This window comes from Euphorbia lathyris, chromosome 1, assembly GCF_963576675.1.
Source record: "Euphorbia lathyris chromosome 1, ddEupLath1.1, whole genome shotgun sequence".
NCBI classification, from domain to species: domain Eukaryota; kingdom Viridiplantae; phylum Streptophyta; class Magnoliopsida; order Malpighiales; family Euphorbiaceae; genus Euphorbia; species Euphorbia lathyris.
In genome coordinates, this window is record NC_088910.1 from 86,958,913 (window position 1) to 87,031,001 (window position 72,089).

The window sequence follows — 72,089 nt, forward strand, 5'->3', positions numbered from 1 at the left end:
AAAGGAAATTTAGTTAAATGGGTTTCACATCTCATACACAACAGAAATATACAATTTGTATACAATGAATACAATAACTTTAATAAGTTCAATGAAATATACACAAAATGAAAGTTTCACACTATAAATATTACATCATATCTTATAACTTAGAGAACTTGCTACTATACTTGGAGGATGACTTGTATTTGGTAGCAGCCGATGACAATTCAACCTAGTGTGGCCAAGATTCCCATATCGGCTACATGTTTTTAGAACTGGATCTTCACCTTGTGATGGCCTTCTGTTTTGACTTCTTGGTCGATCGACAGGTGCAAAGCCTTTTACATGAGGGAGAACTTGTTGGTCCCTTGTGTTACAATAATAAGTTCCTAGGGGGGTGGGGGGTTAAGGAACTTATTCAAAAAAAAATTTCTTAGGCTGACTTGTTTCGGTTATGACTTAAGATTTTTCACTTAATTCTTAGCACAGTGATATTGAGTGAGTTCAGAGGCAGCTTTAGTTGGTCAATGACTAAGGCTGCTTCTAACGTTGAGTCAGGAAATAACACTTGAGAGTCTATTCCTGAGCTCAGCACCAATCCACACAACTCAGTATTAGTTCAGTTAAGCGTTTACTAGACATAATAAAAATCAAGTAGATAAAGGAGTTAAGGGATAGAAGATGTTACTTAGCAGTTTTATCCTGGTTTGGCCTCCTACCTACATCCAGTCCTCGGAATCCTTCCGAGCTTTAATCCACTAATGAGCTCTTTTGGGTAGAGCACAAACCTCTTACAATAGTCAGCAAGTATACAGAGTACCGTCCTCTATATCCTATACTCAACACTATCTACCTCTGAGTACTAAATACTGAGTAACTCAGAGTCTTCTAACAATTTTAGAATTGATAAGGTTTTTGTTCTAATAACAAAGAACACTTTGAATGATCTAAAAAACTAATCTTTTACACAAGAATAAGAGTTGGTGTAAGATTTCTTTGCTTTGCTTTTGCACAGAACTTCAAAGAAAAATTTGGTCAGCGTTTTGACTTGTTGAAGAACTGCATCAGTTAAAGTAAATGAGAGGCCTATTTATAGTGACACTTGAGCCATTGGTCATTTCAAATTTCAAAATAACCGTTGGAGGAAAATGGCTCTGATGTCCCTTTCATTCCTCAGTGCTCAGTGTCACGGCCAATGAGAACATAGTCTTTTCTGTCTTGATCAGTGCTTCGGTTGCTTTTGCTCAGTAAGCATCAGGTTGTCTCTCCATTTTCGGTAAATATTCCTCAACAACTTCCCTATTGCATCTGAACCTTTCCTCATTTGGATTAGCTTTGTCCCCAAGTTTATTGAGTCAACTCTTGCTTTGTCTATGTTATCCGTTGAACTCAGCGGCTTCATTGTGAAGGAGATAGCCAGTCTTCTGGATCCTTCTTCTTGTTGGGCTGAGTTGATTCACAAGTCTTTAATCTGTTTTGACTTAGCTTGTGCATTGACCTTGCTTATTGGGCTTTGGGCTTTATCTTAATGTCTTTCATACTTGTATATTTAAATACTCCAAACAATACTTGAACAAACACATTAGTAATAAATAAATCAAAGCAATTAAATTTAATGTGTTGGAATTTTATCTTAGGGATTTAATTCTAATTTAAATAATTTTATCAAATCAAAATCAGTGTGGAAATGTGTTTCAATAGAACTTTCATTGGAGGATCACAGTTTGTCCATTCCGGCTGGGGTCCGACTGGGTATATAGACTCATCATTGGATAATCTAACCGCGTTGTTACTGTAGTAACTATCACACCCGACCCTTAACGACATCGGGTATGAACGGAATATAGGATAACGAACTTCAAACAGCCTGAAACCCGAACCTATATTCTAAAATATAAAAATTTATTTGGACTCCCTAAAATTTATTTAATTATTTGGCTTGGACTTGATAATTCTATCAAGCTTCCTACGTATCCCGAATATCTTTTAATCTTTAAATCGAGAATCAAAGCCACGTAGTTCTACCTATTTTAGGTAGTTCCCTTAATTTAGGTAGTTCTCTTAATTAATTGATATGTTGATCGACACGCTAATCATTTAACTGTATATTACATTTTATTACTATATATCATTTTATATATATATATATATCAAAACGAATCAAATCGAACAACGTTTTATCAAAACAAATTAAATCGAACAACGTTTCATCAAAACGAATCGTAATCAAATATACGTTTTATTCAAACCAATTCGTAATCAATTAAATAGCTTTAACAAACCAACTCGTAATCAATCAAACGTAAAACATTATAATTCGAATCATCAAGCAATTTCAAAACGTAATACAAAATTTGCATATGTGTGTCCATCCTCGTAGTCCACCCATGTAGCTTATCATAACATCAATCATATCAATAATCAAGATATCACATTCATATCTCGCCTTGCCTAACGTTAGGACTACCAGCCGTGCACTCTAGCCATACCGCCCTTAGGTATGGTCTTACAATTACAACCCCTACCCCGGACAATCCTAAATGCACAAAACCGTCAAAATATCACAACATAAAAATTCATATTTGGATTTCGATCCAAATCACATAAATACTAACAACAACTGAATCAGCTTTCTCAGTCCAAAAACAATTCGCATAAATTCATCGAAATCATTTGCTCGATCCAATTTTTAAAGTATCACAATCATAAATAATCATTCTCCAAATAATTATTCTCCATTCAAAATCGAGAGTATTCAAATATTTTAATAAACAATTAAAACCAAAAATATTCAAAATCGCTTAAATATGATATAAATAATTTAAACTAAATTTTAAACCGAATATTTTTATGAAACTTAATTTTATCGGTCACCGGAATAGTTATTTATTACTGGAATAGTTACATATAATACTAAACCGGTATCATTATTTTAGACCGAATATACCGTTAGACTCGTTATATTATCATAAGTCTATTCGTACAAATTTTATATTCAAATTCTTATACAAATTTTATATTCTACTTTACACCGACTCTAACTGGCAAATATCGATATTAGTCCTTCTAATTTATAACTTATTTTAATTCGATAATTTAACATCACTTAATTATTATATAATTTTAAATTTTAAACCAACATTTTTATCAGAATATTTATGTTCGTCACCGAAATTGTAAACTGTAACACTAAACTGATATCGTTAATTCTGACCGAAGGTTCAGTTAGACTCATGACACCGTTAAGAGTCTATCCATACGGTTCTTACTTTCAATTCCTTTATATTATTATCATTATCATTATTATTCAATATATACAAATTTAAACGGTAATAATTTAATAATTAAATAGTGTCAAATCTTTTCCGTAACCGAAACCTCTAATTGATCGTCTATTAAATTCTTTCCGTGACCGTAATCGAAACCTCTAATTGTACATATATTTTAATATGAAACTGTCTAACTAGAACCTTATATAAAAAAAATATATTAATATTACCTCAATTAACCATGTTAATAATATATACATATATAATTGGTATTTCGTATTTCGTATTTCGAAACATAATTAAGAGATTAGTTCATTCAACACCCATTTAATAATGGTATTGTAAAATGTAGAATTCAATTAAATAATCAAGTTTATAAAAAAAATTCCTTTGATATATATATATATATATATAGAAGTTCATAGTTACTTACCTAGCAATTTAAAGAATGAGATATGCACCATTCACTTCCATTCATAAACTTTGCAGTCTCTCATTCCTCCCTTTCTTTTATTCTCTTATTTCTCTTTTAGGTAAAAACAACATTCATTTCTATATTTCAAGTATGATAACTTTTCATCTCTTACTCTATTTATAACATATGTTACTCTTTCTTTTTAATAATAATTTGACACATTCATGACACATGTCACTTTTCTTCATTTTTGTTAATAATAATTTGACACATCTATCACACATGTCACTTTTTTTTTTTTATTAATAGTAATAATAGATAATTACTTACAGTTTTTTTAAATGAGAAAATTTACTTAAAATCATGACCATCAATGGGTAAATTACATACGTGGTGTACAACCTTTACCCTAAATCACACTTTGATGTACAACCAAAATTTTGTCACACTAAACCGTACAAACTTCAGGTGACCTCCCACTAAAGTGTACATCCGGTTTTTATGACCAGTCAACACTGGTCAAAGTTGCCACATCATCATTTTTCATTATAGTATTAAAAAAAGTGGGACCCACTCTTTATAGAATTAATAAAATAGCATTATCCCTTATGAAAATTACTAAATTATCATCATCTTCTTCCTTCAACTCCTCTCTCTTTCTCTCTCTCTCTTTCTACCATTTCTCTCTCACTCATCTCTACCACTACCATTTCTCACTCACTCCTCTCTCTCTCTCTCTCTCTCCCACATATTGCCCGGTAAAACTAAAATGGTCTTTTCTAGCTACCAAAAATAGCATGCATGTCACACCCGACCCTAAAGGGCATCGGGTATGAAGGGAAAACAGGATAACGAATTTTTAACAGACTGAAAGACTAAACTATTTTCTAATAGATAAAAATTAATTCGGACTACCTAAAGTTTTATTAATTATTTGGCTTGGACTTGATAATTCTATCAAGCTTCCTACGTATCCCGAACATCTTTGAATCTTTAAATCGAGAATCAAAGCCACGTAGTTCTACCTATTTTAGGTAGTTCTCTTCAATTAGGTAGTTCTCTTCACTTATGAACTCATTTTAACTTATTGATACGTTAATTGACACACTGATAACTTAATTGTATATTTTCCTTTATTACTATATAATTTAATATATATATAAATCATTTTTATCAAAACGAATCAAATCGAACAATGTGTCATCAAATGCAATCAAATCGAACAACGTTTTATCAAAACGAATCAAATCGAACAACGTTTCATCAAAACAATTCGTAAACAAATAAACGTTTTATCAATCCAATTCGTTTACAAACTGCTTTAACAAACCAACTCGTAATCAAATAGATTGCTTTAACAAACCAACTTGTATTCAATCAAACGTAAAACAAATCAAATGTAAACTTTATGTGTCCATCCTCGAATTCCACCCGTGTAGCTTATCATAACATCAATCATATCAATAATCGAGATATCTCATTCATATCTCGCCTTCCCTAACGTTAGGACTACCAGCCGTGCACTCTGGCCATACCGCACTTATGTATGGTCTTACAACTTACAACTCCTACCCCGGGCAATCCTAGATGGACAAAACCATTTTTCTATCTTTCAAATATCGCAACACAAAAATCACATTTGGACTTCAATCCAAATCACAAAAATATTAACAACAACCGAATCAGCTTTCTCAATCCAAAAACAAGTCGTATAAGATTGTCAAATTCATTTCTCGACCGAATTTTCAAAATACCACGATAATAAATAATTATTCTTCAAATAATCAAAATCAAAAGTATATAAATATTTTAAAATAATATATCTTAACCAAATATTCAAAGTCACTTAAATAATTTAAAACTGAAACTTATTTTTATCTGTTACCGAAATAGCTATTTTAGACCGAATATAGTGTTAGACTCATTATATTATCATAAGTCTATTTTTACTAATTATATATTCAAATTCGTGTGCCAATTGTATATTCAATTATATATTTTACTATACCGGCTCTAATTGGTAAATATCGGTATTAGTCCTTCTAGTTTATAACTTATTTTAATTCGACAATCTAAAGCCAATTAAATATTATACAAGTAAATTTTAAACTAAACACTTTTATCGGACTATTCTCGTTTGTCATCGAAATTGTAACGTATAAACTAAACTGATATCGTTAATTCCAACCGAAGGTTCAGTTAGATTTGTGACAATGCTACGAGTCTATCCGTAGCAATTTTATATTCAAACACTTATACAAATTTTATATTAATACAATATAGTAATTTAAACCAACGTTGTTAATTTGGACACTGATATATCTCTAACCTCGTGGCGCTGTTAAAAGCATATTAATATCGAGTTAAATTTCAATTCGATAAATATAAAGCACAATTGTTTAAGATTTTATATTTTTATTAGTAACCTATAGACTTTACCAATTACAACTTATAAACCTGTTAAAATTTGACAAATACTAAAACCAGACTTACTCAAAATCTATTTAAAATAGAATTATCGGAATGTCGTCGCCGGTCATCGAAAATTAATCGGTGTTTCAAAACATCGTTGTCGATCACCAAAAATTAATCGACGTGCTCCGTTGTCAGCCGAAAACGTTTTTCCCCGAAAACCTCCTTAACCCAAAATTTCATATATACAAAAAGCATATTTTTTTTTCCTTTTCCTTTTTCCTCCTCTGATAACCATCTTTCCTCCTAATTTAAACCATCTTCCTCTCATTTATATTGAATGTTTGTTTTTTCTTTTTTTTTTCTTTATATACATTTTTGAGAAATTAAATTGATACAAAGTCTTCAAAATTTCAATGAGTGCCACGTATATCATCATATGTACATAAATTGACAAGTGGTTTTAATACACTTTAAGTTGATGCCACGTTTTTTCTATTCATTTATTTGTTTATTTTTTTATTATTATCACATGAAATTAAATGTTAAAAATACAAACTATACATATAAATTATACATATGATTTCTAAATTGGATGAATAATGATTTTGGTCCTTTTAGTTTATAAATGTTTATAAAAATTACTCAAAACTTTTAATTTACATCTAAAAACATTAAATTAAACCCATTAGTATATTTAAATTCGTAACTAATTAATACTCTAAAATCTATATCGAAAATTTTTAGACACGGAAGTGACAATGCATTTCAAGGGAACTTTTAGTAGATGTCAAACTTAAATAATAAATTCGGAATAAAGGTAATGTGAGACTTGTTGAGTTAGAGAGTTTGTCTCACCTTTCAACTTTAGAAATTCAAATTGTAAATGCTAAGTTGATACCATAAGGCTGCAGGTTCTTTCATGGGTTGAGAAGTTATAAAATATCCATAGGCGTTGAATGGGGTGATTGGGAGGGAACGATGAAAGTTCGAGGACGCTAAAGCTAAAGCTAGAAACAATCATTGCAAGGTTATGACTTGCAATAACTAAATGTTGCTTCCTTTCACAAATTTGTTCATCTTTTCATAAACTTGACAGCATTTTCACAATCGAGTCCTGTAATAATGATAGCATAACATGATTGTACGGTTTCTAATCAGAATTGAACTCTAAATACATTATATATGCTGATCGATCAGGACAATAATAACTTTCTACAAATTCCTCAACTTGAAAACCGAGCTTCTTGTACAGGCTAATGGCAGCAGTATTCAAGGAATCAACATGCAATGATATTCGCTGCACCTTTCTACTTCTGCATTTCTCAATCGCAGCTTTCATCAATGCCTCTCCATGTCCTTGCTTTCTGTATGTCTCCTGCACTGTTTATTTTCCATAGAAAATTCTCAGAGTAATTTCATCGAACATGTTATGGGCATGTTAAAAATAAGATATAAAAAATAAGTAAGAGGATATGAACCTGCAAGTTTAATGATAGAAGCGAACAAAGAAGAGGGCCAAGTATACATCACATATCCAATAATGTTTTCATTCGTCTCCAAATAGATCAATCCTGAATTCTTCTTTTCAGTTTTACTGGGCAATATATGTGGGGGGAGAAGAGTGAGAGAGAAATGGTAGAGAAAGAGGAGTTGAAGGAACAAGATGGGGTAATTTAGTAATTTTCATAAGAGATAATGCTATTTTGATAATTCTATAAAGAGTGGATCCTATTTTTTTAATATTATAATAAAAAATGATGATGTGGCAACTTTGACCAGCGTTGACCGGTCATAAAAACCGGCTGTAAATGTTATATACCACGTATGTAATTTACCCGACCATCAAATATTATGTATTATGTATTATTATTATTATTATTTTCCAATCTAAACACTTCTCAATTTTTATTTTTGATTTAATTACATAAATAGTGGACTTATTCACCATAATAAACTTTTCTCTTTTTTTTATTCTTTTAATTACAAATTTGTATACTTACGTATATGTAGTTTGGTAATTGATAAAATATTGATTTTGGTCTTTAAATTTATAAATATATATAAAACTTGTCCAAAACTCTTAATTTACACCTAAAAACATTAAATTGAACCTAATATTATACTTAAATTCATAAATATTTAACACTTCAAAAGATATATATTATAACCTATATCGGGGTACAAAAATTGAAACTTTTGGATACGGACGTGACAGTAACTGTCCACCGATTGGTATGCATTACTCAGTCGATGCTCACACGCAACTTTGCATGCATGTTTACAAGGAAACTAAGAAAGTTGCCAGTTTCTGCACATGCATGTTCTTTCATTTAAGTCCATAACCCCCTCTTTTGTTCGATCTTTGATATGAAATATGTGTGCGTTTATTCCGTTAAACGTACAAATGATAGCTTTATCAACATGACTCATCATCTTCTTTTCAGTCCAATACAACAAATGTGTTTGTCGTGATCATGAAAGTCAAAGTTGTTATGTTAAAGTTCCATAAAATAACATATCTGAAATGTATACCTACCAATTGATGTCTCTCGTAAAACCATCATTGTAGAATGGATCTAATATACTCTGCCAACATTATGATAGGTAAACATTTTCCCACCACCATAACCGTGTTCCATGACTCTGCTATGTTTATTGTCATCATGTTATACTGACGGGTATGAAAGTATGCACGTGACCATTTCTCGACGCCGGCTTGCTCTAAATATTCTACTGCTGGGCCATGTAGTTGCCGAAGTCGAGAAATTGCCCTGTTAAAACCAGAAACTCTATAATATTCAGTAGCTCGCTAGTACACCACATCTATCTTTCTAATTTTATAGAATCTAGCTTTCACATCCATTCTCAGATGTCGACAACAACATCCATGTATCACATTTGGAAGCACTCAATTCACGATATAATCAATTCACTTGTGCCTATCCGATATTATGACAAAACTCTCTACATCCCCAATACATTCTTTAAGCTTGGTCATAGACCGAATCCATGCGTCATTGCTTTCATTTGGTCCAGTCCCAAAAGAAATAGGATAAATTTGGTCATTACCATCTTTGCCAACTGCAACGTATAATTAATCGAGATATTTACCTTTTAAAGACACTTCATCAACACAAATAACATGTTCAATATGTTCTTTAAATGCTCGAAGTGAAGGAACCATCACCAAAAAGAAGTACTTGAAGTGATGATCATCATCAGTTTGAATATGTGTCATCATACTTGGATTGCATTTTTCAAGGTCTCGCAGTAGTCTGGTAACAATACAAATGACTCTTCCGATGAACCCCCGTCTTCTAACACCCAACATCTTGCTCTCCAAGCTTTCATGTAAGACATGTTGATTTTATATACTTTCTCAAAATCTTCAACAATGTCCTTTGATTGATACACCCTATCATCGAGATCAACCTTATCCGTAATTAGTAGACCGACAACTCATTTCCCCGCTTGCATATGATGTGGTAACATTTGATCTCTAGCACATACATGTTTGTTCATTTCATCCATTCTCCAAAGCCTAAACATATCGGAATTGGGTATCTCAATACCTCTAGTCCACCATTTACATGTCTCATCATGCTTACATCTAACTTCAAACATGGACTTGTTAGACTTGTACACTCTCCATTCGAACATGTTTTTAATTGCGTATTTTCCAAGTGCATATTTCTATTCTTATTTGTTTGAGAATATATCATTCACCTTTAAACCGACAACCCCTTTTGATGTACCAGATTCAATAAGAAGCACGTGTGCATTATGGACCTCTAGTAGCCATCAAAATGGATCAGTCCTCTTTCTTCTTCTTTCTTAATCATCCGCCTCATAGATACTTAATGGTACATGGCCAACTCATGCATTGGTTTCGAGAACACCTTCACCACAAGATTGTTTCTTAGGGATATATTGTTCATCATATACCGTTTATTTGTTTACCGTTTCTTTGGGGTCAAAATGACAAAGTATATTCTTCATATACCGTTTCTCCGGATAAAAAAATAGATTCAAGCTAATATCATTTAAACAAAGTTTGGATGTGAGGTTGAAATCAATGATATTTTCTTTACCTAGTCGGTGAGTTTCAAATTCAACGGTGGTGTCAAATGCAACGGTGGCATCATAACTTGATTGAAAATATTATCTATCTTCATAGCTCGCAGTAGTTGTGCATCTATTGTTCGTGGTTCAAAATTAACATACAATGGGATAACATCGCTTGGATTCATTCAATCGATCATAACTACTATCCAAAGAACTTTGTTAAACGATGTTGAATCAATACGTGCAGAAGTGTAGACTCTCTCTTGAAGCATTTCGAAGTTGATTTTTGTTGAAAATCGAAGCAACTTTGATTTACCCCCTCGTATATCAAGGCTTTTCCTATGGTTGTCCATTAGACGTTCCATATGATCACACACAAGAAATGATCAGTTGACATATTGCTACTATTAAAAAACAAAGACATTGTCAAACAATATTAAAGACAAGAGCTCAAAAGATATGTGCTCGTAGTTACTTGAACTGCGAAGCAGATTATACAATCGCGAAGTCGCAGTCTTTCGCGGTTTAGGTGAACAGCGAACCCTATGTTAGGTTTGGCTTCGCGGTTTAGGTAATCCATGAAACCTTATAATAGCTTCACAATTTACGACTCTATGAAGCAAAATCGTCAACCGCGAAGCCATTAGGTAACATCAAAACTCCAAATATTTGCAAACTAACTTCAAATGCACAAAAGTAACCAGCTCAAAGGGATTTATGTACGTAAAATCAATACAATACGTATATAAAGAGGTTGGATTTTGGATTGATGTATGAAATTGAAAGCTTGACAATTAATAAAAGGAAGGAAGAAAGGAAGAAAATAAAGAAGAAAGAAGAAGAAAAAGCTAAATTGTTATATATATATATATATATGAAGGATATTTTAGGAGAGTCATAACTTAAATAGTCTAGATATGCAAGTATTGTGTAATGAGTCTAAATATGTAAATGAATCTCCAAATTGAATCGGTTTTATAATTTACTCTTATATATAATATTTAGTTTTTTTTAGGTTTAATTAATTTTTTTTATTAAAACTAAACTGATAACTGAAAATTTCATAAAATAATGATCAAATCAACTTAAAAATATAAAATAAACGAAATTGAAAATATTAGAAAATTCGGATCATAACCAAACTAAAAGTTAAAAAAAAAACCAAAATTTTACTTATATGAAAGTTTCAACATATATTAATAACCTAAATTGATGATTTCAAAATGTTAGATACGTAATTGGTTTTCAGGATATAAATCGAGAATCTAATTGATTTTCAAAGTCTAAATTAAGGATCTAATCGATAATTGTGGCAATTTTGTTGTAAATTTGGATACTGTTATGATTTTAACGTTGTTATTGTGGCAATCTTGTTGTAAATTTTGATAATGTCATGATTTTAATATTAGAATCTGTTGTTGTTTGGTATTTTTTGTTATATACCACTTCGCGAAGTAGTTTCAAAATATATCCAGACTTTGCATATGCTAATTAAAATCATCAAATAAACAAAACATTACCTTCATAGGCTTTGCATATGCTAAGTAAACATTTCCGCTGGTAAACCGTCGGTAAGTTATATTTCCGACAGATTTTAGTATCTTACCGAAGGATTTTTCCGCCGGTAATTTACGATTTTTTTGTAGTGTTAAATTCATCAAGTATACCCATCGTTTAGCTTCACATATGATCGAATCTGCGAAATCAGAAGGGAGAGAGACAGACGCGCGTAAATATTGAAGGTATTATGGAAAAGTCATATAAAAACAGTGTAGATATGTAATAGGTTGAGTAAATAGGTTAAATATATAAATAGATTCTTATTTGACCTAGTTTTGTAATTTACCCTAATTTAAAAAGTTAAGAACCTAATTAATTCTAAAGTATAAATCAGAGAAGTAATTAGCTTTTATTAATTTTTTGTTTTTTTTTGACAAAGACCTAATTGGACTTTAAGAGAAAAGAACGAATTAGAAATCAAGAGACAATATTTAAATATAGAAAAGAACGGGCAAAGTGGTGATGTGATGTCACATACATACTCCACACCAGCCTCAGGTGTCGGTGTAAGCTTTGAAAAGAAAGGACAAATCCGTAATTAAGAAAGAAGTGAAAGGCAAAAGTATAAACCTAACTGTCTTGATATAATAATAATAATAATATAATATTATTGCAATCTATTATTTTCCCGCGGCTTTGAACGCGGCATTCCTCTTGGCTTTTCTGTCGCTTTCTTGTATTTTATGATGACATTTTAATATGGGAATGTGATTATATAATAGAGAAAAAGCAAAAAACTATAATAATAAGAATAATAATATTAATAGCAAGAGAGATAAATTAATACAGAAACCGTTTTGTTGGCTTGTTTACTCAACAAGGGCGTGATCCCATTCAGTCTACAATTTTTCTCAACTTCACTCACTTCCTCTACTCACTTCACAGAAGAAGAAGAAAGGTAATGCAATCGATCATCTCTACTCTCCAATGGTAACAACATTAATATGCCAAATTATTTTTGTTTCCTTTATGCATAACATTGATTTTTACTTCCAATATTCTTCAGTTCAAGGAGGAAGCAAGATCTCTTTAATTTGGCATCGGAGAGGAGTGATTTGAATTTGCCATGGAATTGGGCAGAAAATGGCAGAAATTAGCTAGCGAATGCGCGAGGAGATTATCAATATGAAGTTTTATATTTCCACCGCCGGGATTAAAAGAGTCACCATATCGAACTCAGGCGCTGGCGGAATTGGCGGTGGGAAACTATCGACGGTGGCGGCCAGTCGCCGGATTTCGACCCGGGTACTTTTGCCGGCGTTGCTTGTGCTTGCAATCGTTTTACCCTTCCTTTTTGTTAGAATTGCATTTTTGGTACTTGAATCTGCCGCTACCTGCAATTCTTCCGTAGGTAAAAATAATTTCAAATCGTGAATTGGTTTTTAAATTATTTTTCAGATTTTAAAATAAATTTAGGGAAAATAATACATATAAGTTTAATTTTGCTGTGGAATTCCTCAAATTTGGTTGCTGCTCAAATTTCATTTTCCTAAATTTATTTATTTACTTATTATTTTTCATTTTCGCAGGTTGTATAGGATGGAGCTTTTTAGGCGGGAGTGACACATCTATGGTAAGTGACGTTTGATAATGACATAATTACCCTTGTCCAAAATCATTTACTAGTGTTTTTTTTTCCAATGCGGATATGGATAGGTATAGAAATAAATGATTAAAATAGGGATTAAAATAAGATAATAAGATTTATTATTTCATCCTTTGCCATATAGAGTAGGATATGAATAGAGATAAAAAAATATATTTTATTATATTTTGAAAGTATATTTTATTATATTATCTCTATTTAAATTTTAATAAATTAAATTTAAGTAATATCATTCCATATTAGTACTATATTGACTAAATTTAAATTTTAAATTTCCAGAAAAGTTATTACCATATTTCCAACAAAATTAATAGAAAGCAATTACAATTCTATATTTATCTCCAATAAAAAAATGTAAAGATGCCACTAATTTTTCTATATAATTTTTTTTTTTTAAAGATGCTAAGCATTTTTTTTTTGAACGGAACTTACAAAGACTTCAGGTGAAATTATATATCTGAAGATGAAATTATATATTTTAGTAAGGATAAATTAGACTTTTCATAAAATTTAAGTTATCCCACGTTGTTATACCTATCCCCATTGGTATAGTCACTTTCAAATTTGTATGGATGTCTCACCATCTAGGTTCTCTATAACAAGTGCCTAGTTGGTTCACTATATATATATATATATATAAAACCCTAATACATCAAAAGCCTCAATTTGCTTAACATAATATATTTGTCATGTTTAATGTAACATATTTTCCTTAAACTTGTTTATAATACTCCATTAGTCCCTAAACTTGTTTGAGCGATATACATTTTATTTTGTTTGTAAATATATTCAAAACTTAAAAACAAAAAACCTAATACATAATTCTAAGTTTTTAAAACAAATTAACTTTCTATTTTGTACATTTTTATGACATTTTTATAAATTTAGGGATTTAATCATAACATTTTAAATAAGTTTAAAGGACTAATAAGACACCGTGTAAGTTTAGAAGACTAATCAAATTTTTTTGGACAAGTTCAAGAGTCAACGAATATATTAAGCCGATTATAAACAACGAACAAATTTTCAAAAAGACCTGAGAGTATTGTAAAATTTATCCCTGGAAATTCCTAAAATATTACTCTTTTCTATGTACATTTCAGTTGTAAATTCCAAAAATATTCTTAGCTATCTCAGAGTTTTTAATTCAATGTTTTTCATAGGGGTAATAAATTTATAAACAGAAACAAAAATCTGAAATTATAAAATGTGATTAAAGCACATTGTTGTTTTGTTTAGTATGAATTTCACCTCGTATATTTTTACAGTCACATGTCTACTGTAAAATTTCTCATTGGGGATTAGCTTCTGACATTGAGAAATGGTAATCAATGAAATTGGACGATGGCGTTTTGGTCATCTGACATGAATATTTAAAGTTATTGAGGGAAGAGTATATGGATATACTCGTCGTTTTGGGGCTGTCGGCATCTGGAGTTGCTTTCAAGTCCATGTGGCCAGTTTTCCAGCAATCATAATATTCTCCTCCACCTCCACTTGGAATTTGTTTATTCACAACACATCACGGGAAAGGAAAGGAAATTCAATTATTGGTGGGCTAATTATTATTTGCTCCTTCCAACTTTCTCCCACTACCAACTTCTGTAGAGAGTATAATGAACTTTTGTTTGGGGGTGAAATAAGTGAAAAAAAATAAGAGGTATTCCGAAACAATTTAACTTGATACGTCAGCTTACGCCAACACGTTATAGTCTTATCAGCCGTTTATTTGATAGATTATAACAGGATATGTGATTGTTCTTTATTATAGAAGTTGAGCGAGGAGCTGACAAGAGCGTTGGTAGAGGCCAAAGAAGGTGGGACTCATGATGATGGAATGGATGATACAGTAGAATCATTCAATGAACTCGTGAACAGAGTGACGTCTGAAAGACAAGACATAAAGACATTTGCGTTTAGGACAAAGGCCATGGTACTTCTGTACACTTAATTTACTCTTTGCATTAGCTACTTTACTGCTTCTCGCATACCTTTTATTATTTCTACTCATAGTATTATGAATTTTATTGGTACAATTTATTCTTGGCTTTTTCTCGCCTTTCATTTTTTAGGCTAATTCAGTAAAAAGTGCCAAGTCCAAGGATCAATTTGATATCTAAAATTTATTTTTGGAGCAAATTGACTGTGCTAGTTAAAGTGTAATTGACCCTTTTTGCAAATATTTATTTATAGTTTTGCACTATGCATTCTTGGCATATATGGGTGGGTATAATTTTATATCCAAGTCAACACTCGATATCATGAATTGGTAAATGCTGCCTCGTGCATATGCATTTCTGTTTAAAATAATTTGATTAGTGCTTTAGTTATAATCATTCTATGAGAAGCAAAGCATATTAACTTCTGTTGCCATTAATTATCTCTCTAATTTAAGTCAAATATTTTGGTAGAACCATTATGTTGTTTTCTGGCAATTATGGCCATCTAATGTTTACTTACTCGCTGGGGAGACTGGTGGGTAGATATTTCTGTAACCAAAACCTGTGCAGTCTCAGCAATTTTTAACACCATTAGAGAATGCTTTTGCTTCATTTATGACAACCCAATTACTTCCAAAATGCTTATCTATACGAATGAGGTCCCTACCTTTTGAGTTGGACGTATACCTACAACCTAAAACCTAGGGCTTATCTTTAAGTTTGTTCTACCAAGATTTATTTGCAACAATTATTTATTTTCCTAAAAAGCAGAAAACTTTCAGCTTGTTACCATGCATAAGCATGATATAATGATGGTTATATATATATATATATATATATATATATATATATATGCAAAAGAAAGTTGAAAGGCTTGTTGGTTGAACTCGTGCTACTTTTGCATCACTTGCTAGAATCCTAATACGAAGTTGGTTTGGCATATCTTTCCCTAAGTCCATGTCTGGACCACTGGGTTTGGACATCAAAAAAGGGGTTTGTTTGTTTGCTTGCATATCCTTGTCATGAATACTTTGTGATCATTTTCATATTTTATGTTATAATTTCATTATGAAATGAAAGTGACTTGAGATTCTCAGAACAAATTTCATGAAAGATGTTTAGATGGATGTTAAGTATGTGTATAACTATTAGGATCAATATTTACAACGAATTAGCAGCACTTGAATTTAGTAACATTAAATTAGTAATATTTACACCTCTTGTATTAAATTAGTGTCCATATAGGATACTGATAGAAACAGGATAGAAACTATAGTATATTGATAAACATTCTCAAGTAAAGAAAAACATTAGGGAATGGAAAGCGATTACACGAAAGAACAAAAGATAAAAATGGGCTGAGCCTAAACTCAACACCTGTAGGAAGATATTCTTCCCTCTCTACTCAATGAGCAGAGAGCGCAACTCAAAAGAGCCACATAAACTTAAATTCCAATACCTTTTCCTTCTCACGCTATACTTTAAATAAAGCTCTCTTTCTCCTATAACTAACTCTCTAGGCTCCAAATCACGTCTCCCTTAATTTCTGTATTACCCTTTATTTCCATTAGCATATTCATTACCCACCTCTTTAAAGAAGTCTTGTCCTCGAGATTGTACAACCAAATACTTCACTCCTGAGCACAACCAGAGATGAGATGGGATAGTGTTATGGTCCTATGATCTAGTTGTAGGAAGGGTATGATTTCTAGTTAGTTTGTTAAGGGCCCAGTTAGAACGCTTCTATCTCTTGAAGTTAAGTGCTTGTTATAGAGAACCCTTCGATCTCTTTTAGAACTTGTTGCTGAAAAATACTGTTTTTCTTTCATTAGTTCTTTTCATATAAATAGTACACAAGCCATACAAACTGCTGTGAAGCAGCTACCAAGAGCAATAACTGCAATAAACTGCAATAGTAATCTTGCCAAGAGGGGACATGCAATTGTAGTACAAATACAAACTTAGAATAAGCTCTTGCATAAATATTGACCCATAAGCAAGGGCATAGGACACATAATACACATATTAATAATGCCTGCTGCACAAAACATAACTCCGCCCCTAAGAATGGAGCTTGTGCGCCAGCGACAAGGATAATAAGCCACAAGGGCATGATCAATCCATGATGATTGCAGAAAGCTGTCTCTGCAACATCATCCGGTATCATAAAATTTTTCCTTCACTATTTGTGCATTGAAAGCCCAATAATCAATGCCAAACCTCCATGTATTGTCTGTCTTTTCTACTAACAACATTGGTGAGTGGCGGAGCCAGGACTTAATCCTCAAAGGGGCTCCACCATGAAAAGGCCTGCGACGGGCCGAAGGCGACTGAAGCTAAGCGGTGGCAGCTGACGATTCTCTCCTCTATTTTGCTCATGGTCATTGGTTTTTGCCTTCATAGTTGTTTCGATTCTAATTGGAGATTCTGAATTGAATTTTCAGTTTTATTATTTTGTAAATATCTAGGAACAAAATGATTAATAACAATAACGAAAATATGTAATTTTATTGATATATCGTTGCGTTCTTTGTGGGATGAATATTTTTTGATACCCCTTTTTTCGTTTGTTGATTTAAACTGACTAGCTTTTTTTCATTTATTTTTATATTGATTTATTTGTTGATTTCCTTTGTTGTAAAAAATGAAAAGAAAGAGTTATCTCTTGCACTTGTTGTAATGTGTTATGGCTGCATGCTTGTCATGTGTTTGTTTGGTAGTTGTATTTATTACTAGTTCAGTTTTTATATTTAACATATGCTCCATATATTCTGCTTTTGTTAACAAAATTTAACCATGAAAGTTGTTGCTCATACTTTCATATATCATCGTATGCATCTATTTCTTCTTCCATATATTCAAACCTCCAAATCCAATTCAACATTCAAACCTCCAAATCCAATTCAATCTCCTCCCAAAACATAGAGCAGGATTCTTCACTTCATTTTACTCAACATTTTCGACTCGAATTAAAGGTAGTAACCGATTACCAAACCGATAACCAAACCGGAACTTTAATTTGGTTCGTTTATTTTTACTCTTTGGTTTGGTTCGGTTTAATTTAGATGAAGTTTGGTAATCGGTTCGGTTATTCCGTAAAAAAATCGGTTTCCGAACCGAAATTTATATATAAATAAAAAAATCATAATCTTATTTTATATCCCGTGAACCCAAGTATATGTACATGTGTACTTAGTTTTGAATATGCCAAATCAATGCTAACTAACTTCGATTAAGTTCAAATTTATAAAAAATTACAATGTTTTTTTATAAAAAAAATATATTTTCTTATATAAAAATCTATAATTTTAAACATTAGAAATTTACATATTTTGGTTATTCGATTGGTAATCGAACCGAACCGAAAATTTTCAGTTAATTGATAATTGGTTACCATTTCTTCGGTTTCTGAAATATAGTTTATTTCAGTTCGGTAAACCGATAGTTCCCTTCAGTTAGTAACCGAACTGATGTTCACCCCAACACATCCATTTAGCTTGTTACATGTTCATTCCCAGCAATGGCTGGGGTCGCTACAAGCAGCACGCCCACTATGGCTCCATGGGGAGGAAGCCCCCATTCAGAGGCCTTTCAAGCGGCTGGGGGTCAACTCACCCTTCGTGTCTGCCACTGACACTGGCGATGATCTAGGAAGGGATTATGATCGGTATAACTCTGCACCTGTATGGGTTGCATGTTTTGAAGACCCGTGACAATAAGGGTAGAGTCTTCGGGTTCATGCATCCCCAAATTGTGTTAGATATATAAATAATCCTATTAGGATTATTTACATATCTAACAAATTGGAATCGGTGTCTTGTTTCATCATATGTAATTCTCTTTCTTTAGTGTTAGTTTCTAGTTCTTTATTAGAGTTTGATTCTCCTTCACTACAGTCGGATTCGATACTTCAAACTCCTTGTTTCGGATTAGTCAACCTTGATTTAGCCATGTAATGCACCAAACTTTTGAGCCCCTTCATCAATTCGTTTTGTTTGGCTTGAAACAGACGTTCCCTTTCTCTGTATTCTGTCCCCTGCAATCTTTTTGATACATGGCCATGAATGCTTGAAACCGTTGCTGCAGTTTGTTAAAGTCACGCATAACTTCAGGCTCTGATACCAAGTTCTTATGGTCCTAGGATCTAGTTATAGGAAGGGTATGATTTTCTGATTAGTTTGTTAATGGCTCGTTTAGAGAGAACCCTTGGATCTCTTGAAGTTAAGGGTGAGAACCCTTCAATCTCTTTTAGAACTTGTTGCTGGAAAATATTATCTTTTCTCATATAAATAGCATACAATTGCTCTTGCCAATAGGGGACAGACAGTTATAGTGCAAATACACACTTATAGGACACATATTAATACACACATGACTAATACTATGAGCTGCTGCACGCAACCGATAGGGTGTACCAAAACACTTCATTGAAGCTTGAACTTGTTCTTTTGTCGTCAACAACCCACCAATTTGCATTCTACTTGTGACCAGATTAAAGGAATATTGCTTCCAAAGCCCAACAGGACTCCTGACATTAGGTTGGTTTCATGGCCTGTGGAATTGGTGAGAGCTAGTATGTATGGTAGCTTGTAATTCTTATAGGATGGCATCATCCACACAGTAACATGATGAACAACTAATCCATGATGAACAACTGGTCTGTTCCTCATCAATAATATCCTTGAATGCATCAACTTTGCCAATTAAGATTATAGTCTTCAAACTGATATTGGAAGACCAGTTGTTGCTGGCAAGCCATAGAATACAAGTAGTGTAGCCCATGTGACTGTCTCGAAGAAACTGATCAACATCCTCAATGGAACCTCCAACAATTGATTCTGAATTTTATAACTGCCAACACCTAAATGATAGAAACACTAACAGTGATTCACAAATAAAAGAAATAGTGACGGAGAATAGATAGAAGAAGAGAATGGGAGCTGTTATTCAATAATCTGAAAATGGAAAGACACAAACAAGAAAGGCTAAAGCCCCACAGTAAGAACCTTCTCTCTCCACACTAGGTAGAGCTCTGCATTTTCAACAGATGAGAATGCAAAACAGCCTATTCTCTCCTTAAGAAACGTTACTCGTATACCAAGAACACTACCCGGGGTTGTAACTAACTAGTTCCACGAGTGGGTAGTCTACCCCTAGGCCCTATCTGCTAGCTCACCAGTAGGTTGTAACTAACTAGTTCCACCTCACACCCCTGTTCCTGTTGCTCTTTTCTTGTACGGGTATAAACCTTTGATTCTCTAGGCCCATGTGAGTTATGATCTGTAGTTCACCATTAGTACCTTGTTCTCTATCAGATACACCATTCGTGAGTAGCTTGTGAACCCTCAGTTTAGGCAAATCTGAAAGTGACCAATGTGCTGCTCTTGTAACTCTGACAAATAGATGTCATTTGTTTCCCTCTTGTAGTTTGTTCTGTTCATAAAATGTTGTTCTAATTGCTGCACCATTTATTGAAAGTATATTGCAAAGGGAAAATATATTTTGCAATGCTAAAGCACCATTCAGCTCCTAAACGTCTTTATATTTCTCATTGAGCCACTGCCAATCTTTTAAATTTTATTTGGGTCAGAGATTTTTTACTTCTCATGCATTGTGTACTTCTATAACCAAATTTAACAAATCCTTTGATTGCTTGATTTAGATTCTGTATGGATTTTGAACTTTAACAAAATGTTTGTCTTCCTTTCCTATATATGTATATATATGCGGATATATATGTACTTGTTTTGTCAAATTTTTATTATTGTTTTTGACGTTGGTGACTGAATTAAATTGAAATTGAAATTAAATTTTGTAAATTTCTCCTCAGACCAAATGCAGTCTAATAATAGATTGGCTTCACCAAAAAAAATAAAAATAAAAAGAAAGTGTCAAGTTCAAGGATGGAATACTATCCTTTTCCCATTTCAAGTAACAAGTACTAAATCAGAGGGAAATATGTATATATTAGAAGCAGCAAACTATGCAATTTACAGATTGATTGCCCATATGGGTTCATTAATTTAGTTCATATCAGTCTTACAAGTGATGGTTTTACTCTTGGAAAATGGCATTTTTACCACTAGGCCCAATTTTTGATTTATTATACTAATAGGAGTCAATGGCAATGTCATAAATGTCTATGATTGTGTTTGTGTAGAGTAATTTATCTTTTATTGGAGCAGTATGTATATTACTCCTCTTCCAATTAAGGTCTGTCGCATATACTAGGACTTGAACTAGCTTAAGCGATTTGAAATCCTTCATCACTCAATCTAACCTTAGTTGGTGTATGTATAAGACTTGCAATTACAGCTAAAAAATGACAACCTGTTCCACGTAGTATGAATCTTGTCTTTATCTAGTTTTTGACTTTCCTAAATTGTATTCCAAAATCTAATTGCAAGCTGGACCAGAGCATGGTGATACAAATGACTAATTTCTATTTTCAGCTGTCAATATTAACTACCAGAGCCTCTTTATCAGTATTTTATCATCTAATGGTTTTCTTACAAGTCTATGATTTTAATCTTTGATTAACATTTCAGCTATTGAGAATGGAGCGTAAGGTGCAGTTAGCTAGGCAGCGGGAATTAATTTACTGGTATTTCGCTTCACATGGCATCCCGAAGAGCTTGCATTGCCTTTGCCTAAAATTGGCCGAGGAGTATGCTGTAAACGCCATAGCAAGATCTCGTTTACCTTCACCTCAATATGTTTCTCGGCTGGCAGACCCATCATTTCATCATGTTGTTCTGATAACTGATAACATTCTTGCTACATCTGTTGTAATCTCTTCCACAGTCCAAAGCTCAGCCAACCCTGAAAAATTGGTCTTCCATATTATCACTGACAAGAAAACTTATACTCCAATGCATGCATGGTTTGCTACCAATCCTATTAAATCGGCAGTTGTCGAAATTAAGGGATTAAATCAATATGACTGGTCTGAGGAAGTGAATATTGGAGTTAAAGAAATGTTAGAGTTTCATCGCCTTATTTGGAACAACTACTACAGCAACATGAAAAAAGAAGACTTTAGCCAAATGGGAGTGCACAGAAGAAATTTAGAAGCTTTAAGGCCTAGCTACCTCTCTCTTTTGAATCATCTTCGAATTTACATTCCTGAGGTATTACTCAAAAAATTCATATCTTCTATGATTGGGTGGATGATGTTGACTCTTTAATAATGATGGATATATCATTTGACTTTCATGGAATACACAGCTGTTTCCGGATCTCAACAGGATAGTTTTCTTGGATGATGATGTTGTAGTACAACATGACATATCATCTTTATGGGAATTGAGTCTCAACGAGAAAGTTGTTGGTGCTGTTGTTGATTCATCTTGTGGTGAAAACTGCTGTCCAGGAAGAAGATATAAAGATTATTTGAATTTTTCTCACCCAATAATGTCATCCAACTTTGACCCTGAACGCTGCGCTTGGCTCTATGGCATGAATTTGTTTGATCTTAGTGCTTGGAGGAGAGCCAATATAACATCAAATTACCATAAATGGTTAAAAATTGTAAGTAGCTTTTATGTTTTCCAAAATTACTGTTCTGTTGCAACTCTTGGATTTTTCTTGAGGTGCTGAATATGTCAATTGTCATGTGATTTTGTTCGTTGCCTTAATCCCAATTATTTGTTTGCAGAACCAGAATTCAGGACTGAAATTGTGGCAACCAGGGTTGCTTCCACCAGCATTACTTGCCTTCGAGGGTCATGTGCATCCTATAGATCCTTCATGGCATCTGGCCGGGCTAGGTTTCCAACCCCCAGAAATGAGCAGAGACAAATTGGAAAATGTGGCCGTTTTACATTTTAGTGGTCCTGCAAAGCCCTGGCTTGAAATTGGTTTCCCAAAGGTACAAAGCTTATGGATTAAACATGTAAATTCTTCCAACGAATTTGTTAGGAAATGTAGAATTATCGGGTGAAGAGGACGAAGTCCTCTCACTCTCACATATTCATCTAGAAAATTGAAAACCGGTAACATACACAGTATGAGGCCAGAGGGAAGAAGGTTTTGCCTTCAGTCTCTGCTCACACTGAGCTTTGGCAGTATGATATTGGTAATTTCTTGTCCATAATACAAAAATAGATGAAAGTACCACAGTGTACACCATAGATCAGGCAGGATCTTCAACCTTGAAGAGAGAATGAGATTGATGACAATTGCACTTCTCTTAACAAATACTGTATATTAATTTACCTTATTAGGTTATTGCAGTCAGTGAAATTGTCAATATCTATTAGTATTATTGTTGTTATTATTTTTTATTATAGTCCCTATTCCCTTGGAGGTATTTTCTAATTGCTCTACGTGTAGGAGCATTATATATATATATAACATTATTTTGGTTTTCTGTTCATCTCTATTACTGAGAGAATAAGAGAAAAATCTTGTCTTTTATTGTAAATGCTAGGGGTATTTATAGAGGATCCTAAGAAAGCTAATAAATATAAATCACCATAATCACTGTAATTCCTATAATGGAGGTAATTTTAATCTGTATAACTATCATTTACAGACACTCTGTTTAACACTCCTCAAATTGAAGCATAGATAATTATAGGCCCAACTGTAGTTATCTGAATCCCATTTAAAGCTTTATTGAAAATGTTACCAAGTTGGTCATCGGTTCTTAAGTAAGATGTATTGATGGTATTCTGTTTTATCTTCTTATGAATAAAATGATAGTCCTCTTTGGTGCGTTTATGAAATATAGGATTAGATGCAATATTTTAAAGTGTTGCTTGGCTCTATAACTTTGCTTGAGTTTGATTTCAAATCCAAGTTCTAACAAGAGAAGATGAATCCACATAATTTCATAAACCGATTGAGACATAGCTTGATATCCAAATTTTGCACTAAAACGATATACATGTTTCTTTTTTAAGATACTTAATTTCCTCCAACAAAAATGCAATAGCGGTTAGATTTCTTATCAATTTGCATATGAAAAATATTTGATACAAGCCATTGAATTAAACAAACATTCAGCCCGAATATGATCGTTGATTTTTGTATAGTAATTCTTGTTCGGAGTTGATATGGATTTGTAACGATGTTGATAGTTTTGATTTTAAGAAGGAAGTAACCCTAAGAAGCTTTCAGTGGAGAAAAATATAATTTATTCATAAAATTTATATATTTTACAAAAATTGAGGCTTTTATACCTCTTTAACTCTGTAGAAATGACATAACGTCCCTCAAGGCACTACTAACAAAACATAAGGCTTGAGGGGTAGAATAGTTACAAATAAACTAATGGCAAACTATGACAAAGCAGTAAATATGTAATGATAATAGAGGAATTAGGTCACAATGCAGAAATGATAGAACTTGGTGAGTAAGTCAACTCACGCGCCATGTGGTGTATTGGACACGTCGTATGGGTTGAAACCTGGATGAGCCACACACCACATGTCGTGTGAATTAACAAAAAGAAATATGAGCCATTCTTTGTATTCGCACGTCGTGTGAGCTGCTTCACATATCGTATGTGTGGGGTTTTTTTCTTCCTCTTCGTAGCTCTCTTTCGAACCACACGTCATGTGGCTGTCCCACACGCTGTGTTAGCCCTGTTCCATTGGGATCACTTTCTCCTTCATGAATATGATGCCTCTCACACGACGTATTGATAACATGACACACCGTGTGGATCCTATTATTCCTCCATTCGACATGTGGCCCTCTAAACATGAGACCTGAGATGGAAAGAGACACATTAATTTTAAATGATTCATGTTACAAATTTATCAAGAACTTTTAATGTTAAATTGCTCCCACTATTTTTTTTTATCAAATTAACAACCCTCTAAATCAATTCGGAATATTTCACAAATATTCTAGTGGGCTAGGATCTCATCTAGGTAGATTTCACCTTGAATGACCAAACAACCTACGCCTTACTTTCATTATGTGGATTCTCGTAAATAATCATATCTAAATATGATTCTTAGATCTTAAGGTTATGAACCACATATAATAACTAATACTATTTAGAATTAATCATTACTTTTGCCTATCATCGATCAAATAACATGAGTGACTCATCTATTATTTAATCCTAAATTCAGTTTTTTTAATCCATTATTCATGAAAATAATTTTAAGATAATTCAGGAAGGGGCTTGAGCTTGAGTGACTCAACAACCCAAACAACCTAGATAAGTCTAGTTGAATTATAATAATCGGAGGCAACACATCTTTTGACTTAGTTTTTAAATTGAGGGATTTAATAAATTTTAAGGTTTCATAATCTTCTAATTTTAGTTTTTGATTTGGTTTAATTGCTAATGCTTTGGATATACATTCACATGCATCGACATATAACAATTAACATTGGTACATCCATTCCGTTTGAGCTGGAAAATGGAATGTGCACTAATCCTATGGAAAACATACATATACAATATACATTCTTCTCCGTGGATCATACTTCAACTCCTTGACGCCATATGAATTACAAAAATTGAAATTTCTGTTCTAACCGACGACTCCAAGCAAACTTGAAGATATTTTATGAAAAGATCCAGGCAGGAGGCGGGGATTCGGGTAGGTTAGGAGATGTTAGAGGCGGTCAGGTTCAGGGGAACGCGGCTTCCTCCAAGACCCGGGTTGGTGTGAATAGGTCCCCTAATCCTATTGGAGATTTGGCAAATGAATTTAATTCTAATCTTGGAACAGGGAGAATTTCATGGAGAGATACGGTGATGGGTGTTGTCGAGTAGGAGCCTTGTGTGAATGAGGATTTGATGGAGGGTGATTCGGAAGAGGTATATTTTGAGTCAGACGAAGAGGACGGTGATCAAGATGATCCGCTTTGTCCTGTGATCCGGCTTTCCTCGGCCGATAAGCGTGCTCTTAGGGCTAAATGGAAGATTTCTCTAATTGTAACAGTGCTTGGTAAAAAAATTAGTTTTAACTATTTAGCTCAGAGGATCCAGGCACAGTGGACAAAAAAAGGGAAAGTCAATATTACTGACTTAGATAATGACTATTATGTAATTAAATTTACTAGGGCTGAAGACTTTAATGCTGTGATTAATGGGGGCCCGTACATTATTTCTAATCAAGTTCTGGCCTTAAGGCCATGGGTTCCCAATTTTAATCCACATGATTGCTCGGTGAACAGAATTTTGACATAGGTTAGGTTCCCAGGACTTCCAATCGAATATTATAATGAAAGTTTTCTTAATAAGATAGGCGGGTTTGTTGGCAAGGTCCACCATGTGGATAAAACTACCATTGGGGCTATTAGAGGCAAGTTTGCGAGAGTGTGTATTGATATTGACCTTGCTAAACCCCTTTTGTCAAAATTCTGTGTTCATAACAAGGTTTACTTTATTGAGTATGAAGGTTTACATAATACCTGTCTTGAATGTGGTATGTATGGTCATACATATGAGGGCTGCCCTAAGAGGGAGAAGGTGTTGGAGGAGGTAGTTGAGGTTGTTGATGGAAGAGCTGAAGGGATCCATGGAGTTGGGGGGAATTTTGGCCCCTGGATGGTTGCTAAGAGGTCGGGTAGACGAAGGACACGTCCTTCTGTTGTTCAGAATCGTCCCCCTAACATTAATGTCGAGACTTCTCTGACTCATTCAATTTCTAATCCCGGTTTTAAAGAGAAGCCTAACCCAAAAAATACTGAAGGATCTGGGGTTGCTTCGGTCATCACCTCAGGGTCCAGATTTGGGGCTCTGACTATTGAGGAGGTTCATGACTCTAATCAGTCTGACGAGCACATTGAGCAAAGCATGCCAGGCTTAGAATCTGCTGAGCCAACTAATAATGTGGTTGAGACTGTTAATCCTCTTTTTGTTTCTAAAGGTGAAGCCCAGAATGGATCCCAAGCTCTGGCTTCTCAAGGAAAGGAAAAATCAAAAGAGGTTAGTATCCCTAATTTCTGTGTTGAGCCTAGTATTGGGAAGGCTATGGGTGTCAACAAAATTAATATGAAAAAGCCTAAGGGCAAGCAGAAAAATATCCATATTTCTATGGATTTGTCAGATAAGAGGGGGCCTGCTGGTACCTCTGTGAGGCTCTCAGGAGCCCCTAATAAATACATGGTTTAGGGTAATGGGTGGGGTCAGTAGTCCTTCTTTCTATGGATTTGTTGGTTTGGAATGTTAGAGGAGCGGCTAGCAAGGCTACACGTATCCATGTTAAAGATTTAATTAAACAGTTTAATCCTTCTTGTTTTGCTTTAATGGAAACTAAGATTAGTGGAGTTAAAGCAGATGAGGTGGTTAAGAAGTTTAGAAACTGGAATTGTGTTAGATCGGAGGCTACTGGCCGGGCTGGTGGGATTTGGCTTTTCTGGAAGCCAGATCGAGTCCATTTTGATATTGTTAGTATAGATAAACAGTTTAATCATAGTAAAGTGAGTTTTCCTGGTAATAAACTTTTTTTTATTACCTTTGTTTATGCTGATCCTGTCCTGGCTAATCGGAAACGGCTTTAGGAGGTTCTTTATTCTATGAGTGTTAGTATGACTGAGTCTTGGTTTATGGCTGGCGATTTTAATGATATTGCCCTTATGAGTGATCAGAGAGGGGGTGCGAATCACTATGTTAATCGTTGCCTCAATCATAAACAAAGTATGGATTTATGTGGGCTTTCTGATCTGGGTGCCGCTGGTCATAAGTTTATTTGGAAGCGTAACAGTACTTTTGTTCGTTTAGACAAAGTTTATGCTAACATTTCAGCTCAAACTAGGTTTCCTGAAGTGTCTGTGTTTAATCTCCCATTTCGACACTCGGATCACTGTCCTATCTTAGTCAGGCTGGTGAGAGGCCATCGGCCTAGAGGAGAGAGACCGTTTAGGTATCAGGTGGCTTGGGAATCTCATCCTGAGTTTAAAAACTTTGTTCAAGAGAATTGGAAGCCTCACTCTAATGTCTTACAAGCTGATGAGGGCTTTAGAAAGAATGTTCTGGGGTGGAATAAGAACGTCTTTGGTCATATTATTAGGAGAAAGAATAAATTATTGAGTAGAATTGAGGGCATTCATCGTAGTTTGGAGGTTAGATTTGATCATAGTTTGGATGGTCTTCTTAGAACCCTTCAGAAGGAGTTGGAAGCTGTGCTTAGACAGGAAGAGTTACTTTGGTTTCAAAAATCTAGGAAAGCCTGGATTAAAGACGGGGATCAGAATACCAGGTATTTTCATCTCTCTACTGTTATTAGAAGACAAAACAATAGGATTGATGCTATTAAAGACTCAAATGGAGAGTGGGTTTATGAGGATGAAGATATTAGTCACTTGGCCCTTAATTTCTATAAAGAGTTATTTAAAGAGGACCTTGTGGATCTGGATAAAGCTCAGACTGTTTCTACTTTTCCCATGTTGGGAGATGATAAAATTCTGGAAGCTTTCCATCCTATTACCCAGAAAGAAATTGATCTAGCTATATTTAGCATTGGGGCTACTAAAGCTCCTGGAGTTGATGGTCTGCCTGCTGGTTTTTATCATAAGCACTGGGAGGTTGTTAAGGAAGGCATTTATAGCTTTATTAAAGGAGTGTTTAATGGCTCTCAGGATATTAGGCTGGTGAACAGAACTCTTCTTGTCCTGATTCCTAAAGTTGAGAAGCCGTCTTCTTTCTTACAAATGAGGCCTATTAGTCTTTCTAATGTTCTATATAAAACTATCACTAAAATTATGGCCAATAGACTCCGTGGTATTCTTCCTGATATCATTAGCCAGAATCAAGGAAGCTTTGTTCCTGGTAGACAAATGATGGATAATATGGTCATTGCCCAGGAGATGGTCCACTCCATGAAAATCAAAAAGGGAAAGAGGGGTATTGTGGCTCTAAAGTTGGATCTGGAGAAAGCTTATGATCGCATAAACTGGAGTTTTCTTCTTGATAGTCTGAAGAGAGCAGGGATTCCTGATAACTGGAGGAGTTTAATTGAGGTTTGCATCTCTTCTCCTGTTTTTTAAGTTTTGATCAATGGGGATATGTCGGAGGAATTTTCTCCTTCCCAGGGTATCCGTCAAGGGGACCCTATGAGCCCTTTCTTATTTGTTATTGCAATGGAAAGACTGATTCACCTTATCCAAGAAGCTGTTGGTAATGGGAAATTCCACCCGGTGTCCATCAACAAATTCTGTCCCCATGTTACTCACTTGTTCCTTGCAGATGATGTTTTGATCTTTGTGGAAGGTAATGAGGAGCAGATAAGTGTGATTATGGATATCCTTAACTGTTTCTGCTCTGCCTCTGGCCAGAAGCTTAATATCCAAAAGTCCAGGATGTTGTGTTCTAAGAATATAAACCAGAGAGCCTGCAAAAGTTTGAGCGATTTATCTGGTATTCCTCTGACTAATTCTCTGGGTAAGTATCTGGGGATTCCCCTCCATAGTGATAGAGTTTCTAAAGCTTCTTTTAAGGATACGTTGGATAAAACCAATAAGAAGTGTGCCATTTGGAAAGCGAAGACTCTCTCTCTTGCGGGCCGCCTTACTTTGATTCAGTCTGTCAATTGTGCGGTTCCTAATCATATTATGCAGGCTTGTCGTCTGCCTAAGCCTGTTCTCAAAGATCTAGATAAAATTAATCTTCGTTTCCTGTGGGGGGAAGCTGAAGAGGGGAGGAAGATTCACCTTGTTCCTTGGAATGAGGTTTGTCAACCTAAAAAGATGGGAGGTATGGGGATTAGGAAAGCCAAAGATAATAATAAAGTGTTATTAATGAAACTTCTGTGGAGAATGTGGCAACTTCCGTCAGCTCTTTGGGTTCAATTATTATGCGGTAAATATAGAAAGGATAAGATTTTTTGGGGTCCTAAGGAAAGAGTGGTTAATTGTTCTTTTCTTTGGAAAGGCCTTAGTGCTGTGTTTTCTGAATTTTGCTCTGGGATTGGGTGGAATGTGGGAAATGGTAAATCTATTAGCTTCTGGAATGATATCTGGATTGGTAAAAAACCTTTATTAGAGGTTTGTGAGTCTTTACCACCTTTAGAAATTCAAAACTGAAGGATTGCTGATGTTGTGGATTCTGAGGGTGATTGGATTTGGGCGAAGTTTGATTCTTACCTCAACCTGGAATCGCTCCTGAGAATTAGAGGAGTTCAGATTAGTAGCAAGGAGGAAGACATGGATATTTACTGTTGGTCTTTGACAAACAACATGGCTTTTTCTTGTAAATCGGCCTTTGAGGCTTTCAATCAAGGGTTGGAAACTTCGCACCCAGAGTTGTGGAAGACGATTTGGGCCTTAAAAGTGCCTTACCATATTAGGAGCTTCCTGTGGCTAGGTGTTAAAAATAGGTTGCTTACTAATTCTGATAGGAAAAGGAGGCATTTGGTGGAATCTGGAGCGTGTGGTAGATGCAGAGGTCATGAAGAAACTTTGTGCCATGCTCTTAGAGACTGTGCGAAGAGTAAAGAGGTGTGGAAAAAAGTTCTCCCTATAAAGTTGCTGTCTACTTTTTTTTATCCCACTCTGATCTTGATTGGTTTGTGGATGGGGTTAGTGGGAAGCTTTTGGTGGATCTAAAGCATGGTGATCTCTTATTTGTGGTTGTCTGTCATCAGATATGGAAATGGAGGAATGAGGAGATTTTTGGAGGAGAAACGGTTGTTATTCCTAATGTTTTTGATTTCTTTTCCAAAAAGATTTGTACCCTTGTTGATAGCTTCAAAGAGGATTCCTTAGCTACGACTATTCAGAGGAAAGATATCCATCTCTTAGGCTGGGGTAGGCCTAGTGAAGGTGTGGTTAAGTTAAACACTGATGGCTCATGTCTAAAGGATGGGAGAATTGCTGCGGGAGGTGTTCTAAGAGATGATGGTGGTTGTTGGATTTCTGGTTTCTCTCAGAATTTGGGCATGAGTTCGTCTTTCTCTGCAGAACTTTGGGGGATTTTTTCTGGCCTTAGGCTAGCTAAAAATCTGGGGGTGAAGAATCTTCTTGTAGAATCTGATAACCTCGAAGCTGTCAGAATGATCTCGGAGAATAATGCTATTTGCTTGAATAGCCAAAATTTAATTAAAGGAATTAGAAGGATTTGTTCTTCCTTTGATTTTTTTTAGCTTCGGCCAGCAAAATCGGGTGGCAGACCGCCTCGCGGCTGAAGGTCATACAAGGATGTTGGGTCTCTCAACCTTTTCTTCTCCTCCATATTTCATTTCGTCTCTGGTCTTGGATGACATGGTGGGAGTCAGCTTTCCCAGGCTGATCCCGGGTTAAGCGGCTTGGTTTTGTTTGTTTCTCTTTCCTTTCCTACCAAAAAAAAAGAAAGACAAGACTCGCGGATCCTATTTATCCAAAAATAGTAATCCACATGTATAAAGATCTAAATTGTCCATAGTGATAAACATGCCAAGATTCAATTTTAATTTACATCTAATATATAAATTAATTTACACATTTTAATTGTTTCAATTTATAAAACTATTTTACAAATTAAAATTTATTAATATATTTGAACTCGAATGATATCAAATATAATTTTCAACTATATTAATAACTTAAACTTCATGGTTATTTCATTTTTATTAAACTTCAATGTGGATGGCTCTGCTTTTGGCACTCCAGGCGAGGCAGGAGCGGGAGGTATTTTTCGCAACTATCGAGGATTTCCCAAAGGTTGTTTTGCTTTTTCTACACTCCTTCTTTTGCTTATATGGCTGAATTGAGAGCCGCTATTTTCGCAATTGAACTTGCTTGGGAGAAAAATTGGTATCAGCTTTGGGTTGAGTCAGACTCATTGTACGTTGTTAATCTGCTTAGACATCGCTCCATGGATGTTCCTTGGAGTATTCGTCAAGAGTGGTTGCATTGTCTCAGCATTTGCTCTAGGATGAACATTCTTTTTTCTCACATCTTTAGGGAAGGAAATAGAGTTGCTGATGCGCTGGCTAAGTTTGGAGTCTCTTCCTTAGTCAATTGGTGGCCTTCAGCTCCTGCTTTTTGCCACAGGTTTATCAATGATGACATTTGTAGTATTTCTCATTTGCGTTTTTCTTGACTTTTCTAAACTTTTCTCCTCCCCCCTTCTTTTTGTTTGTTCTCCTTTTTCTTCTCTTGTTCAAACACTCATTTTTTATTTTATTAATATATTGCGGGTTTGTCAGTTCTTGGGCCATGGGTGCTCACCCCGCTCAAGTTCTGTCTCGTCCCAATTTCTATAAAAAAAAACTTAATTAATTACTTAACCTATATAACTATAAACACAAACAGTAAATAATTTAATTAGGGGACATATTATATTAATTTTATTTTCTGGAATAAAAATAAAATAAAAACACGTGTTTGAGGACGAATCAGATTCATCCCCGATGCGCCTAGGTCGGTAGCTCACTGCGGAGCTCGACCGGCAGCATGCTACCGATCCTAAGCTCCTGCAGCGCGTGTTGTACCCAAAACCAATGGTTGACGTTGGAGAGGAAGACACAATAAAATTGGAATGTGCAATAAAAATGATACAACAAAGTACAAATTATGGCAATAACTTATTACATAAAAGCAACAACAGTAATGCAAGATCAACTAAGATAATGTCATTTTACACAAGTAAAAGCTATTGCATCACTGAAATCCTTATATGGCTTCACCATTTGGTTCAGAAAATATAATTTTTAAAATATGGTTTTCATATAAAGAAAGAATAATCACCAAAACAAGAAAGTTTTGGTCTTTTAAGAAGAATACAAAATATTATATTAGTTTTTTTTATATAAACATCAGTGAAAATTTATATAGTGGTATTAAAGTATAGATGTCTCATGGAATTTGTTTGTATAACCAGCCTATGTTTTATTCGAAGTATGCTAGTGTTACTTGCTACAATGACTACTCATTAATTATATATAAGCAAAATTCAACATGATTCATAATGAATTTTAGGCTACATGGTAACATCCAGGATATCTGAATGACAATAACGAAAATTGCAATTTTGGAGTGCTGAGAGAAGCCACCATGTAAGCTGGGCTTCTAATCCAAATTCCCAGTATAGGAAAAATTCAAATTGTGAGTACGCGAGGTTGAAGTTACAGATTGCAGAAACAACAGAATTATGGTTGAAGTTGAAACCCTTTCTAGAGACAAGCAAACAACGTGGAAACTCAAGCAGAGTTCGAGTGTGAGTGGAGATCGGTTAAGAAATAAAGATGCTGATAACTTGGCGAAACCTAGGTAGCATTCGAGTAGAAAGTGAAACTCTCTCCGGAGGAGGCGAGCCCGATCAATGAGGACTTTGATCCTCTAAGTGAATAACATATCAACGTACGTTGACGGTGGAGGCCGAGTTGGTATAAGGAACACTATAGGGGACATGGATACCCTGGCGTTGGATTCCCGCCACCATCTAGGTTAGTTGTCGGCACTGATTTCAACGATCCACCGTAGTCTAGTAGGGACTAGGTGAGTCGGGCATTCGACCTTCGTGAAGGGACGCAAATGTCTCCATATGGTGGAACTCTATGGACACTATGAGCACTGAGATAGCCCATAGTGCATGCCCCTTTTAGGGATAGGTTTATATACAGGGGGACCCTCCAGGATGGAATACCGATAGACGTATAGAAGGGATACTAAAAGGGGACACTACGCCAAATAGCCCCTTAGACGACAGTTAAAAACCGTCGTCCTGCAAGATATAAATCTATCACGGGGCTCGCTGCCGTTTGATGCACCTTCAGACGACGGTTGAGTTCTGTCATATGAAGGCACGACACATGACATTAGCATATTTGCATACTGTCATATTACTCTTGTTACGATGCATCTTATTTATTACTACTGTCACCTTTAATGTCATCACATGACATACTAATAGTTAAAAATGTCAAGTAGATATATGAAAAATTGGCTTATTGGTATCCGCGATGACAGTTTTTATAATAATTTCCATCGTTGTAACTTGTTTCAGATGGCATAGGTCTTAATCAATCATGTCAATGGATTTATTTTCAGATGACAGATTCGTTTATATTGATGTCTTTTTATTGTTATTTAGATGACATTTTTTTTAAACGTAAATGTCACTCTTTGCCTTCTTCTTCGAATGAATTTCTGGTTTTTACCTGAATAAAGAAACATACTCAAATGAACAAGAAATTATGTATATCAATGGTTTTAAATTTATTGGAGACTAATGCTCATAATCTGTTTATATTTAAACTAGATAAATTTCTGAATGTAATTAATATCAGGTAAAAACAAAAAGCAATACATATCCAATCTTTTCAATTTGGCGTAGTGTTGGAAGTAAAATCCAACTTGATCTGCATATCTGATAGGGACGTTTTGTCCCTATCTTTTTAGCATGATTTACGATTTATTTGAGCTAATAATTAAGTTTAATTATAAAAATAAGTGCGTTTTGATCAAATAATAAAATATGTATTTTTGATAATTTTTTGTTCCTTTTTAAATAATTTTAGGAAAATAAAGAAGCAAGTAATCTCAGTGTTCGTAGTTGTGTTTTGCAGGTTCGGGATAAACACACGAGATGCAAAGGACAAAGGAAAATGGCTGAAATTCAAACATTCACGCGGAGTGTGCTTCGCCTCATGCGGAGCGTACCGGGTCTTCACGCGGTGCCCACTGAAATATGTCAGTCAACCTTATCCTTGTCCCAAGTCAACTTCAGTCCACGCGGAGCGTGGCGTGATAGCCACACGCCTCACCTTGTGGTGAGGCGTGATATACACACGCCTCACCTAGCACATACCACGCGGAGCTTGGACCAGTGAGAAACAATTGATAAACTCCAGGACCTCATTCACGTGGAGCGTGACCTCTTCCACACGGAGCTTGGACTAGTGAGAAAACAATGAAAAGTTTCAGGAGCTCATCTACGCGGAGCTTGGCCAGCTTCACGCGGAGCGTGGACCGGTCAACATTTGGAGATCCAGTCTTCTAATGTGTGAACTCTACAACGAATGAAGAAAAATCACTCTACACGGAGCGTGCCTACTTCCACACAGAGCATGGTCTGGAAATTCAACAGAAAATGTGAACAATCCCAAAGACCTCTATAATTACGATTATACCCCCAAGCTTGATTTTGTATAAATAGGAGTGATTAGCACTCATTTAGGCATTCAGATTTTGTATAATAAAACTCTATCGCCTTGAGAGCTTGTGTATTCATTCCGTTACTCTGTCAAAGTTCCGTTCCATCCACATTCCCCAAGCTCGAGAGTTCCACCTCCAAGTCCTATGAGACGGCTTTGAGTCCGGTTAGCTAGTTCCAATGGCTGATTCTTCTTCCCTTTCTACTTGTTAATTAGCTTGCACTCTTCCTATGTACTAGGCTTGGTTGTATTCTGCATTTACGCGTTCCACATTTATAATATATGATTTGCAATTTCAGTTTCTCTATACATGTTGATATTTATTACTTGCTTTGATACTTATAATTGACTATTGTGTAGGTTGATTACAAACTCCGAAATCCATGGGGAACCATATAGGTGCTGCCCTACCGGAATTGTCAACCTGGAAACCGTAGGAATTGACAAGCCACGGAACTTACGGGCCCTAGTGTCTGATCCCTAGAATTAGAATCGCCTTAAGAGGGAGCCATGATCTAAGCACTTCACGAGTTGGTCAGTTTATACGTAGTAGTCTTTGCAAGAGTAAATTGTTACTCGTACATGTTCTGAAATATTGTTTAACATATTTTGTAACTTATCGCCACCCGTATCACTTCATTAGAGTTTGAACTATACAAATCTGTCTCAGCATAGCTTAGGAGTAGTTGTAGTTGTCACCCAAACCCAAAGCTAAAGTATTCACCATCTCGTCAAAGTCCATTGTCTATATACCTTCATTGTCTATCGTAAGACCATAACTTTCCTAGAAAATTCAGTAGTCATTCGGTCTTCCATTTACGTCAGATATTTCATATCTAGTAATACATATAACATGACATAGATGTTCCGAACTAGGGGTGATAAGTAGGGACGATTTTACATACCCCATCACGCCCCCAATATTTTCGGAGAATCTCCAAAAAGATCGGAGATTTTTTGGCACCTACACCCGCCCGAACGGTTCTCCACGTGTAACAGGGAACCCCCAATCCCCAAATAAAAGTTAAATATTTATATAGAATTAATAGTTTTATAAAAAAAATTACAACTTAATAGTAATTTTTGTATAAACCTAACATTGATTTATACCAGCAGACTGGTTTGCACCATTGTTACTCGTTTATACCAACAAACTGATATAAACAAATAGCACACTTTTAATTAAAAACAATTTCTTATTAGAGTATATATATTATCTTATATATATATATATATAAATAATATTTTATTTTATTTTGTGGGGATTTTTCGGGAATTTACAGACGGTTTACGGATCTCCTCGGTTCATGGATAGTAACGCCCATCCCTGTCCAATTTTAATGTTCCGGACTAGAATTTCCCCCGCATCCCAAAATTTTGGGTTTTCCCTGCCCCGTCGGTTCGAATCCCCATGGTTTTCGATTTTCACCCGCTCTATTGCCATCCTTATTCCGAACCGATCATTCGAACATTTTCCTTTATAGTGAATCGCTTATGCAATGAGTTATGATCCAACCGCGATTGGTAACATCCAATGAATGGCCCTTCATTCTGAGCCAATCAACAAGTCAACTCATAAAATTCCAATTTTGGCAATTGTACTCATAACCTTCATATGGAATGATATTGAAAACTTGTTAGGTCCAACTCCTAACTCGGTACTGCACTGCATCATTTAGAGGTCCTTGAAAAGGATAGTGTTCTTCCGATGTTACTACATCTTGCTTCAAAAAATTTAAGTTTTCACGCATATGGAAGCTCTTATTGGCATCAATGCTACATTGTATGGATAGCTTAGGCGTTGTAAGGGTAGACCGAAATTTACCATGCTTCAGTTAGAGAACTGCTTCTAAGGTTTTAATGCCTACGTGGACATTACACGTCTTACTATACACTACAAAAATCAAAGATTTCACATACAAAAAGCATAATTTTATCAACAAAAACAGAAAAACAAATCCCATTCATAAGTAAAATATATACTAATCCCCCTAGTTTATACACAAAGTCAAAATTCGATGTTCTCTAAAGTGGCAGTGTGGGAACGGTTTTACATCCTCCATTACGCCCCCAATATTTTCGGAGAATTCTAAAAAAAATTCAGAGATTTTTTGGCACATACACCCGCCCGTACGGTTCTCCACGTGTAACAAAGAATCCCCAAATAAAAGTTAAAAATTTATATATAATTAACAATTTTTAAAAAAAATTAAAATATAATAGTAATTTTAGTATAAACCTAACACTGGTTTATACCAGTAGACTGGTTTGCACAAGTGTTACTCGTTTATACCAACATGCTGATATAAACCAGTAGCAGACTTTTAATTAAAAACAATTTCTAATTAGAGTATATATATTATCACAAATATATATATATAATATTTAATTTTATTTTATGGAGATTTTTCAGGGATTTATGGCCGGTTTGCGAATCCCCGCATTTCATGGATGGTAACACCCACCCCCGTCCAATTTTAATGTTCGGGACTATAATTTCACCTGCACCAAAAAAATTTTGGTTTTTTCCCAGCCCCGTTGATTTGAATTCCCATGATTTTCGGTTTTCCCCTGCTACATTGTCATCCCGATTCTGAATCGATCATTCGAGCATCTTCCTTTATAGTGAATCGTTTATCCAATTGGTTATGATCCACCCGCGATTGATAACATCCAAAGAATGGCTTTCATTTTGAGCCAATCAACAAGTCGACTTATAGAATTCCAATGTCGGCAATTGTACTCGTATCCTCAATATGGAATGATATCGAAAATTTGCTAGGTCCAACTCCTAACTCGGTATTGCACTGCATCATTTAGAGGTCATTGAAAAGGATAGTGTTCTTCCGATCTTACTCTATCTTTCTTCAAAAAATTTAAAGTGTCACACATATGGAAGCTATTATTGGCATCAATTATGTGTTGTATGGATAGCTTAGGCATTGTAAGGGTAGGACGGAATCTACCACGTTTCAGTTAGAGAACCGCTTCTAAGGTTTTAATGCCTATGTGGACATTGCACGTCTTACTATATGCTGCAAGAATCAGAAATAAATTATGCAAAAGACATAGTTTTATCAACAAAAAGAGAAAAACAAATCTCATTTATAAGTAAAATATCTACTAATCTCCCTGGTTTGTGGGCTCAGGCAAAATCCGATGTTTTCTAAATTCAGTACCATCATTCCTGTATATGTTGTAGGACCATGTACCGGGTCTCCAGAAATTATGGTCACAGTCAGCAGCCATATAAAGAATTTACTTAATCATGCATCTAATCCCGAAAAAAACAATTAAAACATAACCAATTTTAGGAACCAGCTTTACAATCAACATTTTTCTCACCTTATAACAGATTCCCTTAAATATAGAAACAGTAACGAGATATATACCATAAAGGACGTCAAAGTCAATTGTCCCTATACCTTCATTGCCTATCGTAAGACCATAACTTCCTTAGGAAATTCAGTAGCCATTCGGTCTTCCATTTACCTCGGATATTTCATATCCAGTAATGCACACAACATGACATAGAGGTTCCGAACTAAGGGTGGAAAACGGCGGTATGGGAACGGTTTTAAATCCACCATTATGCCCCCAATATCTTCGTGGAATTCTAAAAAAAATTTCGGAGATTTTTTGGCACCTACACCCGCCCGCATGATTCTCCACGTGTAATAGGGAATCCCCAAATAAAAGTTAAAAATTTATATAGAATTAACCATTTTATAGAAAAAATTACAACTTAATAGTAAACCTAACACTAGTTTATACTAGCAGACTGGTTTGCACTAGTGTTACTCGTTTATACCAACATACTTATATAAACCAGTAGCTGACTTTTAATTAAAAATAATATTTAATTAGAGTATATATATTATCGCAGATATATATAAAATATTTTATTTTATTTTTCGGGGATTTATGGGTGGTTTGCGGATCCCCACGTTTCATGGGTAGTAACACCCACTCACGTCCAATTTTAATGTTTAAGACTATAATTTCCCCTGCACCAAAATTTTTTGTGTTTTTCCCAGCACCGTCGATTCGAATTCCCATGATTTTTGGTTTTCCCCCGCTACATTGTTAACCCTATTCCGAATCCTTATTGGCATTAATTATGCGTTGTATGGATAGCTTAGGCATTGTGAGGGTAGGACGAAATCTACCACGCTTCAATTGGAAAACCGCTTCTACGGTTTTAACTCCTACGTTGGCATTGCACGTCTTACTATATGCTGCAAGAATCAGAGATAAATTATGAAAAAAAGCATAAATTTATCAACAAAAACAGAAAAACAAATCTCATTTATAAGTAACATATCTATTAATCGCTCTAGTTTGTGGACTCGGACAAAATCCGATTTTGTCTAAATTCAGTACCATCATTTCTGTACATGTTGTAGGACCATGTATCGGGTCCCCAGAAATTATGTCCGCCGTCAGCAGCTATATAAAGAATTTACTTAATCATCCATCTAATCCCGAAAAAAACAATTAAAACATAAACAATTTTAGGAATCAGCTTTACAATAAAAAAATTTCCTATCTTATAACGGATTCTCTTAAATGTAGAATCAGTAACGAGATATACCCCATAAAGGACATCCAAGTCCATTGTCCCCATACCTTCCATGCCTATCGTAAGACCATAACTTTTCTAGAAAATTCAGTAGTCAATTCAGTCTTCCATTTACCTCGAATATTTCATATCCAATAATTCACATAACATGACATAGAGGTTCCGAACTAGGGGTGGAAAAAGGCGGTGTGAGGATAGTTTTACATACCCCATTAGGTCTCTAATATTTTCGGGGAATTCTCAAAAAAAGTTCGGAAATGTTTTGACACTTACACCCGCTCGCACGGTTTTATACGTATAATAGGGAATCCCTAATCATCTAATAAAAGTTAACAATTTATATAAAAATTAACAATTTAAAAATAAAATTACAATTTCATAGTAATTTTAGTATCAACCTAACATTGGTTTATACAAGCATACTAGTTTGCACCAGCGTTGCTCGTTTATACGAACATACTGATATAAACCAGTTGGAGACTTTTAATTCAAAACAATTTCTAATTAGAGTATATATATTATCGCATATATATATATATAAAATATTTTATTTTATTTTTCGGGGATTTTTCGGGGATTTACGCACGGTTTGCGGATACCCGCGTTTCATGGATAGTAACACCCACACCCATCCAATTTTAATTTTCGGGACTATAATTTCTCTTGCTCCAAAAAATTTTGGTTTTTCTCCGGCCCCGTCGATTCGAATTCTCATGGTTTTCGGTTTTCGAATTCTCCATTCGAACGTTTTCCTTTATAGTGAATCGCCTATCCATTTGGTTATAAGCCACCCGTGATTAATAACATCCAATGAATGACCCTTAATTTTGAGCCAATCAACAAGTCGACTCATAGAATTCCAATTTTGGCAATTCTAATCATAACCTCCATATGGAATAATATCAAAAATTTGGTAGGTCCAACTCCTAACTCGGTACTGCATTGCATCATTTAGAGGTCCTTAAAAAGGTAGTGTTCTTCCGATGTTACTCAATCTTCCTTCAAAAAATTTAAAGTGTCACACATATGGAAGCTCTTATTGACATCAATTATATGTTGTATGGATAGCTCAAGCGTTGTAAGGGTAGGACGAACTCTACCACGCTTCAGTTGAAGAACCGCTTCTAAGGTTTTAACGCCTACGTGGGCATTGGACGTCTTATTATATGCTGCAAGAATCGGAGATTGCACATGCAAAAAGTATAATTTTATCAACAAAAATAGAAAAAATATCTACTAATCGCCCTGGTTTGTAGACTCAGACAAAATCGAATATTCTCTAAATCCAGTGCCATCATTCCTATATATGTTGTAGGACCATGTACCGAGTCTCCATAAATTATGGCCACAGTTAGCAACCATATAACGAATTTACTTAATCATCCATCTAATCCCGAAAAAAACAATTAAAACATAACCAATTTTAGGAATCAGCTTTACAAGCAACATTTTTCTCACCTTATAACGGATTCCCACAAATATAGAAGCAGCAACGAGATATATCTCATAAAGGACATCAAAGTTCATTGTCCCTATACCTTCTTTGCCTATCATAAGACCATAACTTTCTAGAAAATTCAGTAGCCATTCGGTCTTTTATTTACCTCAGATATTTGATATCTAGTAATGAACACAAAATGACATAGAGGTTCCGAACTAAGGGTGGAAAACGGGTGGTATGGGGACAGTTTTAAATCCACAATTATGCCCCCAATATCTTCGTGGAATCTGTAAAAATTTTTTAGAGATTTTTTGGCACCTACACCCGCTCGCATTCTGTCTAAAAGCTGCTCAGCACTGACCGAAGACAGAAGATACAATAATCTGATTGGCCAACGGCACTGAGCATGTACTGAGTGACAACGACATCAAGCCGTTTCCCTCCAACGGTTATTTCAAAATTTGAAATAACCGATACCTCAAGTGTCACTATAAATAGGCCCTTCAGTTGCTTCATTCGATGCAGATCTTCAACAAGCCATTACGCTGACCAAATTTCTACTCGAAGAATCTGTGTGAAAAAGCAAAGCAAATACTTACACCAATTTCCATATTACTGTGTAAAAGTCTAGAGTGATTATCCAATCATCTAAAGTGTCTTAGCAATTGTTGTTTAGGACAAACTTATTATCATTTCTAGAATTAGAAAGGAGAGGCTGAGTACTCAGTTATAGTGAAGGAAAATAAGGCTAAGGTATAGCAACGGAAATATAAAAATTTTAGCCTACTTCCTTTTAACCATAGGATCCGTTAATCGTTATTTCATATAAAGAGGGATAAGAAGGAATACCTTTTGAAGAACAATCTACCGTTGTTAAAGAAGTGCCCACAATTCTTCTCCAAGTTCCCAAGCACGAAGTATAACACGGTGAGGTTAAGTTAGAATCGACCCTTATGAGATGCAACCAAAATAGATTGCCTCTAATTAACCAACATAAGATCAAAGAGAAAAGGAAATGAATGAAATTAATCAATCGACGAAAGCCGTATGAATTCTTGTCCACGAATTAGGGGATGCGAATTCACTTTCTCTCTCTAATGTAGGTTTCGAAAATCACATAGAGGGGAGGGTTAGGGCTTAGTCGAAATTCACATAAAGAGGGGGTATATATAATTACTTGTATCTAAACCCTAGTTAGATAGGAATAGGTTACTTAATAGGAATTCAATTCGGAATAGGATTCCCAATTATTATCTCATTATATATCTAATATATCTAGAATAATAATAAATAACCTAATTGGATAATAATAGGAGTATATTAATCTAATTAAAACTCCTAACTTAATTGTCTCTTAATTAATTTAATTCATATTCCTAATCAAATTAGGATTAATGGAATTAAAATAATTCCTTATTTATTATATATAAATTTCGGCCCCCTCTATTTAAATGGGCCTTACTGGGCTCAATTGGGCTTCCATCTATTGATGACATCCATCTCTCTTTTGGTTCCAAGTCTTATGTGTGATCCATTAGGTTCTTACTACTTCTGGCCGTATGCAACTATTAAATTAATTTCTTCAAGAATTATATTTAATCATTGCATAACGGAATGATGTACTGAGTATGTTATTGGCAAGTCTGTAATCATTCCCCCAGAGTCCGTTAAGAAGACAGGTTGATTCTGTCGTTAACCCTTCCGTATTAGTTACAGTATAATTCGATCCTTTATCAACTACATCCTTGAACTGAATCTTATGACTATGGGTGATGTCAAGTCACATATAGTGAGACGTTCGTTTTACTTGTATAGGCCGAGTCAACTCAAATAGATAGGTTAAGTGAAATCTGTATTTCTTACTCTTAAGCTATCACCTTGCAAGGATTTAGAGTCGAGTCTTCCACAAGCGATCCTTGGATGTATCTCCCATTAATCGGGAGTGATAAATGCTCAATCCAATGTATAACTACCCTGACATTACCTCCTGTGACACCCAACCTTTGCAGTTCACACCCCAGAGTCATCTCTGTTAAGGATCGTGGGACCGCAGGATCAAAGTCTCACATTCAGTAATTCAGGATGACCAATTAACATTCCTTTGAGTCTGAGGATTAGTTATACCTATTAATACCAATGAGATGAACAGGTGACAAGGATGAATCTACCCATCCTGTTATCTCAAATCGGATCCCTAATCCTAATGAACGACGTTTCATCGGATCTATGTAACTGTCCAGATATCTATATATATGAAGCTTGTGAGATCAGCTTTCTATCGGACAGAAGACATTGTTACATACAAGTCTCAACAGTGATATATCAATCCTAAACATATCACTTGACTTGGGGTGGTTTTAAGTTTATTAGTTTATTATAAAGTTTTGTCTCACTTCATGCTTGTATGAACACTTTATAATCACTTTAAACAAACTTACGGATTTCCTTTTATTAGACATATATCTCATTAAAACAAATGATATAAAGAACAATTCATTTACATTAAGTTTGTATCCTGCAACAATTGTCTATAGGACACTAAACCCCAACATAGGGCGCGACCCGAGCCGCTGTCGTGCGGCTGCTGCCTCGCGGCAGCAGCCGCGTGCACAGCCGCAGGGCTGCTGCCTCCGGCCCGAATCCCACTTGATTTTAATTGTTAAAATCGGCTTGAAAACAATTTGTATATATATATATATATATATATATATATATATATATATATATATATATATATGTTTCAGAAATTAATAGTTTTCTGTTTTGATTATCGAATGAAAATTCGTTTAAAAGTTTGTTTTTACCAAGTTGTAAATCAAAGTGTTAAATGAATTGAAATCAAAATAATTGGGACATGCATAATCGACGTTTTATATGGTTATATTAATCTAAGGATTAATATAAAGATACAAAACGATTAGAAGTAAAATTGGATGAAAGTTAATTTGACGAGTTAATGTGATTATTCTAAATATTACATAAGCCGGTTATGTAATCAACCAATTAAATTTATTTAATTGAGTCTATGCATGTTTGGAGTTATGGACATATTTGGACCCTCTTTTAGTCTTTTGGTATTTTTGAAATAGGGCCTGCGCGTCCTGCCTTTCTACTATCTATTGTAATTTCTGCTCTCATCCGATTCCCTTCAATTCAATTGAAGTTTTCTTATAGTAGTATAGAAATTAATATGTAATTTCAAGGCGCCATGGAGAAGACGGAGGACCTAAAGAGAAATATGTAATAGTTAGTATTTCCTTAGGTTTGCCCTTTTATTCCGTCTCTGGCTCGACGGAATAATTTAGATGATATGTCCATAACGCCAATGTATGTGAATGTATGTGTCTGATGTATGCTAAAGAAAATCAAGACTAAGTTAGATTATGAGACCTAAAATAAAATCTCTCATTAAAAAGTTAAGTAAATAAGCAAGTTATTAAAATCGGTTGCCCCTCCCTAATATTATAATTCAGCCGGCAGTACTGGGGGCCTTTGGGTTGTTGAGTAAACTCAAGCTCGGGGTCTTATGGTAACACCTGAATTATCGAAAATCGTTCTTTCATGAATATGGGGTAATACTTAAATTAGATTATGATAATTGGATGAGTAAACTCATGTTGTCATAAACTAATGGGCAAGATGGTTGGGATTAATATGAATAACATATTAGTTACTAATGTGGTTAGTAACCCAATAACCTAGGAATCACATTAGAGATGTGATTGATTATATGAATCTACCTAATGAATGAGACTAGCTTGTTGAGTAAACTCAAGGCGAAATCTCAGGAGTTAGGATCCTAGCTCACTAAAGGATTTGTGAAATTCTTCGAATTAATATGGAGGGCTATTAATTTGGCAAAATAGTGGGAGCAATCTGAAATAAATTAAAAGGCCTATAATTTTAGATTGTTATACTTTAAAGCAAATGAATGACGTACGTTTACTCTTTCTCACTCTCAGGTTTTGTTTAAACACACACTCTTAAAATCATGACTAACACCGATCTGCTTTACATCATTACCGATAACAAATTGAATGGTTCAAACTTCACCGACTGGTTTCGTAACCTCAAAATTGTTTTGAAGTTCGAAAGGAAAGGGTATGTACTTGATACACCGATACCCCCTTACCCAACTGATGATGCTCCCTACCAAGAATTTTATGCTTACTTGAAGCATAAATCTGATGATGATCAAACGGGGGACATCATACTTGCATCTCTGACACCGGAAGTCAAAAGGCAACTACATTCAGATATGGATGCCTATTCCATGGTCAAGCACCTCAAAGAGTTATTTGTGAATGAAACTCGGTGCGAATGCTTCGAAATAACCAAGGAGTTATATAAAAGCAAGATGCAGGTGGGCACATCTGTAATGGCACATTGTGCAAAGATGATCAGCCTTATCACCAAGTTTTCTAGTATTGGAGATGCGATGGACCGTGAACTAAGTGAAAACTTACTTCTTCAGTCCCTCCCCGAGAGTTACTCACAGTTCATAATGAACTACCAAATGAGTGGTTTGCAAACCTCTCTTGTAGAGCTTGCGCATATGCTCGAGTCAGTCGAGCCCATTATAAAAGAAAACGAGGAGATACTGGCCCTTGCTATTGAAGGATCGAGAAAAAGGAAAGGGGTCGCTCCCAATCCAAACCATCTTGATAAATGCAAGGGGGATGTGCTCACCGAAACGAAGGGAAAGGAACCAAAGAAGCCCAAAGGAAAGTGCTACTATTGTGGTGACTTAGGGCATTGGAAGAGGGATTGCATGGAGTACCTAACCTTCCACGAGAAGGAAAATAACGGTGCTTCAGCATCTGGTATGTTTTATATTGAAATAAATACAGTTTCGCTGTCTGAATCTTGGGTACTTGATACCGGATGTGGATCTCATATTTGTACAAATATGCAGGAACTAAATCAGACTAAGGAACTAAAGCAAGGAAGCATAAACTTGCGAGTTGGAAATGGAGCAAGAGTTGCCGCCCTCGCAATAGGAGATTATGTTTTACCTTTGCCCTCTGGGCTTGTAATAGAATTAAGGAATTGTTTATACGTTCCTGAGATGTATCGTAACATTATTTCTATTAGCCGTCTTGTTGACGACGGTTTTCATATTTCAATAAAAGACAAGAGTTGCAATATTTATAAAGATTCGATCTTTTATTTTTCTGGAATTTCACAAAATGGGATTTATGTGTTAGATAACAAAATTCCTGCTTTTGCAATTGATACCAAAAGACATAAGCTAGATAATTCAACTTACTTGTGGCATTGTCGTTTAGGCCATATAAACAAGAGACGCATGCTAAAGCTACATTCAGATGGGCTTATAGATACAATCGATTCCGAATCATTGGAAACATGCGAATCATGTTTAAAAGGTAAAATGATAAAGACACCCTTTAGCAATAAAGGTGAGCGTGTATCAGACACTCTAGGACTCATTCATTCAGATGTATGTGGTCCTATGTCGGTCCAAGCAAGAGGAGGATTCAGATACTTCATTAGCTTCATAGATGACCATACTCGATATGGTTACATCTACTTGATGAGGCACAAATCAAAAGCTTTTGACAAGTTCAAATGCTTCAAGAATGAAGTAGAAAATCAATTAGGAAAGAAAATAAAGACGCTTCGATCCGATCGAGGTGGCGAATATCTTTCTGATGATTTTCTGAATTATCTAACTGAATGTGGGATATGCTCACAATGGACACCTCCCTATACACCACAACACAATGGTGTATCCGAGAGGAGAAACCGTACACTATTAGATATGGTACGATCCATGATGAGCATGGCCTTACTTCCAAAGACGTTCTGGGGCTATGCCTTAGAAACTGCCATCTTCACCCTAAATCGAGTGCCAACTAAATCCGCTAGTTCCACACCATATGAATTGTTCGTTGGTAGGAAACCCGTGTTCTCATTCATGAGAGTATGGGGTTGTTCAGCGTTTGTCAAACGCATTGCGTCCGACAAACTAGATTCGAAATCTGATAAATGTTTCTTCATTGGATATCCTAAGGAAATTATGGGATATTACTTCTATCATCCAGATGATCAGAAAGTAATCGTATCCAAGCACGCAACCTTCTTAGAGAAAGAGTTTCTCGAAGAAACACAAAAGGGAAGCATGATTGAACTTGACGAAGTTCAAGAAGAAGAAACACCGACTGAAACAACAGAGGCGGTTGAGGTACCCGAAGAAGTCCCATTAGATGAGACTCCAGTGGCACCTATTCATAGATCACGAAGAGTTCGTGAACTCCCAGTTAGATATGGTTTTCTAGTGGGAGATGATAACGAGGTTCCCGTGTTAGACGATGAACCCGAAAACTACGAATAGGCTCTTACTAGTCCAGATTCTAAAGCATGACTTGAGGCCATGGATTCTGAAATGGATTCCATGTATACTAACCAAGCGTGGACTTTGGTTGATCCACCCGAAGGGATAATACCCATTGGGTGCAGGTGGATCTTCAAAAAGAAGACAGACATGGATGGAAAGGTTAGCACCTACAAAGCCAGGTTAGTAGCAAAAGGATATCGTCAGAAGCAAGGAATTGATTGTGACGAAATTTTCTCTCCTGTGGCTATGTCCAAATCAATCAGAATCATGCTTGCAATTTCCGCTCATTTTGATTATGAGATTTGGCAAATGGATGTGAAAACAGCTTTCCTGAACGGAAACCTGCTTGAGGATGTATATATGATGCAGCCTGAAGGTTTTATATCGAAGGATGCAAATAAAGTTTGCAAACTTCAGAGATCCATTTATGGACTCAAGCAAGCATCTAGAAGCTGGAATAAGCGTTTTGACGAAACCATAAAACAATTTGGTTTCGAACAAAATTGCGAAGAAGCTTGCATTTACAAGAAAGCAAGTGGGAGCTCTATAGCATTTCTCATACTATATGTGGATGATATATTGTTAATGGGAAATGACATCGCTCTATTACAGTCAGTAAAAGTATGGTTATCCGGTAACTTCTCAATGAAAGACCTTGGTGAAGCAGCTTATATACTTGGTATAAAGATCTATAGAGATAGACCGAGAAGACTGCTTGGTCTTTCACAGGCTACATACATTGAAAAGGTACTAAATCGGATTAGTATGCTTGAATCGAAACGAGGTAACTTACCCATGCTACATGAAGTAAAGTTAAACAATCATCAATGTCCTAAAACTGATGATGACAAACGACGCATGGCTGTAGTCCCGTACGCCAGCGCGATCGGTTCGATTATGTATGCTATGCTATGCACTAGACCTGACGTAGCGTTCGTGTTATCTGTAACGAGTCGTTACCAAGGTAATCCGGGAGACGAGCATTGGATTGCTGTCAAGAACATTCTTAAGTACTTGAGAAGAACTAAAGATATGTTCCTAGTGTACGGAGAAGGAGATCTGAAAATACAAGGATTTTCAGACGCTAGTCATCTCACAGATGAGAATGATTTTAAATCCCAATCAGGATACCTGTTTATCTTGAATGGGGGCGCGGTCAGTTGGAAGAGTTCCAAGCAGGGAAGCGTAGCTTTCTCTACGACCGAGTCAGAGTACATCGCTGCTGCGGAAGCAGCAAAGGAAGCAATTTGGATTAGAAAGTTCATTACAGAACTAGGTGTGGTGCCTGGCATTGTCAATCCCATTACTCTGTACTGTGATAACAATGGAGCCATTGCACAAGCAAAGGAACCACGGTCTCATAATGCATCCAAGCACTACTTAAAGCGATACCACATCATAAGAGAGATTGTGGCTAGAGGAGATGTGAGAATAGAAAGAGTACCTACAGAGGACAACGTTGCAGATCCGTTGACAAAGCCTTTAACCCAGAAAGTACATGATCGTCATTTAACTTCTACTGGGATAAGTTTTAGAAACAATTGGCTTTAGTCCAAGTGGGAGTATGTTGGGGTTTGGTGTCCTATAGACAATTGTTGCAGGATACAAACTTAATGTAAATGAATTGTTCTTTATATCATTTGTTTTAATGAGATATATGTTTTATAACTATATAAAGGCAATCCCTTTTAAGCACTAAATAAAGTCTAATAAAAGGAAATCCGTAAGTTTGTTTAAAGTGATTATAAAGTGTTCATACAAGCATGAAGTGAGACAAAACTTTATAATAAACTAATAAACTTAAAACCACCCCAAGTCAAGTGATATGTTTAGGATTGATATATCACTGTTGAGACTTGTATGTAACAATGTCTTCTGTCCGACAGAAAGCTGATCTCACAAGCTTCATATATATAGATATCTGGACAGTTACATAGATCCGATGAAACGTCGTTCATTAGGATTGGGGATCCGATTTGAGATAACAGGATGGGTAGATTCATCCTTGTCACCTGTTCATCTCATTGGTATTAATAGGTATAACTAATCCTCAGACTCAAAGGAATGTTAATTGGTCATCCTGAATTACTGAATGTGAGACTTTGATCATGCGGTCCCACGATCCTTAACAGAGATGACTCTGGGGTGTGAACTGCAAAGGTTGGGTGTCACGGGAGGTAATGTCAGGGTAGTTATACATTGGATTGAGCATTTATCACTCCCGATTAATGGGAGATACATCCAAGGATCGCTTGTGGAAGACTCGACTCTAAATCCTTGCAAGGTGATAGCTTAAGAGTAAGAAATACAGATTTCACTTAACCTATCTATTTGAGTTGACTCGGCCTATACAAGTAAAACGAACGTCTCGCTATATGTGACTTGACATCACCCATAGTCATAAGATTCAGTTCAAGGATGTAGTTGATAAAGGATCGAATTATACTGTAACTAATACGGAAGGGTTAACGACAGAATCAACCTGTCTTCTTAACGGACTCTGGGGGAATGATTACAGACTTGCCAATAACATACTCAGTACATCATTCCGTTATGCAAGGATTAAATATAATTCTTGAAGAAATTAATTTAATAGTTGCATACGGCCAGAAGTAGTAAGAACCTAATGGATCACACATAAGACTTGGAACCAAAAGAGAGATGGATGTCATCAATAGATGGAAGCCCAATTGAGCCCAGTAAGGCCCATTTAAATAGAGGGGGCCGAAATTTATATATAATAAATAAGGAATTATTTTAATTCCATTAATCCTAATTTGATTAGGAATATGAATTAAATTAATTAAGAGATAATTAAGTTAGGAGTTTTAATTAGATTAATATACTCCTATTATTGTACAATTAGGTTATTTATTATTATCTTAGATATATTAAATATATAATGAGATAATAATTGGGAATCCTATTCCGAATTGAATTCCTATTAAGTAACCTATTCCTATCTAACTAGGGTTTAGATACAAGTAATTATATATACCCCCTCTTTATGTGAATTTCGACTAAGCCCTAACCCTCCCCTCTATGTGATTTTCGAAACCTACATTATAGAGAGAAAGTGAATTAGCATCCCCTAATTCGTGGACAAGAATTCATACGGCTTCCATCGATTGATTAATTTCATTAATCTCCTTTTCTCTTTGATCTTGTGTTGGTTAATTAGAGGCAATCTATTTTGGTTGCATCTCATAAGGGTTGATTCTAACTTAACCTCACCGTGTTATACTTCGTGCTTGGGAACTCGGAGAAGAATTGTGGGCACTTCTTTAACAACGGTAGATTGTTCTTCAAAAGGTATTCCTTCTTATCCCTCTTTATATGAAATAACGATTAACAGATCCTATGGTTAAAAGGAAGTAGGCTAAATTTTTTATATTTCCGCTGCTATACCTTAGCCTTATTTTCCTTCATATAGTACTCAGCGGTAGAAACGAGTAACACTAGTATAAATCTATGTTAGATTTATACAAAAATTAATATTAAGCCGTAATTATTTTTATAACATTGTTAATTTTATATAATTTTTTAACTTTTATTTGGGGATTGAGAATTCCCTGTTACCCATGGGAAATCGTGCGAACAAGTGTGGTTGCTAAAAAAACTCTAAATTTTTTTTTGGCATTTCTCAAAACTGTCCCCAAAAATATTAGGGGAGGAATTAGGATTCCCCGAAAAAATCGCCCCTACCCAACCCCGTTGCTCCCCTAGTTTGGAACATCTATGTCAAATTATGTAATTACTGGATATGAAATATCCGAGGTAAATGAAAGACCGAATGACTACTGGATTTTCTAAGAAAGTTATGGTCCTACAATAGGCAAAAAGGTATGGGGACAATGGACTTTGACGTCCTTTATGGGGTATATCCCCTTACCGCTTCTATATGTGGGAGAATCTGTTATAAGTTGAGAAATATGTTGATTGTAAATCTGATTTCTAAAATTGTTTGTGTTTTGATTGTTTTCTTCGGGGTTAGATTGATGATTAAGTAAATTCTTTATTTTTTTTTCACATACTAAGTGATGTGAGCCTTTATTTTCCTACTCTGTTAGCCCTTGCAGCAACCGTAGACTCTCCATTACTCCTGCAGGAACACAAGAACAGATGAATCATCAATTTAACCCCGAAAAAAACAACCAAAGGAAAAACAATTTTAGAAATAAGCTTTACAATCAACATATTTTCACCTTATAATGGATTCTCCGAAATATAGAAGCAGTAAGGAGATATACCCCATAAAGGACATCAAAGTCGATTGTCCCCACACCTTTCCTGCCTATCGTAAGACCACAACTTTCTAGGAAAACCCAGTAGGCATTTGGTCTTCCATTTACCTCGGATATTCCATATCTAGTAATGCACAAAGCATGACATAAAGGTTCCGAACTGATATTCGAATGTTTTCTGTTGTAGTGAATCGCCTATCAGATGAGTAATGATCCACCCGTGATTGATAACATCCAATTAATGGCCTTTCATTGTGAAGCCAGTCAACAAGTCCAACTCCTAGCTCGGTACTACACTGAATCATTTGGAGGTCCTTGAAAAGTATAGTGTTCTTCCGTTATTACTCAAATTTGCTTCAAAAAATATAAAATGTCATGCAAATTTAAAGTTGTGTTATATGGATAGCTTAGACGTTGTAAGGGTAGACCGAAATCTAATAGATTTAAAATACATACTCCATCTTGGACCTACCAAATTTCCGATATCATTTCATATTGAAGTCACGAGTACGATTGCAAAAATTGGAATTCTATGAGTCGATTTGTTAATTGACTTCACAATGAAGGGCCATTCATTGCATTTATCAATCGTGGGTGGATTATAACGCATTGGATAGATGATTCACAAAAAAAAACGCTCAAATAATCTGTTCGGAATATGGATGGCAATGGGACGGGAAAAAATCGAAAACCGTGGGGATCCGAACCGACGGTGCTGGAGAAAAACTCAAATTTTTGGTACAGGTTCAGGAAAATTTTAGTCCCGAACATTAAAATTGGATAGAGGTGGGTGTTAATATCCTCAAACCGTCCCGAAAAAACGGCCCCTAAAATCCCCGCAATATACCCGAAAATAAAATAATATTATATATATATATATAAGATAATATATATACTTTAATTAGAAATTAATTTTAATTAAAAGTCTGCTACTGGTTTATACTTGTCTGTTAGTATAAACGAGTAACACATGTATAAATACGTGTTAGATTTATACTAAAATTAATTTTAAGTTGTAATTCTTTTTATAAAATTATTAATTCTATATAATTTTTTAACTTTTATTTTGGGATTGGGAATTTCACGTTACCCGTGGGAAACCGTGCGAATAGATGTGGTTGCTAAAAAATTTCCGATTTATTTTTTTGAAAATTCCTCGAAACCATCCTCGAAAATATTAGGGGAGGAATTGGGGATGCAAAACCACCATTGCCCACCCCGGTTGCCACCTCTAGTTCAGAACATCTATGTCATGTTGTGTGCATTACTGGATATGAAATATCTGAGGTAAATGGAAGGCTGAAAGGCTAATTTATTTTCTATGAAAGTTATGGTCCTACGATAGGCAATGAAGGTATGGGGCAATAGACTTTGACGTCTTTTATGAGATATATCTCCTTACTGCTTCTATATTTGGGAGAATCTGTTATAAGTTGTGAAATATATTGATTGTAACGTTGATTTCTAAAATTGTTTATGTTTTTATTGTTTTCTTCGAGGTTAGATTAATTATTAAGTAGGGGAGGAATCGGGGATGCAAAACCTTCTCTGCCCACACTAATTGTCACCCCTAGTTCGGAACATCTATGTCATGTTGTGTGCATTACTAGATATGAAATATCCGAGGTAAATGAAAGGCCGAATGGCTACTGGATTTTCTAGGAAACTTATGGTCATACGATAGGCAATGAAGGTATGGAGACAATGGAATTTGACGTCATTTATGGGGTATATCTACTTACTGCTTCTATATTTGAGAGAGTCTGTTATAAGTTGAGAAATATGTTGATTGTAAAGCTGATTTCTAAAATGGTTTGCGTTTTGATTGTTTTCTTCGGGGTTAGAGTGACGATTAAGTCAATCCTTTATCATTTTTTCACATATTAAGTTCTGTGAGCCTGCATTTTCCTTCTCCGTTAGTCCTTGCAACAACCGGAGACTCCATTACTCCTGCAGGAACACATGAACAGATGAATCATCAATTTAACCCCGAAAAAAACAATCAAAACACAAACAATTTTAGAAATCAGCTTTATAATCAACATATTTTTCACCTTATAATGGATTCTCCGAAATATAAAAGCAGTAGGGAGATATACCCTATAAAGGACGTCAAAGTCCATTATCTCCACATCTTCCCTGCCTATCGTAGGACCACAACTTTCCTGGAAAATATATCAGCCATATGGTCTTCCATTTACCTCAGATATTTCAAATCCAGTAATGTACACAACATGATATAGAGGTTCCGAACCGATCATTCGAACGTTTTCTTTTATAGTGAATCGCATATCCAATTAGTTATACTCCACCCATGATTGATAACATCCAATTAATGGCCTTTTATTGTGAAGCCAACCCACAAGTCAACTCATAGAATTCCAATTTTGGCAATTATACTCATAACTTCCAAGTGGAATGATATCGGAAATTTGGTTGATCCAACTCTTAGCTCGGTACTACACTGTATCATTTGGAGGTCCTTGAAAAGTATAGTGTTCTTCCAATGTTACTTAATTTTGCTTCAAAAAATATGAAGTGTCATGCAAATTTAAAGCTGTTTTGTATGTATAGCTTAGACGTTGTAAGGGTACACTAAAATCTAAGAGCTTTAATATACATGACACTTTATTTTTTTTGAAGCAAAATGGAGTAATATTGGAAGAACACTATCCTTTTCAAGGACCTCCAAATGATTTAGTGCAGTATGGAGCTAGGAGTTGGACCTACCAAATTTCCGATATCATTTCATATGGAAGTTATTAGTACTATTACCAAAATTGAAATTTTATGAGTCGACTTGTTATTTAGCTTCACAATGAAAGGCCAAATTTAAAAAAAAACAATTAACACACAAACAATTTTAGAAATCAGCTTTACAATCAACATATTTTTCAACTTATAATGGATTCTCTAAAATATAGAAACAGTAAGGAGATATATCCCATAAAGGACGCCAAAGTCCATTGTCCTCTTCGATGTTACTCAATCTTGCTTCAAAAAATTTAAAGTGTCATGCAAATTTAAAGTTGTTTTCTATGGATAGCTTAAATGTTGTAATGGTAGACCGAAATTTAAGAGCTTTAATATACATTACACTTTAAATTTTTTGAAGCAATATGGAGCAACATTGGAAGAACACTATCCTTTTCAAGGACCTCTAAATGATGCAGTGCAATACCGAGCTAGGAGTTGGACCTACCAAATTTTCGATATCATTTCATATGGAAGTTACGAGTACGATTGGCAAAATTGGAATTCTATGAGTCGACTTGTTAATTGGCTTCACAATGAAGGGTCATTCATTGCATTTATCAATCGCGGGTGGATTATAACTCATTAGATAGATGATTTACTATAAAAAAACGTTCAAATGATATGTTCTGCATAGGGGTGGCAATGGGACGCGGGAAAACCGAAAATCGTGGGGATCAAAACCGATGGGGTCGGAGAAAAACCAAAATTTTTGGGTGTGGGGCTGGAAAAATTTTAGCCCCGAACATTAAAATTGGGTGGAGGTGGATGTTAATATCCCCAAATCGCAAGGATCCACAAACTCCCCGAAAACCCCAAAAAAATCCAAGCAATATCCCGGGAAAATAAAATAATATATTATATATAAATCTAAGATAATATATACTTTAATTAGAAATGATTTTTAATTAAAAGTCTGCAACTGGTTTATACCAGTCTGTTGGTATAAACGAGTAACACTGGTATAAAACATGTGTTAGTTTATACTAAAATTAATATTAAATTGTAATTCTTTTTAAAAAATTATTAATTCTATATAATTTTTTAAATTTTATTTGGGGAATGGGAATTCCTTGTTACTCGTGGGAAACCGTGCGAATGGGTGTGGTTGCTAAACAATCTCCGATTTTTTTTTCCGAATATTCCTTGAAACCGTCCCCGAAAATATTAGGGGGGAATTGGGGATGCAAAACCGTCACTGCCCACCCCCGTTGCCACCCCTAGTTCGGAACATCTATGTCATGTTATGTAATTAATGGATATGAAATATCCAAGGTAAATGGAAGGCCGAATGGCTACTGGATTTTCTAGGAAAGTTATGGTCCTATGATAGACAATGAAGGTATAGGAACAATGGACTTTGACGTCCTTTATGTTGTATATTTCCATACTGCTTTAATATTTAAGAGAATATGTTATATGTTGAGAAATATGTTGATTGTAAAGCTGATTTCTAAAATTGTTATTGTTTTGATTGTTTTCTTCGGGGTTTTCTAATAATTAAGTAAATTCTTTGTTTTTTTTCACATACTAAGTGATGTGAGCCTCCATTTTCCTTCTCTGTTAGTCCTTGCAGCAACCGGAGACTCTACATTACTCCTATAGGAACACAAGAGCAGATGAATCATCCATTTAACCCCGAAAAAAAACGATCAAAACAAAAATAATTTTAGAAATCAACTTTACAATCAACATATTTTTACTTTATAATGGATCCTCCGAAATATAAAAGCAGTAAGGAGATATACCCTATAAAAGATGTCAAAGTCCATTGTCCCCACACGTTCCCTGTCTATCGTAAGACCACAACTTTCTAGGAATATCCAATAGTCATTTGGTCTTCCATTTACCTCGGATATTTCATATCCAGCAATGCACACAACATGACATAGAGGTTTCGAACCAATCATTCGAACATTTTCTTTTGTAGTGAATCACCTATTAAATGAGTTATGATCCACCCACGATTGATAAGATCCAATTAATGACCCTTCATTGTGAAGCCAATCAACAAATCGACTCATAGAATTCCAATTTTGGCAATCGTACTCATAACCTCCATTTGGAATGATATCGGAAATTTGGTTGGGCCACATCCTAGCTCGGTACTACACTGCATCATTTAGAGGTCCTTGAAAAGTATAGTGTTCTTCTGATGTTACTCAATCTTGCTTCAAAAAAATTAAAGTGTCACACAAATTTAAAGTTGTGTTGTATTGATAGCTTAAACGTTGTAAGGGTTGACCGAAATCTAAGAGCTTTAATATATATGACAACTTTAAATTTGCGTGACACTTTAAATTTTTTGAAGCAAAATGGAATAACATGTTGAAACACCTTTCCATATGATTTTGATTTGACAAAATTATTTAAGTTAATCCAATGATTAAGACAATTAAATTTAAGTGCTTTGATTTAATTATACTAATTTGCTTGTTAAATGTTGAGTATATTAATAAATGAGAACAAGATTAAAAAGTAAGACAGAACGAAGTCAGCATGAGCCACAGAAGCTGAGTAGAACATAACTCAGCATCATAAAAGAAAAGTCTTCTTCAGAACAAACGCTTGAAGGCGAAGCCGACCGAAGAAGCTGAGTAGAACGTAACTCAGCCCCGTCAAAGGACATCTTAAAGGCAACGTCAATTAAGTCAAGCTGAGTGTTCATCAGGACAGCACCAATGATCCTTTGACTAGAAGACAAAGTCCGACAAAGGTCTGCACCAATTCAGAAGCCTCGGAATTACGCCAAGAGACCTTTTCGAGACGCATGGATCAACTGGCGTTTGGCAAGAAGACAAACCTGGCGCTAGAAGATGAAGCCTGGCGTAAGAAGACAAAACTGGCAAGCCTGACGCCTGCTAAATTCAGACGATAGGATTGACCTGCAATTCTGAATGCTGACCAATGTATGACCAAGGTTACCAAGCCCGGCCGGTTCAACCGGGTTGAACCGGACCCGGTAGGTATTCCGGTCCGGAAGTAGCCATTTTATTACATCTTAGAAAACCGCTAAAAAACCGGTGACCCAGCCGGTTGAACCAGCGACCCGGAAAACCGGTCACAGTTTTTACGGTCCAAACGGTTCAATGTTTGTACTGTAACTTTTTAAAAAATAAATAAAAAATTTAACTTTCAATTAAAATTAACTAATCCAATTAAGAAAAAATTAACTTTGAATTTTATTTAAAAAAAATAATTTTCAAATTAGTATTAACGTAATACTGAAATATTTGTTAATGGTTTGATGTTCATGCTTTCATTTGATTATCAATAAGTCTATGTTGATAATTGATTTTTGTTTGTTCACAAAGAATAAACCATTAAATTAAATCATGCTCGATGGATATGTAGTAAAAAAATATTAATAATATATGTACTGAAATCAAGTTATATTACTATTTAATTTCATATTATATATCATAATATAAAATTTATAATCAATCAAGTTAAGTTTTTGATACATTTAGAATATGCAAGTTATAATTCGTCATGATAATTAAGTTATATATTAGGATATAAAATTCAAATTAACATTTTTATTATGTTTGAAGGTGTAAATAAAATTAAAATTATTATTTTTTAGGATTATTTGAACCTCGATTCAACCCTGGTTTAACCCTGGTTAAACCTTAAACCCTTCACCCTTTAGCTCTTCCGGTTCTTTGACCGGTCCGGTTTTGATAACCATGTGTATGACGCAAGAAGACCGTTTGAATTCAACGGATATGTCCGAATTCAAATCATTGAAGCTTCAGAAATTGCTATAAAAGGACAAGTTCATCACTTGGATCCTTTGCCGAAATACAAGAAAGTACAGACAGAAAAGCAAATCTTCACAAGAGCGAAAATCCAAAAGAGAAGCTTTCTAAATAGAAAAAGCAAGTTCTTACACCCAAATCCAATCTCTGTGTAAAAGTCTAGAGTGAATTTGTATTCATCTAAAGTTTTCTTCGTTTAGAGAGAACAAATCTTGTATCAATTGTAAAGGTTGAGAGAGTGAAGCTAAGTACTCGGTTTTAGTACTCAGCGGTAGAGAAAATCTGAGTGTTCGGTTATAGCGCTCAGTAGGATTGAGTAGACGAATAGAGGATGGTACTCTTGCATACTCAATTGCTTTGTAAACAGTTTATGCTCTACCTTTAAAGAGCTCAATAGTGGATTGAAAAAGCCTGGAAGGATTCTAGGGACTGGACGTAGGCGGTGAGGCCGAACCAGGATAAGACTGCTGAGTAATCTCTAACCCTTTCTCTTGATATATATATATGTATGTGTTGCTTGCTTAAATTACTCAATATATAATTTGTATAAGCCGACGCTGAGTAATCAGAGTGCTGGGTTGGAAGCTGACCTAAAGTGTTATTTCCCAACTCATAGTTTGAAACAGCTCTAGTCAGTGTCTGATTAAAGCTGTCTCACATTTCACTTAGCCTTGCTGACCTAAAGCTGAGTTAAATTATCAAACATTTAATTAAGTCAGCATAATTAAGCAAAAAGTTATATTAGTTCCTAACCCCCCTTGGAACTAATCCTATTACATTACACGGGACCAACATAACATTGGAAGAACACTATCCTTTTCAAGGACCTCAAAATGATGCAGTGTACACAGACATCGATTTGATCGGTTTTCGGAGCTAGGGCAGCATGTATTCGGGCCAAAACTCGGGTATTGGATAGTGATGCCACATCAATCATTTGTTCAGATTGCTTCAAGCATAGGTTACACAGTCACATGAGGCAAATCATTGAAGAAATTTTGTGATCTCATAGCTCCATATACTTGTAATACCTTCAGACAAACTTACTTTATCCTCTTTTTCACAGTTCTTCAATTAGGCATTTCTCAAACCCCAAATTTCAATTCACTCAGATGTGTTTCCTTAATTGCTGCAATCATGTCCTTTGGGTATTCAATGGTGGCATTCGTTACGTCTACTGTGCAGTGTAGACAGCCACCCGACACATTACGTTGTTAGATATCATACAACAGCAGGAATAATTTTTGATGCATTAAATGGGGTTGGAACTGTTGCTTTTGCATTTACAGAACATAATGTAGTTCTTGAAATTTAGCCAACAATTCCGTCTACTTCAGAGAATCCTTCGAAGAAACCCATGTAGAAAGGTGTTGTTCTTACTTATGTCATTGTTGTCATCTAGTATATTTTTGTTTCCATTTCGGGGTTTTGGGCTTTCAGAAATCAGGTGGAGGATGATGTTATTATTTCGCTTGAAAAGCCGCTTTGGCTTATTGCTGCTGCTAATCTCATGGTTTTCTTCAATGTCATCTAGAGCTTCTAGGTATTCGCTTAGTACTAAGATTGAGATAATACTCGTGCTTCGCCATTTTCATGCTGGATTTTAAGTGATTTCAAATGGTTTCAAGTGATTTCAAGTGATTTCGTCCTGAATTTCAAATGATTTCAAATGGTTTCAAGTGATTTCAAATGATTTCAAATGGTTTCAAGGGATTTCAAGTGATTTCATTTAATCCCCTTAAGTGACAAAAAATAAAAATGTGAATAACAATATTTCATTTTTATATTATAGGTATTCTCCATGCCCGTGTTTGATCTTCTTGAGTCAACTTTGGTGACGAATATGCATTTCACTCCCGGAATTCGCCTTCGCCTTATTGGTCGGAGTATATATTTGATACCATATTTGTGATTTTTTTTTTGCAGTTTTAACAGGGTTTATAGCAATGTGCATTCCGTTTTTCGGAGGACTACTTGGATTCTTCGGAGGACTTGTTTTTGGATCCAAATCATACTATGCAAGTGCTTCTAATTTATTGTTTATATATAATTTATCCGATTACTCGTTTCGAGCCCAGTCACGTACTTTGAGGTGGCATATCCTCTCTTAATTAAATCTGGTGGATTAAAGGGCGAAAGCATGGAAATTTACGCATTTTTCGTATCAAACACGCCCTTAATTTTATTATCTATATCTATTTTTTGCCGTCCTTTATGGGGATTAAAGGGCTATTCATTGCATTTATCAATTGCGGTTGGATTATAACTTATTGGATAGACGGTTCAGTACAAAAAAAACGTTCAAATGATCTGTTCGGAATAGGGGTGACAATGTGACGGGAGAAAATAAAAAACCGTGTAAATCCGAACCGACGGGGCCGGAGAAAAATTAAAATTTTTGTTGCAGTGTGAGGCAAATTTTATCCCCGAACATTAAAATTGGGGCGGAGGTGGGTGTTAATATCCCCAAACCGCAGTGATCCATAAACCGTCCTGAAAAAACCGTCCGAAAAATCCCGACAATATCCCCGAAAAATAAAATAATATATAATATATATCTAAGATAATATATATACTTTAATTAGAAATTGTTTTTAATTAAAAGTCTGCTACTAGTTTATACCAGTCTATTGGTATAAAAGAGTAACACTGGTATAAATCTGTGTTAAATTTATGCTAAAATTAATATTAAGTTGTAATTTTTTTTTATAAAATTGTTAATTCTATATAATTTTTTAACTTTTTATAAAATTGTTAATTCTATAGATTTGGCTTTGTAGTACTCTAACTCTATATACTCGTTGATGGTGGCCATAATTTGTAAGGACCCGGTACATAGTCCTACAACATATACATGAATGATGGTACTAAATTTAGAGAGGATCGACTTTTCCTTGAGTCCACAAACCAGGGCGGTTAGTAGATATTTTACTTACCAATGAGATTTGTTTTTCTCTTTTTGTTGATAAAATTGTGCTATTTGCTTGTGCAATTTCTGATTCTTGTAGTATATAACAAGACGTACAATACCCACGAAGACATTATAACCTTAGAAGCGGTTCACCAAATAAAGCATGGTAGATTTCGACATACATTTACAATGCCTAAGCTATCCATACAAAACAACATTGATGCCAATAAGAGCTTTAATATGCGTGACACTTTAAAGAACATCTTTTTCAAGGACCTCCAATGATGTAGTGCAGTACCGAGTTAGGAGTTGGACCTACCAAATTTCCGATATCATTCCATATGCAGGTTACGAGTATGATTGCCAAAATTGGAATTCTATAAGTCGACTTGTTGATTGACTTCACAATGAATGGTTAGGCATTGGATGTTATCAATTGTAGGTGGATTATAACTCATTGGATACACGATTCACTACAAAAGAAAACGTTCGAATGATCAATTCAGAATAGGGGTGGCAATGGGATGGGGGAAAACCGAAAACCTAGGGATCCGAATCGAAGGGGTGGGGGAAATTTTAGCCTCGAACATTAAAATTGCGCAATGGTGGGTGTTACTATCCCCAAACTGTCGGGATCCACAAATCGCCCCTAAAAAACCGTCCAAAAAATCCCTACAAATTCCCTAGAAAATAAAATAATATATTATATATATCTAAGATAATATATATACTTTAATTATAATTTTTTAATTAAAAGTCTGTTATTGGTTTATACCAGTTTGTTGGTATAAACGAGTAACACTGGTGTAAACTAGTTTGCTGGTATAAATCAGTGTTAGGTTTATAATAAAATTAATATTAAGTTGTAATACTTTTTATAAAATTATTAATTCTATATAAATTTCTAACTTTTATTTGGGGATAGGGAATTCCCCGTTACCCGTAGGAAACCGTGCGAACGGGTGTGGTATAAAAATCTCCAATTTTTTTTTTTTTGAGATTCCCCGAAACCGTCCTCGAAAATATTTGGGGTGGAATAGGGGATGCAAAACCGCCTCCGCCCCGTGCTGTTGTCACCCCTAGTTCGGAACATCTATGTCATGTTGTGTGCATTACTGGATATGAAATATCCGAGGTAAATGGAAGATCGAATAGCTACTGGATTTTCCAGGAAAGTTATGGTCCTATAATAGCCATGGAAGGTATGAGGACAATGGATTTTGACGTCCTTTATTGGGTATATCTTTTTACTGCTTGTATATTTGGGAGAATCTGTTATAATGTGAGAAATATGTTGATTGTAAAGCTGATTTCTGAAATTGTTTGTGTTTTGATTGTTTTCTTCGGGATTAGATGGATGATTAAGTAAATTCTTTATATTTTTTCACATACTAAGTGCTGCGAGCCTCCATTTTCCTTCTCTGTTAGTCCTTATAGCAGCTGGAGACGCTCCATTACTCCTGTAGGAACACAAGAACAGATGAATCATCCATCTAACCCCGAAAAAAACAATCAAAACACAAACAATTTTAGAAATCAGTTTTACAATCAACATATTTCTCACCTTATAATTGATTCTTCTAACTATAGAAGCAGTAAGGAGATATACCCTATAAAGGATGTCAAAGTTCATTATCCCCACACCTTCTCTGCCTATCATAGAACCATAACTTTCTTGGAAAAACCAGTAGCCATTCAGTCTTCCATTTTTCTCGGATATTTCATATCCACTAATGCACACAATATGACATAGAGGTTCCCTACTGATCATTCGAACGTTTTCGTTATTAGTGAATCGCATATCCGATGAGTAATGATCCACCCACGATTGATAACATCCAATTAATGACCCTTCATTGTGAAGTCAATCAACAAGTCAAGTAATAGAATTCCAATTTTGGCAATTGTACTCGTAACCTCCATGTGGAATGATATCAGAAATTTGGTAGGTCCAACTCCTAGCTAGGTACTACAATGCATCATTTGGAGGTCCTTGAAAAGGATAGGTTTCTTCCGATGGTACTTCATCTTGCTTCAAAAAATTTAAAGTTTCATGTATATGGAAGCTCTTATTGGCCTTAATGATGTGTTGTATGGATAGATTAGGCGTTGTGAGGGTAGACCGGAATCTACCAAATTTCAGTCAGAGAACCGCTTATAAGGTTTTAACACATGCTTGAGCATTGTACGTATTACTATATACCATGGTTGTTAAAGGTGCGCCTCGAGCAAGGCTCATGATCTTGTGCCATAAACCTTGAAATTGAGGCACTATTCAAAAGTCGAGCGCATTGTGCACCTTATTTATACCTTGGAGCCTGGAGCCTCGTGCGCCTAGTAGTTCTTTTACAATTTTTTACTTTTACAGTTTTTTTTTAAAATAACTGCTTTACTTTTTTTCAAATACTGCTTTATTAACTGCCACTAATCTACCATAAATAAGATTAATTGTAACCTTTAATTTATATAAGAATATGAAGAATCAAGTCATAATTAAAGAATAGAGAAAGATTAGGAGATGAGTCACATATAGAAGTCTCCTCCACTCTAGGGAAAAAAAATACCACGGACAGCGTGAAGAAGAAAAATGTGCGCCTGCCTAGAAATGTAAGATATTCTTCTACTTCATATATTTTTCTTCTAATATTTTCATGATAACATGAAAATTTGGTTCTTCTTCTCTTAGTTTCTCTGATTCCTTCCATTTTTCTTCTTCTACTCCTCCATTTCAATATTTTTTTGTTGCTGGTATTGTGATTTTTGTTGATGTTATTAGGATTTTTGTTATTTTGCTTATTGCTTTTATTGTTGTTTTTGTTGCTGTTATCGTGATTCCCTCCATTCTTCTTCTTCTACTCCTCTATTATAATATTTTTTCTTGTTGCTGTTTGATGCGTGTTTTACGTGTACGTGCATGTGAAGGCAAGTGCACATTAGTCGTGTATCAAGTAATAAAGTGAAAGTAGAGTATCGTTCCCACGAGGATGGTGATTATAAGTATTAATCTTTTTGCTTACTATCTATTATTTAAACAATTGAAATGTAGAGTTTGTTGGGTGACCAAGTTAAGACTTAATTAAAAAGTGAGATGAAAATTGCACAAAATTAGACCAGAGAATACTTATAATGAAAGAAACTAAGGCTTCTAGCTTCACTTAACCTCTTTGCTTGGTAATAGCACTTAACCCCTCTTAAGTTGTTTTATCCTTTTTAAGATGACGATTTTTCTTATTAACTAATGGATTCTCGAGATTGGCTCTAAACTCTCGATTAATTACTTTCCCTTGGTCCGGCTCAAGTAATTAATCTAGAGAAGCATTATGTTTTATTAATCTAAACCTTTTTAACCTACTTTACCTTGGTCCGACTAAAGTGATTACTTAAGATTCAAGAAAAACCGCTCGAGTAATTAGTTCTAAACTTTCGATTAATTACTTTCCATTGTTCTGGCTCAAGTAATTAATCCAAAGAAGTATTAACCTTTCTTAGTTCCAAACCTTCGATTTATTACTTTCCCTTGGTCCGGCTCAAGTAATAAATCTAAGATTTGTAATAAGATTCATGAAAAACCTTGGAAAACCAATAAGCCACACTAAATGGTCATTAGGTCCAACTTATGAATTTTGATTAATCAATTTAATCACGGTCAATATAAACGATTAATTATATTCAAGTAGGGAGTTGGCCCATCTCATACAAGCATTAAGAAACATAAGTTAGTTCTAAAAAAGGATAAACATAGCTTAAATAGGTTAAACGTAATTACCACATAATTAAGGTTAAGATCCACCTTTAGCCTTAGTTAAGAGGGTTTTAGCCCATGATTAGATTAAAACACACCTTAGAAAGATAGATAATGGAGTTCATAGTCATAAAAGAGATTAAAGTTTAGAAGAAATCGTAATGATGATTGCTGAACAAATTTCTTCGGTAACTTGAAACTTACTTTTATTGGATGAACTTTTGCACAAACAACACTTTGAGAACAATAACAACAATTACAACAACAAAGACAACTGATTCTTAAAAAGAAGTATCAACAAAATAACATTATAGATGGAAAAAATTAAGCATAAGCTTGGTGTGTCTTCAAATGGCTCCCAAGGTCTCCTTTTATAGTAAAATGGCACACATAATTCTAAAGACCAAGTCTCCTTATGGCCTCCCACTCCCTAATCTTCTGAATTTAGCCTTTAAGAGAGGATGGTGGAAGACTTTGACAATTTAGGAGTTGAAATGTGTAAAGGTGGGAAAGGAATCATAGGCTTCAACATGTTCATCAACTTTGGATAATTTTCTAGTCCTAATACACTTTGAATTTGGAGATGATTGTTATTATATTTGTTTATCTTTCTCTTAGCTTTCCAACGCATTTTGAGTCTCCTCAATCCGAGTCCGTATGAGGGAGATAAGTTGAAAATACGAAAATGTGTCAAATCTGTCATAATGTGAACAATTGGACTTTTATCTTACAACACCCATTCGCGACACGGTGCATGTTGGATGTCACTAAAACTCCTTTTTTCTAGTCCCTTTTACTCCCGAGTTGTCTCCTTAAGCCTCGACTTGGTTATTTGTGCCGAAAACCTTGCGAAAGTGCTTAAAAAAACACACAAAGTGGCTTAGATACATAAAATGAAGAAAATAAACAAAAACCATTATTAAAATGGTAAAAAATAACTAGTAATTAAATACAAAAAATGCTATAAATTACGATGATAACACTGTTAATGTAATTTTGTTGATTGTTATCGTTATTTTTGTTATTGTTGTTATTTTGCTTTTTGTTGTTATCATGATTTTTGCTTGTTATTTTTTATGATTCTTATTCTAATGTTATTTTTGAAAGTTTGTATTACTTTTTTTTTTCAGTGATAAAATGTCAGAAACTCATGCTCCTCCTCGGTTTGGTGATCCAGGATGGAAGTATTATACGATGCAAAATCCAAACAACACCAACAACTTGATCTGTAACTTATCAGTCCTTTGGGGAGTGTATCTATGCCCCAACTACTTGATCGCCCTTTCTATCGTGTTGCCACGGTAAGATGATGCTATAAATCTATGCATTTGCCTATGTTTGGAGTCTAATTTATTTATGCATTTTCTACCTGCTGTGGCATATTTATGGAATGCTGATAGAGCCTTTCATTGAGAGGTCATTTCCTGGCCAAGAGCAAATTGATGAGCAATACATCAACAACATGGCAGGTTATGTTTCAACTGCTAGGAGATGGACTCAAGAGCATGCAGGTGGGCATGTTGGTGTGTGAATAGCGTGCAATGGGGGCATGATGATGTGCAAATAACGTGTAAGGGGGACATGATGATGTGCAAATAACGTGCAAGGGGGGCATGATGATGTGCGAATAGCAACAAAGGAGGTGTGGATGCTGAACAAACATTGAGCTGGATGGTGTGGACTACTAGAGGCATAGAGCCAAAATTGAAGAACAGAATGATTACTGATTACAAATCTACTTGGTAATCAATCTGATCTTCAATTTTGGCTCCATGCCCCTCCAGTATTCCACACCATCTAGCTCCAATATTTGTTTAACATCCAGATCTCCTTTGTTGCTATTCGCATATCACGCCTCCCTTGCACGCTATTCACACATTATCAATGCCCCCCTTGCACGCTATTCGCACATCACGCTATTGCACATCCAGATCTCCAGTAGACAACTGTATTCAAGTAGACATATGTATATTCAAGTAGACATATGTATATTCAAGTGACACAAAACATGCTATATATCAAGTAGACAACTTATTCGTGTATACAAGTCTATTCCTAAATTGATATAAAACTTGTGCTGATAGCATCATAACATGCTATATGTATATACAAGGGACACAGAACATGATATATGTATATACAAGGTGTTGGGGTTTAGTGTCCTATAGACAATTGTTCCAGGATATAAACCTAATGTAAATGAATTGTTCTTTATATCATTTGTTTTAATAAGATATGGTTTTATAACTGTATAAAGGCAACCTCCTTTAAAGAACTAAATAAGTCTAATAAAAGGAAATCCCTGAGTTTATTTAAAGTGATTATAAAGTGTTCATACAAGCATGAAGTGAGACGAAACATTATAATAAACTAATAAACTTAAAGCAACCCCAAGTCAAGTGATATGTTTTGAATAGGGATTGACATAACACTGTTGAGACTTGCATGTAACAATGTTTTCTGTCAAGACAGAGAGCTGATCTCACAAGCTTCAGATATGCAGATATCTGGAAAGTTACATGGATCCAATGAATGGAGTTCATTAGGATTGGGGACCTGACTTGAGATAACAGGATGGGTAGATTTATCATTGTCACCTGTTCATCTCATTAGTATTAATAGGTATAAATAATCCTAAGACTCAAAGGAATGTTAATTAGTGATTCTGGATTATGGAATGTGATACTTTGATCCTGTTGTAACACGATCCATAACAGGGATGACTCTGGGGTGTGTACGACAGATGTTGGGTATCACATGAAGTAATTGCACGATAGTTATACATTGGATTGAGCATTTTTCACTCCTGATAAATGGGAGATACGTCCAAGGATCGCTTGTGGAAGACTTAACTCTAAATCCTTGCAAGGTGATAGCTTAAGACTTGAAATGTAGATTTCACTTAACCTATCTAATTGGAGTTAACTCGGCCTGTACAAGTAAAACGAACGTCTCGCTATATGTGACTTGACATTGCCCATAGTCATAAGATTTATTTCAAGGATGTAGTTGACAAAGGATTGAATTATACTGTAACTAATACGGAAAGGTCAACGACAGAATCAACCTGTCTTCTTATAGCTCTGAGGAAATGTTTCGGATCTGCCAATCACAGTTCGCGTACTCATTCCATTATGCAAAGATTAAATATAATTCTGTGAAAATTAATTTAATAGTTGCATACGGCTAGAAGCAATAAGAACCTAATGGGTCACACATAAGACTTGGAACCCAAAAGAGAAACAGATGTTAATTAATTGACGGAAGCCCAACTGAGTCCACTAAGGCCCAATAGTATAGGGGGCGATTTATGTATAGTAAATCCATAAAGAAATTAATTTAATTTAAATAATTATAATTAGATTATGATTATGAATTAAATTAATTATGGGATAAATAAGTTAGGAGGTTTAATGAGATTAAATTGCTCCTATTATTATCCTATCAATAAGTTATTATTATCTTTGTAATTAAATATAATTATAGATAATAACAATAAGAATTTTATTCCGAATTAAATTCTTATTCAGTAACCTAATTCTATCTGACTAGGGTTTAGATTGAAGAGAATATATATACCCCCCTTAATGAGAATTTCGGCCATCACAAGCATCCCGGGAGAGAGAAAATTCGCCCCCCTACCATAGTGGATCGATTCTTCACCGCTTGCTTCCGTTCAATTGATTCTTCATATCTTTCTCTCAATCCTTGATCTTATGTTGATTTATTAGAGGCAATCTGCTTTGGTTGCTTTTATACGGTTGAGTTCTAATCATCTTTTGAATTGTGTTTTTGTTTTGTGCTCGGGAACTCGGAGTAAGAGTTGTGGGCACTACGATTAACAGTAGATAGAACTTCAAAAGGTATTTCCTTCTATCCCTCTTTATATGAAATAACGGTTAACGGATCTTGGTTAAAGGAAATAGGTTAAAATTTTTATATTTCCGCTGCCAAACGTTTGCCTATTTTCCTTTACAAGGGACACAGAACATATGTACATTCATAGCATAAGAGTATGGCCAATCACAATATAGCTCGTAGGTATAAGAGCATATATGTAGTATAAGATGCATAAGAGTGTGGCCAATCACAATACTCAAGTGACACAGAACATGCTATATGTATATTCAAGTGACACAGATAGCAACAGTTGACTATATCACCATACTTCACTAGTTAAGTTATATACAAGTAGCACTAAGTAGGTTCATACACATACTCATAGTCAGTTCTAGCTCCCTAAACAAAACATCAACCATAAGCTTCATAGCAATACACATACACAACCCTTGTTTATCACATACTTATGTCTGACTATTGTATACAAACGAATTCAGTTCATGGCAATTACTATACACAATCCTTTATCACATACTCATGTCTGACTAAGGCATACAACAACATCATACATGCAACCAATATAACGATATATGTACTCAACAAGTTAAAGAAATCTTCTCATATGTTGTAGGCATGAAACAATCTCTTCCATCATTCGTCCCATATAGTTAAGCACTTTTACTATCCCTGCAAATAAAAAGAGCAATATCTACCTATATCAGCATCACCCACAATAGCATCATGAAGTATATATTGCCCTAGGTTAAAAAAGATAAAGACTATAGATCTAACCTTTTCAATGATATGTCTGAAAATTATAGATATCCTTTCCAACTGCTGAAATCAACATACACAAGAGTAAATCGGATGAGGAAACGATATAGTAAGGAACAATGAAACTCTAATACATCCAGGAACGAAGTAAATATGACTTACCATTACATTGTTTTGACCCAGTGAGAAAGCAATCGGCTGGAGATAGCCAAAGAGAAGGGTGAGAGAGATGAGGATGAGCTGCACGAAACCTAGTTAGGGATTTGGAATGAGAGAGGGGTTTATATATGAGCTGAAATTTTAGTCAAACATATTGAGCGCCTTAAATTTGACATTAGTTTTCATTGGCCGCATAAGTGAAAATTTCATTGCCGCTTTTTTTTTGTTTTTCGCATATGATGACAGTCATTTATAACAAATATCATCTGATGATTAAGTAACTTTTGACTTAAACGCACACTTTCTTTAGATGACAGAGTTGTGTCATCGGAAGGCCACACGTGAATTGAGCCGATTTACATTTACGCTTTCAGATGACAGAATTTTAGTATACTGTCACGAAAAACAATCAGATGACACGAAAACAAATGTCTGTCATGTATCTTGTGTCATGTGAAAGAAAAAATGGCATAGTGGGATAGACCCCTTCAATAGGAGTTGGTTGCCCGAGACTTAGGAAAGTCACCACACAAGGTTTTGGCCTGACTCAAACTTGACCTTCTGACATTTGGTATCAAAGTCTAAACTAAGTGAAGTCCTTGCGAAGTGGGCGATATAGCCTTAACTAAGCAAGCTCTTTGTGAGGTATGCGATCGAGCTTTAACTAAATGAGTTCTTCGTGGTGTGAGCATGTGAGCTTTAACTAAGCAAGTTCTTAATGGTCTGAGCGAGGAGTTCTCTAACTAAGCGAGCCCTTTGTGGTGTTGGCTAGCAATGCTAAATATCCTAAATTTCCCCTATGACTTGACGAATGTAAATTTTATGATGCTTTTTCAAAAATATTTTGTAATGCCTTTCGATTTGATTAAAAGCTCGTTGTTTACCTGGGCCATCTTATTGAAACTTTTACCTAGTGTGCAGGAGTGCGGAAATAGCAAAAGGGAACTGAGATTGCTAATGCATGCGAATGCTAAAAAGCGAATGCATACTCCCCTGTGATTGTTGACGATGTAATTCTACGAGATTCAACCTTTTTACATGGGGCAGAGTTCGTAATCAATATTCTAAATTTCTATGCATATGTGAAGTAGCTCAAATATGATCTATCGAATTAACAGGTGCCATGTGCATATTATTAAGGAGTAGTTTGTGCTTGAATCATCTTTATTTAGGGAGATATTGATTGTGCTCTTCCATGAGTCGAGAAACTTTGGGTGAATTTGGGGGCTTGTGTGAAGTGTAATAGGAATGGACTGTTAGATTATGATGGATTATAGAAGAAGAATGAGATGCAACTGAATAGAGAAAGAAGACTCAGATGAAGATCCTTGATAATAGAAAGCTGTTTTTTACTAACATTTATTACTTGATATCAAACTTTTAGTTACTAAGTGTCTTAACGTTGGGGATGAAAATGACTTCTTTAACTAAAGAAAAAGTAGTTTATAATCTTGCCCACGAGCTAGACCACCGACTTGAATATAGTCTTGCATCAACGATTGCATCTTTACTATATGAGACATTATTGCTTCGATATCATTCCATCTGACATGCCGATTCGTTTTGTAATTTTTGATTTTCTTTCTTATGTTATGCAACTTAATTAACTGATTAGGATATCAAACAATAATAGAAACACAAAACATAATAGCCTTAATTGTTACAAGTAAATAGATCAAGATTAAGGTACATTTTTCTTTGAAAGATGGGACGTGAAGGCAGTCCGGACATCCCAACTAGGTTGGCACCTCCGGCGCAGCCAACAAACCGTATTATTAAGAAAGGAAAAAAGGAAGAAGTCAAACAAAGGGAAAGTAATCAAAAGAAAAAAGAAAACAGAAAATTACATAAAGCGGATATGTGCAACATTGCACAAATCATAAAAAAGGAATGCATGGCAAAAAACTGGAGCAGTGTCCAACTAATGAGTGTCATCTGCCATTTGCCCATATCCTGCGAGCCGGTCAGCCGCCTGATTACCCTCTCTGTAGATGTGAGTAACCGTCCAGTTCATGTCATTAAGCCTGGCTAGGCATTTCATCCACTCTCTTCTAATTCTCCACGGAACTTCTCTCACCTTAGTTCGCAGCAAGTTCACTGCATACCTGGAATCCGACTCGATCCAAAGCCGCCTCCAATTTCTGTCCCACGCCTCCTTGACAGCATGGATAATTGCCTGCAATTCCGCCTCATGAGCTTGTGAGTTCTGGATGGGAAATGCGTAGC

At 35.2% G+C, this 72,089-nt stretch overlaps 1 protein-coding gene across 1 annotated transcript; it reads left to right on the top strand.

Annotated features, from left to right (window-relative positions):
• Positions 1-12,444: 12,444 nt before the first annotated feature.
• On the top strand, positions 12,445-23,623 carry LOC136205286 (probable galacturonosyltransferase 15). The gene is made up of 7 exons (XM_065995814.1): positions 12,445-12,604; positions 12,713-13,057; positions 13,236-13,279; positions 15,084-15,245; positions 21,801-22,382; positions 22,480-22,782; positions 22,910-23,623. Exons 2-7 carry the CDS (start codon positions 12,811-12,813, stop codon positions 23,192-23,194), a joined length of 1,623 nt encoding a protein of 540 aa, XP_065851886.1. The 5' UTR covers positions 12,445-12,604; positions 12,713-12,810; the 3' UTR covers positions 23,195-23,623.
• Positions 23,624-72,089: the final 48,466 nt, after the last annotated feature.

What these genes read in the sequence shown, in the direction of transcription:
- LOC136205286 (XM_065995814.1), top strand. Translation starts at nt 12,811, where the DNA reads ATGCGCGAGGAGATTATCAATATGAAGTTTTATATTTCCACCGCCGGG. An exon ending in GCGGGAGTGACACATCTATG is followed by an intron (nt 13,280 to 15,083) that starts GTAAGTGACGTT and finishes TCTTTATTATAG; the next exon opens with AAGTTGAGCGAGGAGCTGAC. An exon ending in ACCATAAATGGTTAAAAATT is followed by an intron (nt 22,783 to 22,909) that starts GTAAGTAGCTTT and finishes ATTTGTTTGCAG; the next exon opens with AACCAGAATTCAGGACTGAA.